The sequence below is a fragment of the Lonchura striata genome, chromosome 9 (assembly GCF_050655825.1).
Source record: "Lonchura striata isolate lonStrDom1 chromosome 9, ASM5065582v1, whole genome shotgun sequence".
Classification (NCBI taxonomy): Eukaryota; Metazoa; Chordata; class Aves; order Passeriformes; family Estrildidae; genus Lonchura; species Lonchura striata.
In genome coordinates, this window is record NC_140711.1 from 29,107,837 (window position 1) to 29,179,925 (window position 72,089).

A 72,089-nucleotide genomic window follows, 5' to 3' on the forward strand; every position below is an offset into this window, starting at 1 on the left:
GCAACAGCCATGAATTAAAACACAATGAGCTCAAAACCACCTCATCATGAGGAAGAACCTTCCAAGGATGTTCCAGTGGCAGAGCATTGGAACAGCTGCCCAGGGAGGACCTGGAGTCTCCCTCTCTGGAGATATTCCAAGCCCACCTGGACTCATTTCTGTGTCACCTGCTCCAGGTGATGCCTTCTGGGGCTACCTAAAAACAGAGGCCAGACAGAGTGGAGGGAATAAAAAGCAGTTTTATTTATTGAAGGGCCTCCAGGCACATTCAGGGCAAACCAAACCCAAAAATGGACCACGGGTCACAGGTTTCACAATTTTATAAGTTTGGTCCATTTGCATATTGGGGGTTAATCCTCCAATTCCAGCTTCAGGTGATGAAGTCATTGACCCCCAGTTTGGTCCCCCAGCTCACTTTTGTTTCCGTCTCTGCCCTGAGGCACTGAGGGGTCCTTGATTGCCAGGCCTGGAGAGGAATTGCTGTGTCTGCCCAAAACTGGGACAGCAGCAGCTGGCACTGGGTGTGGAGTTCAGAGTTCCACACCAAAGAACTGCAGGGTTAGAGAGATGGAAAATAGAAAAGCTCAAATCCTGAGGTGACACCTGCTGGGTGATCTCCAGAGGTCCCTCCCAACTCCAATTATTCCAAGACTGTGCCCAGCGCCCATCCATGAGGATGCTGCATGACAGCCCCTCTCTCAGGTCCCTTTCCTGCCCCTGGAGAGCTCAGAGCCGTGTTCAGGAAAGGGCTGCAAGGGCAAGAACCCTGCTGAAAAAGGATCTAAGAATAAAACCCATGCACAAAGACTCATGAAAATACATGCTGGATTTCCCCTGGTATCCATTCAGCCCCAGATCGTGTTTACCTCGCTGAGATATGGAGCTGATTATTCATCAGCAGGATCTCATCAGCAGCAGAAGTCTTGTTTTCCACCCATGGAAATGATCCTGAGATCACATCAGCATATTTAATTATTGTTGTGACATCAACCCACCCTCCCCAGGTACGTGTAAACACGTTTTTTTTGTTCCCCTGGGACAGCTCGCTGCGTGGCTTCCTCACAAAATAATGAGGAATAAAGGTGTTCAGAGAGATTTGTGTAAAAAACTACTCATCCATCCAAGAACAGAACAGAACAGCCTCTCTGCACACCTGTAATAAAAGCTGCATGGCTGTTTTGATAGCACTGAGTCCCTAATCAAATAAAAGGGAGCTTGCATCATTAAACAGCAGCATCCTGAGAGGCACTGATAGAACATCTTCACCCCCCGCTCAACCCTCGCAGATACAAACACAACTTCACACAATATCAAACAGCAGCTCAGCCTGTCCAACACTGAGCTTGGAAAGATCCACGAGCCTGAGAAGTGCCTTCAAAGCTACGACAAAAAAAATCAATAATTGGTTTAGTTTAACACAGTGAAGGAATCCTTTCCATACTAATGACACAACCAACACTTGCAGCTCTGTAAAGTCACCGAGGTCCAGCCTGAACCATTCCTTTTCAGTGATCCAAGACCCACCTGAGCCTTGGGGAACAGAGTTGTGGCAGTGCAGGTCTACAAACAAAGGAGGAGTTTAGGAGATTCTGAGGCTTAAAAAGGAGCTCGTTAAGGAACTGAAATTCATAAATCTGGAGTGCCCTGACAGCAGAAATTCAGACAGGTCCCACTGCCCCACAGAGCACACCTGCCTCTTCTGATAACCCTCAAAACCCTCGTTCTGACCGCTCCCTGTCCTGAACTGTCTCCCCAATTAATGTAATTGAGCTTAAATTCTGAGACACCGCTCTGGAAGAAACCAGCTCTGCTGCTGCTGCTGCCTGGGGATGTTTGCCTGGCTCTGACAATCTCCAGTGAAGCAGCATCTTTCCCCCATCAGTAAATCCATTCCCCACCGCTCACGCTCTGCTTTAGATGCCTTTCATCCTTAATATCCACAAAGAAACCATTTTCCTGGAGAGCTCCCCACCCTCACTGCCTCGTTGCCTGTTTTATCCACCTGACAGCTGCCCTGCAACCTCCCCGAGACGTGGCAGCGCTCGGAATGTGCATCCAAGGCAGGAAACACCTTCTGCCCCTCTCCGTGTGCGCGCGCGCTTGGATGCACAGCCTGCAGGTGGAAAAGGGAGCAGATCCTGGGATGGGAAGCACCTCCCTGTGCTCAGAGAGAGGAAAAGATTTCATTGTTGCTCTTCCGGATCGTTTGAGGGGCTCCAATATGACCCAGCTCCCAATATCTCCCATATTTGGGAGAACCACGCTCATTAAATGCTCGATGCTGTCACTTACAAGCTCCACAACACACAGAATTTGCTGTTTGGACAAGAACATCAGCTCTGTGATCTGCCATAAATATTATTTTTTATCCCATAAAATCTGTGATTTTTTTTAATTACATGTTTGTATCCAAATGTAAATTTGTTATTACACCAGCTGTCATCCTAATACTAAAATCAAATAAATAAAGGTGGTTTTTTTTACTCTGGAGCACTGTAAACTGCAGATTTGAAAATATTCTCCATCAATCAGGTAATAAAAACTTTCCTCTTCTACAGAAATTTAGATTTTCTGAGAATGACAGTTATTGGTAATTGAGTAAAGCTGCTAAAAAACAAAATGAGGAGTTGCTTTTGATTGATAGCAAGGACCTTTCACTGCCCAGTTATCTGAATCCTGAGTGCAAAAATAACAATACATCACCCAAGCCATAAACTTCCATCAGACATAAAACCAGAATTAAGTCTTCAACCCAATTTCTAATTTGCTAATCCCATTTATTCCATTCTTTGTTTCCTTCCTTCAGCAGCTTCCAGGCCATGAAAGTTCATTATCACCTGCCCTGTGATTACTCCAAGTTTTCTTAATAGGCACTTGAGTTTATCAGAACACCAAATAAATTATATGTATCACTCCTCAGTTATCTGTTGTTTTGCTGACATCCCAGTGGAAAGAAAATGTTCCTTTTGGGACTGCTGCAATCCATCCTTAGAATATCATGCTCATTATTATCATTATCTCTATAGTTAATTTTCAGTTAATTTTCTAAATACTGAGGTAAGAGCCATTGGCTCATAACTCCTGAGCTGCATCAGAGTGTTCTAAAAATATAGAAAACATCATATTCCCTCTAGTTGTCCAGATAAGATAACAATAATATTTTAACAAAATATTTTAACTCCATTAATGTTATTTTTAAAATAAAAAAATGTTGTTTTAAAAATATTTTTAACAAAATATTTCCACTTCAGAAAATACCTTCTTTAGTTTTGGAGATTCTTTGTGAAGGAATTGCCTCCATTTCAGAGAATCCACTTCAATAATTCCCCCAGTTGTCTTCTGTGATTTTAATCTACAGAATCCCTCTGTGTGCCACCAGCTCAGAGCTCAGATTCCTGGGAAGGGATGTGATTCTGACAAAATGATGGAAAATAGATTATCTGCATCTTTAATCAATAGTTTAAATGCATATGGAGTGTTGAAACATGGTGTTTACTGCACTATCCCTTGTGGAGTATAATTATGTTTTCTATACAGGAAAGCAATTTAATTTGTTTGCATCAAGAGAGATACTCGTGTAATATTCAAAATAATAATGATGTGCACAATGATCCAGACAGGATTTAATTTTTTTGAACAATTCTGTACTAAACAACACAACCCTTTATTACTTTAGCAGATTATCTGCAGTCAGCATTGAAAAAGAGAATCAGAAGTGAGCTCAAGCAGAAATGAGAGATGGTTTGATTAAACCCTGTGTTGTTCCACTCTTCCTCCGGACTCAATCTGCTCATTTCAGTGGGATAGAATAAATCAAATAAGTGACATTAACTTTGTGTCTCTCCCATGCTCCAAGCACAGCATTTGAACTCCTCCTGACCTAAAAGTGCTTTTTTAAATAGGGAACTGATTGTGTCTGCAGCAACACCTGACCCATTCTGCTGGTTCTGTGGTTATTTTATAGAAATGATACCTTTGGTTTGGGTGCAAGGGACAAGGAAATCAAACACCAGAGATCCAACTTCACTCCTTGAACTCATGGACCTCACGGTGGTTCTGAGCATCGCATCTGCAGAAAAAAAAAAAAAAAAAAAAAAAAAACAGATAGAATCAAAGAATCCTGGAATATTCTGAGTTGGAAGGGACCCCCAAGGATGCTCCAGCCCATCTCCTGGCCCTGCACAGACACCCCAAAGATCCCACTCTGTCCCAATCCTCCACAGCCTCGGGGCTGTGCCCATTCCCTGGGGAGTCTGGGCAGTGCCAGCACCCTCTGGGGAAGAACATTTTCCTGAAATCCACCCTAAACCTCCCCTGTTGGATGGACTTAAGCCTTTGGTTGGGGTTGTCTTTTAATGATTTTCTGATGCCTTGAGAAGGCTGACCTAGAAGAGAGACTAAACAGAGCTAAAGAATAAAGTAAGGATTTATTATTTATCAATGGATCTACCTTGGGCAGCACCAGAGCCCAGCCAGGGCTGCACCCAAATGACCCAAAATGGTCCCAAAATGCACGAGCGCTCCCGGGGCTCTCCCTGGGATCAGTTCTGCTCCATTGGCACCTTGGAGTTCATTGTCCCATTCCAGCTCCAGCCCATCAGTCCCACCCTGCTTGTTTTTCTCTCTCCAGCCCACGCTGTTTGTGCTCCTGGGCTGAGGTTTGGATCATTTGTCCTTGGTGCCCAGCTGGAGCAGGAATTGTTTTGTGTCTCTGCTCTGTGAGGAGAGCTCACCATCCCATAATATGAAGTTCAGACCCACACACTAAAGCAGCACAGAATATGAAAAATAGAAAAGCTAAAACCTGAGGCATCATTTCCCCCCTTTAGAGGCTTGACTCTTAAATTCTGTCAATTGTGTAGTTCAAGTTTAAATAGAGAATTAAATCTCTAGTATTCATGTCATTGCCAAGAAAAGCAGAATTCAGTGCTGAGCCGTCCACCTCTGTCCTTCTCCCCAGTGTCCCTGCTGCAGGACAGGCACTGCTTCCATCCCCTCCTCCCATCCCTGGAGTCAGGTATGGAAAACCAAAGACTGGAAGCAGCCACTGTCTTTGTGGAATTTTGGTAACAGAGCTCTAACAGGAGTAAGTGATCAGTTTTGACGTGCCATGCAAATCTGAAGTTAAAAATATCGTTTTCCTCCAAAGTTAATTATGAATCATTAGGAAGACTGAAATAAAATCTTCTACCACGTTCCTCACAGCTTTTCTGAGCAAATATGGAAAACACAGATCACTTTAGAGGGCTGCTCCAAGGTAGCAGACACTTGGTAACTTTGGGGTTTATTTAAAACAGCCTCACGCCTAAATCCTGTGGTTTTGTTGTTGCATCTGGAAGAGCTGCAATTAACAGATGAAAATCATCTCAGAGATAAAGCTGGAGTACAATAAAGTGAACAGGTACTTGGATAGAGATTCATGAGTGCTGAAATGTGATCCTCACACTGCAGAAGCACTACTCAGTAACCACAAACCAGAAGAGAAACGGGAATGCTGAGTATTTCTGCCCAGAAAGCAGCCCTTGGTAAATTTAAATTTGACTGCTTCCAAAGCTCCAGCCTCTGCATGGGCTGGAGAGTGAATTACCAATATTGCTGAAGCTGCAGAAATTCCATTATTTCATTTTCACATCAAGATTATTCTCCTCTCCTCCCTTTTAAGTCACTCCAGAAAGAAAGGTGTTCCAAAACAAGCAGAGGTTGTGAATTTTTAATGACAGAGCAGAAGGCAGAAATAGCAATGTATTCTTCCCTCTTTTCCTGGAACTACCACAATCTCTGAGGAACCCTTCTGCCCTGAACCCTGTCCCTAATGCTTGAAGATTTCAGTGAAATCTTGGTGTGGATGGAGAGGAGGGAGCTCAGAGAAAAAGGGGAAAAGAAGTCAGAGGGATCTGAGCTGCCAGGAAGAACAGATCCGTGTCTCTGCACACACGTGTGACATCCTCAGCCACAAAAATCGGAGTCAGAGGAGTTTCAGGGATTATGGGCAGGTGAATAATTCAGGGCATGGGTGGTGGTGACAGTGACAAATCTTCCCCAAAGCCCAGCTGAGTCCGAGCCCTTTCCTCATGAGTTCATTGGTCCTGGCAGGGCCAGGCATTGATCCCAAAATATTCCTGGGAGAAGGCAGTAGGGTCATGGATGGGACAGTGCACACACAGAGCTGCGAACTCACAGAAGCAAATCCACTGAGAAAGGTGATATTAACAGCAGAAAACACCATTTCTTTCCTGTAGTTATGGCAGAAGACACCACTACCTGTCCAAACTTTCTTATGAAAAAAACACCCCTATTTGCCCACATTTACACAGTAAAAAATTCCATTTGCACAGAACATCTGCAAGCTGTCATTTCACAGAGCAAAGTGAGCAGGACGTGCTGGCCAAGCACATTTCCACTCTGCTCCCTGAGCTTCACCACCAAACACAGGAGCTGCTCCAGAACCAGCTCCCACCTAAAATCCCAGGATGATTTTTGGGTGGGGAAGGCGTCAGCAGGTCATTGCTGGGTGTGGCTGCTGAGCACCAAACCTGTCCCTGCTTCCCCTTCCAGCATTTGGAATTTCCAACAGTAGGAATTCACATCCAGGTTTCCAAAACACAACCTGTACCCCTCATGAGCACAAAATGTGGGGAGATTTCTCCCCCTGTGCACCTACAGCAACACTACCCCATCAAATGTGCTCCAGTAAGAACCTGCCCCACTCCTGGATAAAATATCCTTTAAAAAAAACTCAGCAGGACACACAGCCCCTGCAGACAAGATGAAGGGATGCTCCAGACTCCTGGGAACGTGCCACCAGCCCCAAACCTGCTGGGAGGTTGGGAAAAGGGGTGCCTTGTCAGGGTCTGTGGTGCTGGGATGACCCCAAGAGTGTAAAAGTCCTCGTTCCCAGCAGGTGCAGCCAAAGGAGGAGTCTGGATGTGCAGGATCATCTTCTCAAGGTTGTTTATTTTCCCTTCTCTAGAACATTCTCTCTCTGCCCTGCTGAGCTCTGTCCAGCAGCTCGGCCATGGCATTCTGTCTGCCCTCAGGGGGTGTTTGCATTTTATACCAAAAATTATGTGTGCCACGTTTACAATAACGTGCCAATATCTGTCATTTATGTTGGACAGTGTGTCCCTACCTTAAACCAACAGAAAAGTGCCACCAGCACAGCAAGACATGGAGGGCAAGGAGAAGGAGAAGAAGGTCGGGACATGCCCAAATCCCTCCATCTTGTCCCCTTGAACCCATTATAAAACCCCCAAATTTCTACTTTTCCACCCTGTGTTAATCCAACTTCCACACTACTCAAACCCTTGTGGTTTGTAATTCCTCACACAGAGTTGGCAGTTTTTTTCACAGGCTAAAATCAAAGCCACAGGTGTTTGTGACTTGGTGCCAGGGTCTCTGAGCCCCTGCAGGGTCTGGGACAGCCAGGGCAGCCAGAGGGATGTGCTGGGTTCCGACATCCAGCCTGGCCTTGGACACTTCCAGGGTCATTCCAAGTCGAACAAATTCCTGTTTTCCAGCATTTTCATTCTTTCCTCACAGGATCAGAATGCTAACTGCCTATTTCTTTGCTACTTTTCTTTCCCACTGTCATTTCACATTTGGTATTTTTTAACAAATATTTTGTCTCTATTTAAATTGAAATTACCTGCTTCAAAAAGCAGTTTCAAGGTGAGTTAGAATCTGCTGTAGCTCTAGCAAAATTAAGATTATTTCATCTGCATTGCTGCTCCTATATATTTTTCCTTGATGTTGTGGTCAAGTGCACTTTTATTTAAAATAAAAAATCCCAAACCTTGGCTGCTATGTCAAGCCCTGGGAATACAAGAGTGCTCTGAAAGAGGAAACTGGATTTTACAGAAATTTCACTTTAACATGTTCTAACACCACCTTTTTCTCTGGAGTAAATTCCCTGCAATGATTGTAGTAAAGAACTTCTGGGCACTGTATTGAAGAATAATAATGGCGATTTCATAGTGATTTCACAGGATTAACCACACACCACACAAGAAAACTGTCCCAGCAAAATCCAATTTGTTACTTTTCCAACACCGAATTTTCCCTCTCTTTGGCTGGCAATTATTTATTATAAAAGTTCAATCAAAGACTCAGTTTCTTTAAATGTAGCACAGTGAGAGTAAGATTTAACCAATAATTAAATAAATTGGACTTGGCTTAGTACAGGAAATTGAGGATAATTCATAAACATTATCCATTAGCAACTTGTATATTCACACAGTGCTCGAGATATTTTTTTAGAACTGATAATATTGAAACATGCCATGAGAAAATAAAAGTATTTAGCAAGTCCTTTAGAATGATAAACTGTTTTACCTGCCTGCAGAGAGGGAAGCTACTGTTCAAATAAGGGGAGACGGAACTAAAAGAGAGAAATGTAAATGGGGAAAACATTCCAAAATCCCAGCAGGAAAGGATGACGCAGAAGCTTTCCAAAAGAAGAAAACACATCATGGATACAGTGAGAAGGGAAAAAGAAATCCCAAAAAAACCCAAGGAAATTAAAGACAGATTTGGGCCTTACAGATCGTAGAGAGACAATAATGAGACTGCAAGGAATATTTTAAATAAAAATGATGTAGAGAACGATCAGCAATGTCTGGCTGGTTGCAGTTCCAACCTTTGCAAAGAGGGTCAGCAGCCACAAAATGATGCTCTCAAGTGCTGTTCAGTCAATTCCAACCCTGCTCTGCACAAAAATTGAGGTGGAAGCTTGAAATCTCTGAGACTTTTGCCAGAAGGAATGAGAGGTGGAAACACAGAGCGGCTGCCTGGGGTGTTCAGCCAGGAAAGGTGACAGAGTCTGAGCTGCTGCCCCGTTCTCAGGTTAAGGAACCTGGGATTCAGAAGGGAAATGTGGGACCTGCAAAGTTCTCCTGAAGATGGACACTGGCACAGGTCCTACAAGCAAGTCCAACCCCGTGACAATGTTTTGGTGGAAAGCAGAGAAGCAGAGGTGGGAGATTGCCCAGAGCAGCTGTGGCTGCCCCTGGATCCCTGGAAGTGTCCAAGGCCAGGCTGGATGGGGCTTGGAGCAGCCTGGGATGGTGGAAGGTGTCCCTGCCCATGGAAAGAAATGATCTTTCACACCTCCTCCAACCCAAACCATTCTGTGATTCCCAGAGTTGCAACTCCTCCCACTTCTCATCTTTTATTTTACACTGCAAAGCAGTGGTTGGAGCAGGACTGAGGAAATAGAGGGCTCAGTTCCAAGACTTCCTCAAGCACAAGAAGTTTGAAGGATTATGCCCCAAAACCCCAAAGTCTCCACAAACCACTGAATCCCATCCACACGAGGTGTTTGGAGTACAAACTGGGACTGATGCACTCTGGGGCCAGCAATTTTAGTCTTGAACACTTCAATTCCACCTTAGGTTTTTCCATTGACTGGAAATCCACTGAATTGTGCTTCACAGAATGTTCACTCCATCACTGAGGAGTGGCTCTCTGTGGAAAAACCCCAGAAATATTTAATTACCATCTCCATGAAGAGTGTTTGGCGTGATCTGTTTTCACTGCTCCTGCATTTAGAGCTAAGTTGGATGTCTGTTTGCTCAATAAATATGAAACCAGGCTGATCATTATGGAGTTCTGCTATTTCAGTGCAGTTCATCCCCATTTTCTCTTTGATTTCTCCTCTTTCTTCAATAGATTGGTTTCTAGCTGAATGAGTCGGAGTTGTCACTTGGAGTTTGGCTGCCACACCTTTGATTCGTGTGATAAAACAGCAAATGCAGCCAGCAGCATCAAGAACTGTCTGTGGAAATGCTGATTTACTATTGCATTGCTTTGTTCTGAAAAAGATACTGAAATAATGAATCTGTGGCACAGAAAAAATATCCATGGACTGGATTTTCAAAATACTAAAGCTTGCTTTACAACAGCGATAAAGAATTTTCATCTTTAAGTACATGGACACACAGGATGTGTTTAAAAAGAGTTAAATTCCAAGCTACTGCCGGCCAAAGTCTAATAAATGATGGGATGTTGTGGCTGTATTTCCCTGGATAAATACTTTGCAAAGAACTGAGCACTGCAAACAAATCCCTGTATCTGCCACTAAAATGATGAACTAATTTTGGGCATTCTGTAAAGTTATAAAAATAACCAATTCATCAGTATGCCTATTACGTGTTATGGCAATCTGTATTAACATAAAAAATAGAATTTACTATTCATCCTCAATGCCTGAGAGTTCCAGGACTATATTTAAGCCTCCACACATCAAACTTTAACAGCAGTGAGACGAAAATGAACTGTGCTGTGGCACAAAGTCACACCTCACAGTCCCTTCACTGCATTAGCCATTCAGGCTAAGGGTAAAATTAATTAAGATGGCATTAGATACACAGCAAATACATGAAAAAATAAGTGGCCTGAGCAGATTTCATTAAGTTCTAATGTGGTTTAAAATTGCTTTAATAGGTAAGTTCATGACACAGCACTTTTAGTGCTGCTGAAAGGTCAAGGAGAGAAACCCAGCCAGGAGTCCACAATTTGAGTTTTGTGGCTTGTTGCAGTTTGGCTGGTGATTTTCTTCAGATTTTTATGACACTGGTTATTCCTTCATTTCAGGTGGAGTACACAGTAGGATTTCATCATCAGGATTACCCAGGAAAGAGAATGCTCACTTAAATAAGAAAATTGCTCTGGTTTGCTTGGTCAGCTGAGTTCCTGATGTGGGAGAATTCAAGGTCAAGGCAACAGCAAACACTGAAGAGAGAGGGAAAGTTTCCAGTGTGAGTCCATGTCCTGCACAGCAATAAAAGGGACTTTAAAGTGACATTAAAGTGACACTGGATCACCTCAAAGGTGCTCAACACAACACCAAGATTTTTTTTTTTTTCCCAGGAATTTCCTCTTTGCCTTGGAATCACAAATACACATTTTAACTTTTCCAGGCTAAAAATGACTCGCTGAAATATCAGAGCTGTTCAAATGCCACTCTGATGGTTTGAGGGCTGTTTTCCACAAAAATTTATCTGCTGGGTGTAAGAACCCAAGCTGGTGGAGCCAGTGACACCAGCACATGCACGTCTCATCTCTGGCCACTGGAATCCACAAAAAACAGGGAGATAAATGCTTTGTTAGCTAACAGAGACTCTCTGGTTTTAAAGCCTCCTTACACTGCTATAAAAAACCTCCACAGATATTTGCTAACAGCAGTCTGCAGCACTGGGGTCCCGTGTTTGCACAATGGAATGGGCAATCACTGGGGCACACGGTGTGGGGTTTTCTACAGCAATAAAACCCTCCGTGTCCCTTAGTATGTGAATTTTCCAAAGAAATCTTCCCTGTTCCACAGCACCACCCAACAGCCCTCCCCATTTTACAGGGTATTACTGCTGTCTCCTCCACTGTGGGGCACCAGCAGGAGGGGAAAAAAACGAGAGCAAAGTATCCCCATAAAATAAAATTGCCAAGGGATGCCAAAAATCCATTTTCTGCTAAATGTGGATCCTCACTCAAGTGACTCTGGGACTCCAGAATTTACGTAGCCCAGATCTGGCCCTACACAAGCATTAAAAACCAAGTTACAACCACTTGGAAGAGCCGTAAAGTTTGGGGCTTTTTGAAGTCTCAGAGTCAGCAGCAGTGAGTCAGAGCTGCAGGGACACAGAGAGCGGCAGGAGGCAAACACGAAGTGCCCTGGCACACGTGGGAGCTCAGCCTTTGGTGTCAAACTAACTCATTTGGAGGCTCCTCTTTTCCCTGCCAGCCCCTTGGACTGCCTGGATTTCAGGGGGGTTGAAAGCCTGACTTAAAGCCCAGCTGACAAGATATTTTGGGAGGAGGCTGGGATTGTTCCCACCACCCCCAGGAATGGCAGCATTCCCACTGCTGAGCCTTTGATCAACTGGTTGCCTGAACCTGGAGTGATTTGTCATTGATTTGTCATTCCTTTCCTGCCTGGAGATGCAGGGATCTGGGAGAGTGAGTTAGCAGCTTGTCAGAGCTGACTGGTGAACAAAGGAGTCTGAGAAGTGTCTGAAGAGGCTTTTTCTCCCTGGCAGCTCTGCTGCAGTTGGGTGACTCTGGAGGTGTCCTGCTCCCTTCACCTCCTTCCTTCCCTGTGGAAAAGGGACAGGGACAGACCTGGATGGAGCAAGGCAGCCCAGGGATATACTCGGGGTTCTGCCTCTGCTTCAGGGATGAAGCCTTAACCTAAGCCATACCTGTGATGCACTTGCTGAAGGCACAAGTGTCCCCAGCAATAAAGAAAATCGGCCACAGCAGAAAAATGCACCTAAACCTACAGAAACGACATGGAAAGAATCTTGGGAAGCAAAACCAGCTGGACAGCATCCGTGGCTGTGATAAAAAACTGGAAACCAATGTCATGAAGCTTAAGTAGGAGCTGGAAATGGTGGGAAACTGAGAGAGAAGGGTCAGAGAATGAAGATTTCACCATCTGCTTTTAAAAAACCTTTGAGGTAGAGCTACAGCATCTTTCCTGAAGTTGAGAAAGCTCAGTAATGCACAGCAGTGAATTCTGGAATCTTCACATCAAATGTGGAACAGAGCTGCCAAAATCCTTCTTTATCCAAACTCTGCAGTGTTTGAACCATTTCTCTGTTGTCTCTGCTTGGTATTTTATGTCACAGGATGGATCCTAACAATGGGAAAAATGAGCCCAAATAAATTCACTGTGTAGTCACTTACCTGTTGTTTTGTCAGGAAACAAGTGGTTTTGTCTGTTCATGAGATGATGAGTCAACTTTCTTTTCAGAAAGCAATTGGAGATGCCAAGCACAGCTATTAAACAGAGGCATCATAAATGAGGAAGGTCAAAAGCGGCTCCTTCCAAAGGCTTCCAGCAAGTTTTTTATGGTCCTTGACTTTTTATGCCTCTTCAAGAACCAGGGATTTTCTGGATTAATAAATAAATGGAATGTTTTCTCAACACAGAAAAGAGATAAACAGCACGACAAAGAAATTCTGTAATTATCAGGCTGACAGTGATCCCAGGCCAAGGAATGGAATGACAGAGGCAGAGCTCATTAAGCACAGAACTAAGAAAAGTGTAATTAATGCCAATCAAACTCAGGTGTATAAAGATTAGATCATTGCCCAGCTAATGAGGTTTCTCTTTGTACGATTAGGGATTGATTAATGAAAGGTGAAAACATAAGAAACATTTAGTTTTGGGTCCTGGATGGTTCATTTAAAAAAGTTAGGGATGAACAAGGTAAAGGATGGTATGAGCTGGGTTAAGTCCCTAACTAAAAACCAAACCAAAACCAGATTAAATAAGACCTTGGTTCAATTATCAACTTAAAATTAGCAGATTTTAGCCTTTCTTCTCTTTGAAAATGATGAAATAAGAAAGGAGCTTTCTTATTAGAAGTGGAGACAGACAGGGTAGAAAGTACCTTCTCTACATTCTTTCAGACAGGATAATATAGATAACAGCCTGAGTTTTTTGGGATGGGATTGTCCAGGGTTTTTTTCTGAGAGGGTTTTTGTGGGTGATCACCTCACACCAGGCACTTTGAACCAGCCCTTTGTGCAACCAAGCAGAGGAAGAAGGAAATCCACGGGCACATTCATAACCTGGTGAAAGGCAATTTCTTAAATCCCAGTAAATTGATCTATTCCCCATCTCCCCCTCTTCAAGATCCCCCTCAGTTCATCCCCAACCCTGTCCCACTTTGAGGAGGTATCCACATGTTTATCCAGCATGATTACCTGATAAAATCTTTCCATGTGTTTGTTTATAAATTGTTTATCCTTCAGTGTATTCACCGCACTTCATCCTCTCAGGTGTTTAACACTTGTGTGCTTTTTACTCCTCAAATGTCACTCCAGAGCTTCTCTGTGCTATTTCCACCCTTCTCTTTTCCCCACAGATCCCATTTTTCCAACCAGTTCCACCAGCATCCTCTCGTTTTTCTCCCGAGGGCCAGAGAAAACATCAAATAAATACAGTTCTGAGATTGATTCCTCAGAAATTCCAGATTTGAGCCGCAGAGTTCCTTGCAGTGCAAATCAAAACAAACTTAAAAGCCTCCCAGAAACCACAGGGTGAACAAGACTGGAAATGCATTATTCAGGCCAGCTGAAAGAAATAACATCCAGTTTTTTGGACAATGGGATAAAAAAAATTACCTAAAACTGAAGGTATTTTTTAAAGCAGTGACTGGAATTGATCACAATGTTTCAGTGATTATTTAAAGTTGAAAATAGTCTAATCCAGACAGTGTTTTCTAAATGATTAAATGAATTTGAAGCATAAAACTAAAGCCATGGCTGCTGGATTACATGGTAACAATAGGGGTTTTTTCATGTCCTTCTGGCAGGTATTTGTGGCTGAAAGTACCACCCATAGCTCTTGTCTCGATTTCACAACTGTCCAGATAATTCAGATAGAAATATTTTTTTGGAAAACTCTTTTTGCAGGAAGAACATTCATTTAAGCCTTATTTTCTTTTTCCCCCCTCTATTTATCATAATAAGTTTATCCTGTAAATCCCATGTTTTTTCCCAACATCAGAGCCTTTATTTAGAATCATAAAATTATTGAATCATAAAATTATTGAATCATTCAGTCCAACCTTTAAGACAAATTTGTATATATTCATTTATATTTGTATATAAATACAAGGCTTTAAAAGGGAAGACACAAATATTTACCATAAACTGTAAAAACTGCTATAAAATCCCACAAAAATAATCATAAGAACTTTAGAAATGCTGGATCTGGGGTTATTTTTGAAATTATAATTATTGAGCTATTTTTTTTTACTTTTATTCAAAACACAGCAGCTAAAGAGAAGAACACACTTCCTGTTTTGAAGTACTTACAACAAATAATGTATTAAATGTGGAAGGGAAACAACATTTTCCCTCATTTTAAAAAATGAGGTCACTAATATTTAAAAATAGGAGTTTTCCCACAGGTTTTTATCCGTCATGGCTTAATCCTGAATTTGGGTGGAATTTGCCATCTGTTTCCTCTTGCATCACACCCTGAGTCAAACTTCCGAGGCTTTCTTCTGGCAGATGATGCACAAAAATCAGATAAAAATAAAAAAAATTCTGAATCGAGGCTGCCAACAATGCCTTTGACTTGTGCTCTTTCCCAGGGATAAATCATATTTATAAAACATGTGTTATGCAAGGTGCCATCAATTTTTATTCCCATTTTGCTGACTCAGAGAGCTTCTAACAGAGCCACCAGCTCAACCCCTGCTGAAGGCAACATTTCACCACAGCCATGGCAACTGAAGAGCAGGAATAATTGGGAGAAAAAATGAATTTGATGTGTTTTTAATCTCTGGGAAGCTTTGATGGAGCAGCTGAGTGTGAGCCCTGCTCTGGAGCTGCCCCAGCAGGGCTGGAGCAGGGCAGAGCTGTCACCACGTCCCAGGAGGTGCCAGCAGGGCGGTCCTGAGCTGCCTGAGCATCCCAAAAATCCCCCCAAAAAAGCTCCAATTCCTGCATGGATGAGGCTCCCTGGGCCACCTCCATGGTGCTGATTTCAGCTAAAAAATAGTCACCACAGCTTCTTTTTCAATTTTAGGCACACACATCACTCCCTTCCTGAGGGCTGCACGGAGCACCAATCCCACAATGAAGCACTCGCCAGCCAAAGCCTCAATTTGGCAGCCTAATTAAATAATTTCACTAATTACAAATGCTCTACAATTATTTTTGTATCTATAAAATAGCCTTTTATAGCTATCTCAACACCTGCCCACGCACACTGCCGAAGGTTCCTTCTCCTCTTAGAAAAGCACTCATTAGTATTTAGAAACAGATCCTTTCCACCTTCACTGTTGGCCTTAAAATTGATCAAGGGAGGACACAAAAAATCTGATTTTTATTTTGAAGTAAAAAGGTCTTAGAAGCTCATATACAAAAGCTATAAAAATCCCTAATTAAAACCCCAGAGAGCCCAGAGATCTCTAAAAAGCACTTATCTTCTCAGAAGGCAGAGCTTTGTTCCCAGTCTATCTGTGCTCATAAACTGAAAATAGGTGAGCACACTTCTGGCTGGATAAATTATTGTCTAATATCTCATGCAACATGTACAGATTCATCTCATTACAAAGGGTTTTGGTTTTTGGGGTTTTTTTTCTTCATTTTTAAGTCTCTCCAAAGAGAAATTTTTAATGTTATCTTCTTTAAAAACATAAATATTTCCCGGATGCAAGAGATGCTTCATGGTGGCAAAAGCTATCAATATTTTTTCTATCTGTTTACCACACTTGCTTTGAAACCAAATTAGTTTAAAATTCAATAAGTAAACTTACAGGTGAGAAAATCAAAGCAAAAAGAGAACTGCTTTAAACAAAGGGAAAAAGCACAGGCTCCTGTTTTCTGTGGAGATGCAAATCTCCTCCTACATCACAAGGACTTTTTGAACTCCATTTCTAAGGATGCTGGTGGGAAGTCAGCTCATTTCTCCTGTGTGTTAAAGAGAATAATTTATTTTCCACAAGAAAAAAAAATTATGAGTGTGTATGCAAATATCATTTCTAAATAAACCCTTTCTCTTCAAATTCTCATTTGTCAATGAGGGAAATGGTGTGTAGCACTCAGTCAACAGCATTGTATGAGCAAAATGCAGAATGACAGCTTCCAAATGACCCCTGCTTCATTCCATTCTGCCTTTTCTAGCATGGCAGCACAACAAAATCAGGTCTTTTTCTCAAATATGTCTATTTTGCCATTATTTGATTTCCTGGCATGTCAGGCTACACCAATTTCCTCATATCTTATTCACCACAAATATCCAGAAGGACTATCCATCAGGAATATCCAGCACGAATATCCAGGGTGAATATCCATTAAGAATATCCATTATGAATATCCACAATAAATATCCACCAGGAATATCCAGCATGAATATCCAGGAATATCCACCAGGAATAGCCAGAAGCAGATCTGAGGTGAGTGCAATCATTGTCACTTGTGAGGCAGAATTTTAAGTGCTGCTCCAGGTGTGTTCTCCTGCAGCTCCATCCAGGAATTTTCCAAAAGTACATCATGGCCATGGCTGGAAGGACCAAGAATGCTGATATTTGGGGGTTTGTGTCATGTAATTCAACCCTAATTAAGCAGCAACCCTTATGGTGAGTTCTGAAGGGTACAAACAGCTGAAGTTCTCAATAAAGCAGTGAAAATGAATTTAGAAGCCAACAGACAGAAAAAAGTGTTGACCCCAAAAGACAAACTTGATTGAATGCTGCAAGTCCACCCAGTCCTTCAGAAAAATAACACTGAAACCAAAAGACAAACTTGATCAACTGCTGCCAATCCACCCAGCCCTTCCTGTGTAATACATAGGTAAGAAACAGTCAGATTTACATAAACTAATGAACTAATTATATACACTAATACATTAATTAATTTTAAACTCTATGTTACAGATGCGGACCTATCCCTCACTCTGGGAATTATTTTTTCATGGAACATCAACATTTTAAACAATTTATTTTCTCACACAATGCTAGAAGTAATAAAGTTTTACCCAATAAAAGTAGGAAAGATCATTTTTAGCTCTTGCTGCCAGCTGGGTAAAAGTTCTCTTCCCAAAGCCTTTGGTAAATCCTCGCCTTTGCCACCACAGGAGGCTTCACCATTTGCATCCCTCAAGAAGGGAGACAGCCATCAGGATTATTAATGGCTTTCCCCTCAGCCAAATTTACAAATTGTCACAGAACTTCCACTTATTTTGCATGAAATTCCAAGGAAGTGAGCCGTGCACTTTTTAAGATGCTCAAAATCCAATTTTACACTTGTCTTAATCACCGTAGATCAGTTCCTCACACGTTGGAGCTGCCATCTGCTCAGCCATTTCTCCAATTCCCACCCAGAACCTCCTTTTGCTGCTGCTGCACACACACAGGGGGCCTGATTTATTAAAAAAATATGGATATTGATCTAGCACCGATATCCAGCTGTGAGGGACCAAAACTCTCTGACAGTGTAAAGTTAGGAAGTGTGTGTTTATTGTGTGTGGGATCGCTCCCAAATCCACACTGCAGCCTCCAGGTGATTGCAGAGCCCTTTTATCCATCCAAGTATTGAATACCCAAAATACAAATACAAATTCATCATTTTGGTACATCCCATTCCTTGTTTCGTGTATTTGTCCCTTGAAATGGGTCGGTGTCCCTTCCATGGGAGGGGTCCCAAAATGAGGAAGTCAATGAAGTCTTCCTCCTTCTGACCTTTCCACCTTTTCAATGCCAATCTGACAAATGAACTCTTGGTAGAACTCCCATTCCTTGTCTTCAGTTGGTTTCAGAGCAGAGGAGCCCCACAATTGTCTGATGTTCCTAAAAGCAATTTGTCAATTTATATTCTTCATTATCAACCCAGCTAACTCAACATTGTGCTGACAAGCAATCAGTTATTAGTTAACTACTAACTCTTAACTTCATCAAGGCCTACTCATTTATTTTAATTAACTCTAGTAAGGCTTATCTCTAACTAAAATCTTAGCTCCTCTTAAAATCTCTAAATTCCTTAAAATTCCCACCAGGATGGGACCCTCATCCTAAAATCCCAATCCTGCAGGGGCACTGCGAGGTCCCAGCCAGCCTAGGCAGGGGAGACATGCCCTTAGCTCTTACAAAGACCAAAAGAATAATAATAATGGGACATCTAAAATGAAACAAGCTATAATAAACTGAATTAGCAAAAATTGGAGTTGTAACAGACTGTCACAGCTCAGAAACTCCTGTACAGATGATTTTCCACCCAGTTCCAAACTCAAAGCCAGAGATTCTCTCTCTGAGGAACCCCATTAATGCCCTGCTGAAACAAATCTGAATTTAATTCCGACTCTGTGGGGAACAACGCTGGTTGCTTCCTTCTTTTACTGCCACGCCATAAAACCCCAGGAATTAGATTTAGGAGCAGCCACCTGCTTTCTCAACAGACTGCCAACACCTGATACTTTTTTATTATCCTTTTTGAGGCTTATTATGGCTGCAGACAGAATTTCCTGAAACTTTGAGGCTTGGGTGAAAGGCAGTGAATAATAACAGGTAAAACTCAACTTATATTCTTCTCCAGCAGTGTGATAATTTTTGATTTCTCCCCCAAAACCAAAACCACTTTTCGAATTATCAATCCCATATTATTTAGTCAGTGAAGAGCAAAGGTGCTACAAATAAATGCCCCAAATTTGGAGTGTGATTAAAATGTGATGGAGCCAGGAGGGATCAGAGAGGGATTTGCTTTCCTTTTCCTTATCCCATGGTCATCCCTCCCTCCCTCTCCCTGCTGCTGTTTCATTTCCACCCACACTACCCCCAGGACAGAGCTGAAGAAGCAGGTGGAAGTCATTCCAGCTGTGGTGTTGTTTAATAAAAACAGATAAACAATGCTGAAATTAGCCCCAGAAGGAGAATTTTAGCAGGAAAGCGAGTTGCTAAATGCAAATTCAAAGTCAGCACCCAGAATCATGCTGCTCTAGTACTCCAACTTTACTCAGTGGTTAGTAGAAAGTGCTAAAATTAAATTTTCTTTGAACACTTCCATGAATCTGAAACACTTCTGCTATGCCAACCTCTTAATTACTAACAAAAAATAGTAATAACCATGTGCGCAAGCAGGAAAGTTGATTATATTAAGATTTGAGACATATTCAGATGGAATAACAAAGCATCAAAATGTTTGCTCCAATTATCTGAGAGTCTCTGCCCACACTGCAGCTCAGGGCTTTAGAGCAGAATTTCCAAGACTTTTGGTGAATTTCTCCCTGCAATGCTATAAAAGAAAATGCTGTTCAGCATTCCTGAAAAGGATTTTCAGGATAAATCAGAGCTAAATTAACAGTAAACAGAGGTCCATCAGAAATATGCCATCTTACAATGTGGAAGAAATTTTTAAGCACTGAAAGGGCATCATTACAGAAATGTGAACAGTAGAAGATTTAAAAAAAACAAATAATTATGCTTCATTTTGCAGCCAGGACTGAGTAAATGATGCTTAAGCTCTCTTTTTAATCCCATTTAAACACAACTTTGTTTTAAGTTGTATTTCTCTATACTTAAAACTAAAACTTACACTTCTACTTCACATCTGTGTGGCTTAATGTATTTCAGCTTCTCTAGAGGATCCAATTCAAACCCTGCATTATTTTCTCTCTCTGAGGCACTCAGGGAGGTTTCTATTTCATGCATTCCAACAATTTCTCCTATTCCATTTAGGAGAATTTAGCATTTAGCACTGCACTGGCTCCACCTCAGGGGTGAGGAACTGACCAAGCCCAAGTGTGACCTCCCACTGTAGCAGCTGAAAAACAGATTTTTCTCCCTCAGAGTCAACAGGACTGGGGGATGAATTTCTAAATCAGTGAGCTCTTTTCTGGTGAATCCCCACAGCATTCAAAGTCAGTGCAGCTCAGTAGATTCTCATTTCTGGAAACATATCATTCCCTTTTTATTTTGGGAAGATACAACTGGAGGAAGAGCAACGTCCACACCAGCCTCTCAGTCTGACAGCACAGACTCCACTCCATCACCTCAAATTTGAATTGTTTGTCACATTACCTGAAGGCTTCTACCTTTTTTTTTTTTTTTGTCTTTTTTTCTTTTTTTTTTTTTTTTTTTTGTGGAGATAAAGCTACTTTCTATTCAAGAGAAGAAGATAACCTTTGGCATTCACTCCATGACCAGTTTTTTTCCCTTCCTTTAAATGAACAGCCTGCACTAAAAAGAGGCTATAAAATGTTGACTACAAAGCAGCAAAAAAAATGGTTTGGCTTGGCTGTGAAACTCTTGCAACACTTTCTACTGAAATAAAAACTGTGATTTTACCATGGCTACCTCCACTGTTATTTCTATGGAATTAAAACCTGGCTCAGGATTGCAAATCCTATTTGCAGGCAGGCACAATTCATGCAAACAAAACTGAAATGATAATTGAGAGTTCTTGAATAAATGCTGGATTTATCCTAGACAACACCCCTCTGTCACTGACTGTTGTTCTGTTTGTCCAAAGGGAGGATTATTTCCTGAACGTGGACACTGGGCTGAGTGTGAACGTGGGCACACGAGCAGAGAATCCCTCACTAGAAATTGTTTCTCTTCATTAAGAGACTATTTCAATAAAATTCCTTCTAAAATTCACTAAAATTCCTTCTAAAATTCACTAAAATTCATTCTGAAATTCACTAAAATTCATTCTAAGATTCACTAAATTTCACTAAAATTCATTCACTAAAATTTCATTCTAAAAATATTCCTCACTAAAGCTCCGATTGTTTGCACAAGCCATACAGAATACTGCTTTCCTCAACCCATGCTCTCCCTACAAGGCTGAAATGGGAAGAAATGCAAAGAAATCTCCTTTTACACCCAGGGTTGTGGCTGTTATTGCCCCAGATGTTGTGAGAAGTGACATTAATACAGGCAGGCTGCAGTTTGGAGAAGCACCCACACTGTCAGTGCTACTGGAGCAGCCTCATCCCTCACTCTCAAAGAACATTTAGATATTGGTATCAAATTAGCCCAATTAGTTTTAGTGGAATCTATGACAAATCCATTTCAGCTTCCTCAAATCACACCAACCAAGTTTTGTCTAAGTTCTGTAATTTTTAAAAATCAGGATCTAGCTGCATCTGCTCAGTGGAGCCTCCCATCACCCACCAGGTCTAACTCTGCTGCTTTTCTCAGTCCAAAGGAATGGGATGAAGCAAAATAAACTGCCAAAAAACCAAAAAAAAAAAAAAAATCACTGCCTTCTTCACACTGCCCATTCTGTTGCAGAGATGGAGAATTTAAATCAGTGTGGTCCGTCGCTCCCAAAGTGCCAGCAACCTCAGGAAAAAGTGGAAAAGGAAATCAAACTAAAATGTAGCTGCCAAAATGGAGTCAGTCTCTGAATGTGAGCTTGTGATGGTTTCAAGGTGTTTCTCTTTATTCTTGCAAAGCTTCACATTGCTGCTGAGTATTTTTTATCTTATTTAGACAAAAAGCCACACATAACTGCTTCCCAAGGTGAATTTAGCTAGGACAGCTTGAAGGGCAGTAGTTTGAAAATGTTCTTGATAATTAGAAGTGGAAGAAAATGAGTTTCCATATCCAGAGCAATGGTGAGGTCTCAGGTTTTAGCTTTTATATTCCTCAGATCCTGTGCTGCTTTAGTGTGTGGGTCTGGGTTTCACATTATGGGATGGTGAGCTCTCCTCACAGAGCAGAGACAAAACAATTCCTGCTCCAGCTGGGCACCAAGGACAAATGATCCAAACCTCAGCCCAGGAGCACAAACAGCGTGGGCTGGAGAGAGAAAAACCAGCAGGGTGGGACTGATGGGCTGGAGCTGGAATGGGACAATGAACTCCAAGGTGCCAATGGAGCAGAACTGATCCCAGGGAGAGCCCCGGGAGCGCTCGTGCATTTTGGGACCATTTTGGGTCATTTGGGTGCAGCCCCAGCTGGGCTATTGTGAATCTAACCAAGGTGGGTCCATGGAGGAGATCCTTGAATAAATCCCTGCTTTGTTCTGGGACTCTGCCCAGCTCTGCTCCAGCCCAGCCTGCACAAGGCATCAGAGGGGTGAAGGACACTGAGGATTTCCTGAAGGAGCTGCTGCAAGAACAAAGAACAGCTGATGCAGAATCTCTGTCTGAACTGAACTGTCACCTGGAAAGCTGTTGATTTTAACAAGAGTTTTCCTGTTCACAAAAAACAGGATTCACATCCTGGGCTTGCAGGAATCAGCATCCAGGGAAGGGAACTTTTGCTCAGTTTTATCAGGAGTGCCAAGGCAGGACTCCTGGCAGAGCCTCACAAGTGTTCCTGCATTTTGACATTCCACTCAGCCACAGGGATGGGTAAACCAGTGAGAAAAAGGAGCCCAGCAGCAGAAACTGAACTTCTGAAGGCCGAAAATGTTGACAGAGTTGATTCCTGGGGTATCTACACAACTTCATCCAGCCCTGTGCTGAAAGTTGGAGGATAAGCTCATCAAAAAAGGAATTCTCTTGAAGGCTGCTTACAAATCTGAGCAGAAAGTGAAGCTTCCATGAGGCTGGGAATGTGTAAATCCCTCATATCACACAGTGGGAAATGTCTGTATATTTTGGAAAAACCAAGTTTTCCAGTTTGTAACAAATTCTCATTTTTAGGCTAAGAATTAGAGGCCATGTATCACCCCAGAGAGTAAATGCAGAAGAAAAAGAAGTTCTGTCCTAAAGATTTCATGCATTTAGGCATTTTATACCTCAACAAATTGCAAACAATTAAAGAGGAGCCCACAAAATGGCAGACAGTTTGCAATTTACCATGCTCTGAAGTCTTGGTGAGACTGGATCATTATTCAGTAAAATAATACCCCCAGAAGTGGTAAATACACACTTAAACAAATGCAAGCTCTCTACCTGGCTGTTCCCTAAGAGCAGCAGTGCTCCTGCAAACCATCAGATCTTTCTGATTAGATAAAAAAAACCCAGCAGAGACTTGGGAGGCACAAGAGATGTGAAATCACAATTACACAAAAGCAGGAAGAAATGGGGGGGGATTGTGTGGAGCAGACAACACAAAGCCAAATAAACCACACAAATTAATGCAGCACCTTTGAATCAAGGGGTGGTAAGATTCAAGTGAAAAACCTGGGAAATCTCTCCTAAAAAGTAATATCTGAGCCATTTATCTCACAGTCAAGGCTGGCAAAATCTTTTGCTTTGCTCTGAGACAAAGAAAAAAGCATTAAGTGAGGTTTCTAAGTGCTGCTTAGCTGGAAACCTGACCAGTGTGGAAGAGGCTGTTAAGCCAAGATTACAATGAGCTGGGCTTCAAACTGTGTGAAATCCTAGGAGGCAATCAAAGCCTTGATTCCAGAAAGAACCCACAGGAAGAAATTCCTCTCCACAAAAAGGAATTCCACAGAGATCCCTGCTGGAAGGGCGAGTGCACAGAGGAGAAAAGCAGGAGCTGCCCCACGGCCACAAAACCATTGATTGCCAAACATCTGCTCCAAAATCAACATTCTGCTAATAAAAACTGGTCCTAAAACCTCCTGGTTTTAAGTGGGAGACTGATCCCTCTGGAATTCCAGCAGATCTGATGCCCTGCTCAGCCCTGGGCAGTGGGATCAGCAGAGCACCAACCAAGGTCATCTCCTGGCTGATTTTGTGTCATATTAAAATATCATTACCCACTATTATCAACCTGACAGATTTAAAATTGGGAAAGAAATCCACCTCTCAAATTTATTGCTCCAGCCACAGGATTCAGAGAGAACTTTCCGTTTACTCCAAAAAAAAAAAAAAATCAGACCAAACTCAGTGTCATTAATCTAGAGGAAAATCTAAGCAGGAGGATGAGCACTGCAAAACTGTAGAGCACAAAAATCTTTCAGGAGAAATTACAGTGTAGGAAAACAGCAGAATACTGGTATTGAACACAGGCTTTTATTTTAAAGTGTAAATAATAATGTTTGTCTTGGGATTGGTTTTCAATTTAAGCCCCATCCAGCCACGTTGTTTGTTATGTATTTAGCCTTCAGTGTGAATTGTAGGTAATTATGAGTTTGGATTAAATGAAGAATTTGGGAATGCTCTGCACTACTGGGCACTCCACTGCTCCTGAATCTCCACTAACAAAAAATCAAATTACAAAGCTGTAGCTACACCGTGATTAACACCGAAATGGAACTTTTTGGCTCTCAGAGATAATCTTAATGCTGAGCTAGTTAATTAACTGAAGGTGTGTTTTAAATCAGCCAGGCTGGGCATTAAAATGGACAGTAAATGTAGGAAGTGGTGTGCACCACCCCGAGTGGACCCTGCACTGCACTGAAAATGGAGTTATAACTTAGCAGTTACAGCAAACACTGACAAAGCTACAATGAAACCTGGGCCTTAACACTCCTGATTTATTTTTATTATCCCATAACAATCCAGGCTTTCTCACCAATAGTAACTTTCCCTATATTTTAGTGGGTAATAGAGAGCACTATTTTTTTTTTCCCACATATACAATGAGTGCTCTGAGTTTCCTCAGCGATATTTAACAGTCTCTTCATCAGTTTAATTTCATTTCTACTTATTTTTTCATTAAAATATGTTGGGCTTTTCTACCACAGGGCTTAGGATGCTGTGGAACATTTTCCTTCATGGAAATAAAATATCTGTCCATAAGTGCCATGTTTTCCAATCCCTCCTTCCTCCTACATTATTCCATGTGGAATTATCCACAAGTTCCCTGTTTTTCCTGCCCTCCAGCCTCTCTGAAGGAATTGAGGTAAAACATCTCAAGCTCAGGGCTTTTTTTGCTGCCCTCTTCCAAAAAATTTCTGTCTGATTTTAGAGGAATTGTTTTGTGTTGATGCTTAAAATTGTGGTTACCTAGCTGAGCAGTTTAATGTTGAAATTTATTTTGCCTCCAAATGCGTATGATCACAGTTTGATAATATATATTTAAAAGACTATTAATTTTTTTTCCATTCCTGTGCTACAATTTTTTATAGCACTGCTTCATGCAGAGCCTCTTTTATGGAAAACAATAAGCAAGGAGCATCCTCAAGCAGAAAATCTGGACATCAAACAGTCGCTCACTGCTCTGAAAATTCATCTTGTGTGAAAATTGTTCCTTCCTCTAGTATCTGCAGTAATTGAAGTGAAGGTATCAATAGTGGCCAAATCTTACATAATGGGGTAGATAAAATCCCTCAATATTCACAGATATTGGTTCTGCGTAGCACCACAGTTTGAAAGGAATGGTGGTGCTGTAATTATATTTTTTGTCACTTTGGGGATAGATTTTCTAAGGGAAAACCCTATATATGTATATATATTATATATATATATATATATATAATGTTTTTATATGTATATATGTGTATGTATGTATTTTATATGTATATTTAACAAATATATTGTCTATTATATATTAAATATTTCTATATTTTTGTTTTATGTATTTGTGTATATAAACATTTTATATAAATGCAGGTTTGAGCAAATCATGCACTGAGAAGGATCTGATTCCCTCCTAAAGGAAAAAATTCCAAGATATACTGCACAGCATCATCTTCCTGCCAGCTTGGACCTTGAGTGTTAAGCAGAGATTAGCAAATGGACTACAGAAGTCAAATATTTCATGTCTTTTTTTTGCAAAAGAGAAATCAATTCATGTTCTTAAAGCAAATTCTGAAGTTTCATGGAAATCACCTGAGTTTTATGTATAGCCTCAGAGCTTACCTTGCCCACCTGCCTTTCTCAGGACTAAATTCCAAGAGAAATTCCATGGTTTTGCATTCTACCTTCTGCTCTGCTTCCCAGCAAACACTGACCGACATCTCTTGACTCTGAACAAAAACATATTTGATTACTCACAGCTTAATTGCTCAAAATTCATTTTCTGCAACCTATCAAAGATGCTGAGAGTCTGAATCTATTTGGATTTCAGAGAACACAGAGTAATTTCCATAGTATTTAGTAATGTTTACAATCCCTGACTTTTCCCCACTCCTGGGGAAATCAACAGGGGAAAAGAAAAAACAAAAATTTATGGAAAAATTCCTGGAAGGGGCTGAATTTTTGAAGCTTTCAGGAATATTTTGGTTTTTTCACCTTATATCCCTCAATACTGATAGGAGGGAAAGGGGAGCGGGATGGGGCAGAGGAAGGAGCTGACTCCATGGAACACACCAAGGTTTGTGCTCATCCCACAATCCACCCCTTAATTCCATCAGGATGACAGCCAGCACAGTCCAAACACCAGCAATGTGCTGCAGCAGTGTTTAATCACAGGCTTGGCTTCTGCTAGCACTGAAACCATCAGAGGGAGGAGAAAGAACTGCTGAGTTTGGGGGCTGGGATATGAAAATCACACACAGGCAGCACCTTCCCCCCAAAAACGGATTAACAAGACAAGTGCAGTGACCCAGGTGAGGGCTAAACCCGCAATTATCCCATTTCATTTGCCATGAGAACCACTGGAAGTATGAAAACATTCACTGGAAGTATGAAAACACTCACTGGAAGTATGAAAACACTCACTGGAAGTATGAAAACATTCACTGGAAGTATGAAAACATTCACTGGAAGTATGAAAACACTGGAAGTATGAAAACATTCACTGGAAGTATGAAAACACTGGAAGTATGAAAACATTCACTGGAAGTATGAAAACACTCACTGGACGTATGAAAACATTCAGTGGAAATATGAAAACATTCACTGGAAGTACGAATACATTCACTGGAAATATGAAAACATTCACTGTAAGTATGAAAACACTGGAAGTATGAAAACATTCATTGGAAATGTGAAAACATTCACTGGAAGCATGAAAACACTCACTGGAAGTATGAATACATTCATGGGAAATATGAAACACTCACTGGAAGCATGAAAACACTCACTGGAAGTTTGAAAACATTCACTGGAAGTATGAAACATTCACTAGAAGTATGAAAACACTCACTGCTTCCATGGGACTTCTCCAAACATTCAAGGAGCAGCTAAATCACTTGGAGGAAAGGAAATATCTGGCTCAAATCTAATCCGTTTGTCCTGAAGATGTGAGAAGGGAAGAGTTGATTTTCCTCAGCCTTCAGTGCCGAGGAGCTGAGGTTGCTCCGTGTTCTCAGGATCAGCTGCACGTTTAAAGCAGGGACAGCTTGGGCAGTGCAAAACCTCAGAGCAGATATTTCCCATCCATTTTTCTTACAAGTTGAGCTCAATTCTGCTTCCTGTTAAGAGCCAGACTAGCTTGGTTTTTAGTTAGCATTTTTAGAGGATAAGGAGCACGGTGATGGACTAAATCTGCCTTTAACTGGAGAAAAACCCAGATGCCTGAGCTGTTGGCAGGGAAAAAAAACCTTGAAAAATAATCCAGTGCATAAAATAAGGGATATGTGCTGATGGTTTTGCCCACTTGTATGCAAAATATGGCTGAAACATCTTTTTTCCTTTTCTAACATCCTTAGATTTAGTGTTTCACAAACCTGCATCAAATAATGAATTTAAAATTTAAAAATGATAAATAATGAATCTAAAATTATTCATTTTAATAATGAATTAAAAATTAATTTAACTGGAATTAAAATGGAGAGGAAACCCAAACCAGGAAGGACTAGAAAGGAGCGGCTACACTTGGATGTCTCTGTTTCAAATCCCAGACCCCAAGGACCAAGCTCCAAATGGGAAATGAGTTGTAAATGAGCCAATACCAAATGAGCTGTAAATTCACTTGACTTCCTGGTGAAAGTGGGGTTGTTTTCCTGCCTGAAAAATCCAGGGAAGCTCTGCTGCTCTTCCTCCTCATGCCCTCCTTGTCCTGTCAGCGGGATTGTAACTTCTGAGGAAGTTACAACCTGAGCTCCCGAGGACTGTAATCCTCAGAGCTGCTGAGGATTTATCCCAATTGCCAGCATGGCTTCTCTGCCCTCTCTTTAGTCTGAATCTCTGCAGAAAATAAAACTCCTTGGAAAGCTGCTCCAGCTCAGCACTACAAAGCTTCTCCTGCCCTTCTGACACCGAGTTCTTCACGCTCGCCCTGAAACTCCCGCGGACTGTCGCGAGTCCTAAGAAATGGGAAAGAAGAAAGCAGCTGATCTTCAAGAATAAATAAGGTGCTGGACTAATGGGTAAGAGGAGCAGCTTTTAGACCAAAAGGTCCTTGAACCTTGAGCTGAAAGTCCAGCTCTGCTCTGTTTATGCCCATGGCGAGTGCTGGGATAAAACAGCAAGATCAGTAACAACTGTAAAGCACTTCAGCTGATCACACCTAAAACACCAAATACACTTAAAAACTCTGTGTGAATAAAAGAAATAAAAGTTGCAGTCGTCTCCTGCTCCTTGTAGGGTGCACAGAAGGACTGATTTCTGCTTTTGGTGCAATGAGGGTGACTGCAGTGACACAGTAAATGCAGAAATAATTCACAGCCCCGTCAAGGGCACAGCAAAAAACAAAAGGGCAAAAAAAAAAAAAAAATGTAACCCAAATGGTGCAGAGGGTGGATGGAAACCAAAATCCTGCCTTTTTCAGAGAATTATAGAATGGCTTGGGTTGGAAGGGACCTGAGAGATTGTCTAGTTCCAAACCCCTGCCATGGGGACACCTCCCACCATCCCAGGCTGCTCCAAGCTGGCCTTGGACCTCACTACATCCCCAGTCCTCCCCTCAATCCCTTTCATTTTCCTCTCCCCATCCATATAATTTCCCTATTTTTGCACAGAATTCTCCCTGACATTTGTAGCCAGATGAGTCCCGGGTGTGGAAGGCAGCACATTCCAGATGCAGAGATAAAAGGGGAAATGCTGCTGTGGGGACACAGCTCAGCCACAGTTAAAAATCCCAATTCTTCCCAAGCACAGCTTGTCTCCCTCTAGAAATACTGCTCCTTTATAGCATAAACCAAACCACAAGCCCAAGCCCTTTTGTTTGCTTGTTTGCTGATTTTTAGAAGTTCATTATCCCTTTTTTTTTCCATTTTGAAAATCCTTTTTTGAACAGATAATAAAATTTAAGTGCTGCTCCATTAAAACTTCGGGTCACATTCCCTTCACCACACCTCTCTGCATTAGGAAGGAAGAGATAAATTTTTAATCTTTTATTTTTAATGAAGATTAAAGAACAAGTTCTGCTTGGCTTGCCTTGGCTCCCCATACATTTTAATGTATATTGATTTGTATAAATGTCTCATTTAGAGCGTATTTTTGTGAGTATTAATGGGCCTTGGACAGGTAAGATTATTCCTCCTGTCCCACTGCCAATCTCTTTGGTCAAAGTTGAAGAACACAATACTTTGTTCTGAGATGAAAAAGGGAGACAAAGAGATGGGAATATCAAAGGATCGATGTTCCCAGCAGGACCAGACCCTGTGGCAACTGGAGCTAGCTCAAAACCCTGCCTTGGATTGACTACAAGGGGAAATTTGGGCTTATTTTTGCTAATTATTTTCAATTTTCCCATTGATTTTCATGAATTCTGGGTTGATTTTATCAGGAAAGGATTGATGAAGGTGAGCTGGAACCAAGCAGAGTTTTCCTGCTCTCCAGAGGGATGGGTTCAGCCAGGCTGCCTTTGCTGTGTGTAGCACCTGTGAATGAGGAAACACAGCTCACATCTTCAAGTGCAGCTCTGAAATTACTTCTTAAGCCCTCCCTCGTTATCATAAAAATGATCAACAACAAAATAATGGAATAGCACAATGCCAGACATTTGCCAGAAGGACTATAGAAATCAAATTTCATGTCTTTTGATAAAAAAACTATTAGTGTATTTAAAGCAAATTCGGAAGTCTCACACAAATCACCTGAGGTTATTTTTTTACTGTCTCTGTCACCTACCCCATTCAGACACTTCAGTTGTGTAATGTCTCACAAGTGGAAATCCAAACTATAGGAATATATAACCTCACATGAAATACAAAAAAACTCAGGAACTATCGGTAAGTTATCAAACCCTTCTTCCATAGTTTAATGACAGAAGGAAAAAAGAATCCAAATAAAGAATCCAAATAAACCACCTAATCCAGGTCACACCACCTGCCTCTTTGGCTACTCTTTATTCATATTAAACCATTTTCTACTTTCTCTTTCTCCTATTAAGCCTCCACCTTTTAATTCATGCTGGTTATTAAATAGATTTCAACAATAAAGTCCCATAGATCCATGTCCACCATGGATCTAACTTAAATAAACTGACACTTCTTGAAACTGTGATTGATATTTCTCCAATATTTACAGTTGCAATGAAAGATGAAGGTTTTCCTTGCTGACCACAAAATATTTTGGTCTTTCACTTCAGACTGCAAAGTCTTCAGCACACAACAGGGAAATCAAGATTATTTGTAGGAAGTAATCCTACAAATTATGGGAATTTCAAATCACTCCCTTTTTCTTTCTCCAGTAGACAAAATCCAGCAACTCCCTCCAATTTGCCTGAATTTCTCTGTGGGTTTTGCTGCTCACAAATAAAATTGGACAATGTTTTCCAAAGCAATCATCCTTCTCCCAAAAGGATTCCAACCCACTAAGGCTGCAGCAACCACATCCTGGCCCATCAAATGCCATCAGCTCGTGACCTCAGTGAAATAATTTCATGGACAAATCCTCCATCTGCAACTTCAGCTGTTGCCTTGTGCTTCCTTTCCAGCCCTGCGACACAATTACAAATCAATTATGCTGCTTTTCTGAACCTCAGTTTATTTTAAAATGGACATCAGGGTCCATATGTGTCAGAATCTGAGGTATTGATGATTCTGGGATTATAGAAAGTCTCTGTCTGTCAGCCCCGCTGCCAAAGCAGAAGCCATAATTGGTCTGTGCTGGTTTCCAGTGAGACATGGAGGGCATGAAGAAGGAGAAAAAGGACAAGGCACACCCAATTTCCTCCAGCTTGTCCCCTTTGGACCCCTCATCTAGAATCCTAAAATTTTACTTTTGCACCCATGCCACACTTAATTATTACTTCTATCAAACACTCAGAGCTGGTAATTCATGCTGTAAGACTGAAAACTCTTTTCCATGGGCAGAGATCACAGCCAGTGTCTCTGGGAGCTCTGTCCAGGGGGGTTCTGACCCCTGCCAGGGTCCCAGACCTGCCAGGGCAGCCAGAGGGAAGCTCTGGATTCCCACACATGTTACCGAGTGTCCCCTGAAAGGCACTTTGACATCTTTGGGAACAGCAAACCCAGAGCAGGAGCACAGGGGGTGGAAGCACAAATGGAGGACAAGCCTCTCCTACAACATCCTGGAAAAGAGAGAGAAAATCAAGGAAACTGAGATTTGGCAACACTGGAATTTTCCAAAGCACAAAAAAGTCAAAATTAGACCTGTAATGAGAACAGAGGCTTTGGAAATTATTCATCTGCAGTGAGAAAGGTAACAAAGAAACTTAACTGAATGTCAGCGTAAATAAGACTTTTCTGAGCTCACAAACTTGTCTCACAGATGTGACAAATCCAGCCTTCCTCATTCCCTGTTCTCCTGTGCAGATCCCACCACCAAAGGGCTGGAAAAACTATGGAAAACTGGTCCCAGGTTGGCATTATTAGCCCACGATTTTTGATTATCTATCTTTCAAAACACTGGCAAATAAAAGAAGTCATTAGAAGAAGTGCAAAAACTTGTTGGTGATGCAAAAACCAGCACATGAAGTAGATAATGGTGAGGTTTTTATGCTGGACTGTGTGAAAGCTACAACAATATTTTATTCTGTTTACCACAAGGAAAAAAAAAGATGCAACACACACTTTTCGTTGGCTTGTGTCTCTAAAGGCTGATAATTCAGTGTACTAATGTGATTGCCACCTGGAGAGTCAAAGGATAAAAAGGAAAACAAGGCTTTGGGGAAAAGCATCCTCTCAACCATATGGAAGGATGACAAAAGAATCCTGGAAATGGTGACAACATTTTGTTTGTGAGTGGAACGAGCAAATTTCTTGTGTTTAATCCTTGGTGGTACACAGACAGAAACTGTTCACTGATGTTAATGACAAAGGTAAAGGTCAGCTCAGCTTTGGGGAACAGTCCAGTCAAGCAAAGCCTGGGAACATATGCCTAATTCCAAGTATAATTGACTAAAGTGGCTAAAATTGAGCACCTGCTTAAGTGCTTTGATGGCTTTGTGCCTAATGAAATATTAATCACAAATGGCAGCGAGCCATTACACCAAGAAGGTCTTATTTATCCTGAATTGATTTATATAATAATTAAGGACTAGATAATCAGCCATAGTAGGAAGCCTGACAGTGTTCTCATCTGAATCAGCACATTTCAGCAATGCTGAACCCACAGTGAAACATTCCTGGTTCTAATTAACCTTGTCAGGGGTTTTATTTTGGAAAGGAGCTTGCAAAGCAGTGGTGCCACCCCAGCCACTGCCGTGCATGGAGCCTTGACTCTTAAAACTTCTCCCAACTCTTCTATACATCTCTTTATTCAAGGAGAAAAGAGGAATTTGGGCAAGACTTTGCCTGTGCATTCTTTACAGTGTTATATAAGAAGGTGCTAACAGCTTTAATAAATGAGGTGAAATGTTACAATGACAGGCAATAACAAAAATGGTATTTTTGCCACAAGATCAGTGCCACAAAATGAGGGTAACTTGATATTACCATTCTGTGTTAAATTTTCTCCCTACATTTTTCAGAAGCAAATTAAATATATTCAGATTAGCACCAAACTAAAGACATTAGAATAGAAAATGCACTCACATTTTTTTTTCTACTCTTCCTTTACTTAGCATTACAACAATTTCTACTTCTGCAGAATCAGATTAAAACAGGGCTGACTGCTCTGTCTTCTTGGTTTATCAGATTCCAATTAAAAAAGGGTGATGTTTTCCAAGGTATTTTAGTAAGTCAAAAATATTTTTTAATTAGGTCTGAACATCTTGCAAATAAAATATTGCGCTGCAATCCGATCAAATCAAATTAATATTTGTCAAATATTTGTCAAATGCCATTTGGCGCTTCCCACCAAACGGGGACAGTTCTGCTGCCCGTGATGGTTTCAGATGTGTGGAGCCACTGCCTGCCAAAGGCAGGACTGAGCAGGACTTGAACGTGTGCTGGATTTCCATCATTTACTCATCCATCTCAATCTGGCAGAACATTTTCATTTCAAAAGATGAGAGTTTGGACAATGCAAACTTATTAAAACAAGCTTTCACCGAGCTGCAAAAAAAAACACCCCAACTCCTGCCTAAGGATAGTTGTTGATGTTACTGTTGTGGAGTGCTGATCTTTTTAGAAAAGGGAACAATTTTGGATGAATATCTGCTTTTAACCAGTCTCCCACAGCAAACGCCATCTCGGGGCAGGAGCAGTTGCATTTCCATAATGTGGTACAAGAGCCCTGGGCTCTGGGCAGGAAATCCAGCCCAGACAATGATGTGGATCTGCTGCAGCAGCTGTCGAGCCCTGAGCAGCTCCACGCGGGGCTGGACTGGCAATGCTGGGCCCACAATGCCCAGTGCAGGGGCTCCTGAATGGGAAATTTCCAGCTGGACTCAACAGTGATTCCTAACAGATGAGGCAAATCCAAGGAACACCTGTTAGCTTTGGGAAGAAGGGGAAAAAATCAGCACCAAAATGTGGGATGAATCATCACAATATAAAGGCAGGAAGAGTGTTAAAGGGAAAGAATGGATTTGCTTTCAGATCTGCGAGCGACACAAGAATATTTAATATTTGTCACATTCTTTCTAGCGGGACGGTGACTCATTTAGATCAGGATCCTTTCATAATTCAGCTTCAACTAAATTACAAAGGGAGCTCTCAAACAAAGAGCACATTAAAGATGGGTTTGAAGAAGACAAAGCTCCAAAGGAGCTCTGAGCCCTGCACGCTCCCTCAGACGTCAGGCCAAAATAAATAGAAATCACAACGAGGAGGTGCTGGGCTGCTGGTGGCAGCTCTTAAACAGAACTCCCTGGAGTTTAAAGGCACCGATTCCACACATGGTGATGCCTTTTGGGGCTGCCTAAAAACAAAGGCCAGACAGAGTGGAGGGAATAAAAAGCAGTTTTATTTATTGAAGGGCCTTCAGGTACATTCAAGGCAAACCAAGCCCCCAGGGGCTGCACCCAAAATGGACCATGGGTCATGGGTTTGCACACTTTTGTAAATTAATCTTTAATCTTCCAATTCCAGCTTCAGGTGATGAAATCATTGACCCCCAGTTTGCTCCCCCAGCTCACTTTTGTTTCCATCTCTGCCCTGAGGCACTGAGGGGTCCTTGATTGCCAGGCCTGGAGAGGAATTGCTGTGTCTGCCCAAAATTGGGACAGCAGCAGCTGGCACTGGGTGTGGAGTTCAGAGTTCCACACCAAAGAACTACAGGGCTATAGAGAGATGGAAAATAAAAAAGCTGAAATCCTAAAGCATCATTCCCCCCCTTTAGAGACTTGATAAGGCCTCTACCTTGTTGAGTCTCTATACTAAATAGATATTGGACACGAAATGAGCACACAGAAGCTTGGTAAGTTCAAAAGAGAAAAAACCCCAGTTTTATTCAAACATCTGGTATTTATAGAATTCCAAAGGTGACCGTGGACTGGAGGATGGAATTACCATCTCTCCAACCACACTGCTCCAAAGATCAATTAATCATTTCTCTCCACTAACAGAGAAATATGTAAGCTATTCTATTTATCCATTAAATTGTGTGGGAGCTCTGACTCTCAAATATGGAAACATCAGAAGGATAAAGAAGTTTTATGAGAACTTTAAAACTTTCAAAAGAACTATAAAAGAAAACTTAACACTTTTAAAAATCAAGGCAACAAATACTAATAATTTGTTTCTAACAGTAAATATCTACAATTTTATATTGCCCTGCAATGGTGAATGCAAAGGGGGCCCAGTCCAGGCAGGATGAGGGTGGGCACCTTCCTGGAGACAGGATGGGAGACCCAGCACAGCAAGAACAGGAGGGAGCTCTGTGCTGGGAAGGTCCTCACGGGGTCTGTTCCAATGTCTCACATGCACAGGTCAGAAACAAGCATGGAAGGAGTTTTCACTACGTTTTCCTAATTGTGCCTAAAATCAAGACATTTCAAGCTCAGGGAAAGCTTTTTGCTCCAAGAAAATCTTGTTTCTAACTACACTCTGAACCATAAAGACAAATCCTGCAGAATAAAATCAAGACTATTTTAAACTTATGAGTCAGATTTTGTCTTCATTCCCACCACAGAAGTAATTTGTTACTTCAAATTAAGATATTTGCTTTACAGAAACTGCTGTTATTCAGGCATTATGTTACCTGAGGAGTAACACAAATTGGAGTGCAGACATGCAGCACTGGGGCAGCTCCTGACCTACTTCAGATCATCTCTGCCATGTCTCAGAGCTTTCAAACATCACCTGGAATGAAGCAGGTCAGGAAGAAATGGGCTGGGAAACGTTTAAGGTTGCCACAGAATCAATTGAGTGTGAATGAGAAGCCTTTTGGGAGGTCTGTCTGTGCTGAGCTGGAATTCCTGCTTTGATCTTAAAAACTTCTTCCCAGACAAGTGGGTTAATGAAGACCATCAATAAAGAGGCCAAAATACCTTGGGCACCTTCTGGCAGAGATTCTGAAAAGGTTAATGGATGAAATGGAAATCCAGCCTGCCACGTGCCTGCTGCATTCCCACATCTGTGCTTGGAGGGAGCAATTCCCTGCATGTGCTGGCTGGAAAGCTTTTGGGAAGCTGGTTTGGATAATGCTGTTATTAGCAAAGGGAAAAATAGGCTAAATGTCAGAATCTGAGGTATTGATGATCCCGAGATTGTAGAAAGTCTCTGTCTGTCAGCCCTGCTGCCAAAGAAGAAACCATAATTCGTCTGTGCTGGTTTTAAAGTTTGTTTATTCTTGCTTATCTATAACATGTTCTGTCTGTCCTGCAGGGCTCCGCCCTCAGTGGGATGTTACAAACATTCAATACCAGAAACTCCCTGGGCTGGATTGACAAGAACGTGCCAATATCTGTCACCTACGTTGGACAGTGTGTCCCCAGCCTGAACCAACAGAAAAATGCCAACACCACAGTGAGACATGGAGGGCATGAAGGAGGAGAAAAAGGACAAGGCACACCCAATTTCCTCCAGCTTGTCCCATTTGGACCCCTTATCTAGAATCCTAAAATTTTACTTTTGCACCCGTGCCACACTTAATTATTACTGATATGAAACCCTCAGACCTGGTAATTCACCCTGTAAGACTGAAAACTCTTTTCCATGGGCAGAGATCACAGCCAGTGTCTCTGGGGGCTCTGTCCAGGGGGTTCCTGAGCCCTGCCAGGGTCCCAGACCTGCCAGGGCAGCCAGAGGGAAGCCCTGGACTCCCACAGCTAAATAATAATGTCATGTGGGTCATCAATATCTGTGGTCTCCAGAACACCAGCAGAGACCCTGACAAGGGAAGTGAATGTGCTTTATTTTATTAAATCAATGAACTGTGGACACAGTGTGACTGCAGAAATTGTGTCACAGCAGGATTTCAAGCATTGACACTTCTGAAAGAGTGGGCACACTGGAACACTGGATGGGCAAACCAACAGGGACTGAGCAGTGTTGTCACCACACAGCTCCCATCACAGCTGACTTGGGAAACTCATCTGCTGTCCAAAGATGAACTCTATTTATTCATTTATTCTGCCTTTCTTTGGAATGCTGGGATAACAAGTGCCCAGGACCGAAAACACTTGGTTTGCTCTGGAAGCGTTTCCCCGTGATGTTCAAACCTCTTTTCTTGGCTCAGTTGGGGTAAAACGAGCACAGGAGTGTAATTGTCCCAGCCCAATCTCCTCCCAAAATAAGTGACACAGTGGCGTTTACCTGAGGGAAATGATCAGTTATGGAAACTCCTCCCTCCTGAGCTGGGCTTGTGCTGCCAGAGCCATTTCCTCAGGGTTTGCACACTCCCTGTCCCTGCAGTCCCTTCACTCTTCCCACACCATCCAACACGACTCCAGATGTTCCCATTACCCACAGAAACCCCTAATCCTCTCCTGAACCCCACAAAGCTCTTGGCTTCACGCCACTCCTGCAGGAATTCACTCCACGGGTTAATTATGCATTTGCATAAATATTTATTTTCTTTAAGGGTTTTCATTCCGCTGCCTTTCGCTTTCATTGCAAGTCCCCTGGTTCCTGTGTTATAAGAGAGGCTAAGTGCAAGTGCCAGATTTACTTTTTGTGTGTGGCAATTCATTATTGGGATATCTCCATCGTGTGCCCTCTTTATGTCCCCTCTCTGCACTAAACCGTCCCAGAGTTTTAATTCTTCCCTCACACAGAAGCAATTCAAGCCATTTGCCATAATTAAAACAATTAATTTCAGGAAAAATCCAGGCTGTTACACAGAGAATTCAGAAAGGAGAGAGGAATAAGTTGAGAGAATCACTGAGCATCCTCCACCTACTGGGACTTTTTGGAAGCTTTTCCCTGCACACATTTCCATGCAGAGAAGCCCACTGCTCTCAGGCAACCCAGCTAATAATATTTAAGTGTTTTAATAATCTGGTAAAGTGCAATGAATGTGTTTAATTTATTAAGAGTTTCTGTAGCAGCGCTGCTGGGTTTGAATTCCTGTTTACAAGAATTTAAATTTATTGCTACAGCACTAACTGATGGGCCTGCTTTTCCCAGGAGCAGCAACTTGAGATGAAGAAAACTAAAAGGAAATTCTTCTGTCCATAAGAATCTTTAGGACACAGCACTAAAAATGTATTTACAATGAAACTGAGATAGAGACTTTTTGTAGCTGAACTTTAGTCTATGAATATTTAACAACACCGACATCTAATTAACATTTCAGCAGAGATGACCTTTCTGAGAAACAGGTATGTCTATATAAATATATATAATTTTTTTTGGCTGATAAGATGGTATGGATGACACGTCCTTTAGGAGGGACTGGACTTCAAGAAACATCTTTAAACCTTGTGGTTTGTTGGGTAAATTCCTTACCAGATTGTAAATAACTGAGGCGAATTAAATGACAGCCAGGTCATTCTCTTCTTCTCCCCAGAAGTTTTGGAAAAACAAGTTTGTGACACAAGACATGGTGTCATCTCTGAGTGAAACACTCTTGGCTGCTCAATCTTCAGCTCCTTTCCTGCTGCAATTCTGTCTCCCTTAATCCTTCTGTGTTCTTACAATAGACTCGTGTGTCAGAGTCCAGGAATCCCTCTGGCTGCCCTGGCTGTCCCAGACACTGGCAGGGGCTCAGAGACCCTGGCACAAAGTCACAAACACCTGTGGGTTCGATTTTAGTCCGTGGATAAAAGCTGCCAACTTTGTGTGAGGAATTACAAACCACAAGGGTTTGAGTAGAGTGGTAGTTAGATTAACATAGGGTGGAAAAGTAGAATTTTGGGGCTTTTAGAATGGGGTTCAAGGAGACAAGATGGAGGAATTTGGGCATGTCCTGACCTTCTTCTCCTTCTTCTTGCCATCCATGTCTTGGTGTGATGGTGACACTTTTCTGTTGGTTTAAGGTAGAGACACACTGCCCAACATAAATGATAGATATTGCATGTTATTGTGAATACAGTACACATAATTTTGAATATAAGATGTAAACACCGCCCTGAGGGCAGACAGAATGCCATGGCTGAGCTGCTGGACAGAGCTCAGCAGGTCAGAGAGAGAATGTTCTAGAGAAGGGAAAATAAACAACCTGGAGAAGCTGATCCTGCACATCCAGACTCCTTCTTTGGCTGCACGGGCTGGGAAATAAGAACTTTTACACCCTTGGGGTCATCCTGACACCACAGACCCTGAGACTCATGTTTCTGAAGTAATATTTGTGTAACTATTTGTTTTGGAGCTGTTTGTAATCATATTTAGGTAGATCAGTGAAAATAAAGAGTGGATTGGCAGGGGGAGCAGCAGAGAGGTGAGAGAACATCCATCCCTGCACATGGGGACCACCCAAACTAGGACATTTCTCATTTCCATCAACCTTAATTCAGTAAAAAGCCAAAAAATAAAACAGCCAAAAATCCTCTGCTGATCTGCCTTGATAAATACGATCAGTGAAGTCTCAAGCCATGACACAAAGCGTTCCACTCTGGTTAATTAGCCTGGCAGCCAGGGGAAATGCCCAGAACTCTTTGATACCTCCCCTTTATTGCACTGAAAGGAAAGCAAGATGTTATTCACAAACCACATCTAAAGGACAAGCAGAGCTTGTTTATCAGCCTCGGAGCCTCCCACCACTGTGCAGGGCCCTGATGATTTCCTTTATTAAACTCAGCCCTTCACCAGAGCTCTGCAGAGGGCTTGGATGGACCCTTAAATCAAATCCACAAGAGTTCCTGAAGCTTCTGAACAAAGCTGTGTTGCAGCTGGAGGATGTATTTATTTGTCTTGTTTTGTAACAACTTCTCACAAAACAGCAAAGCCTTTGTTTGACCCTTTACTGAGATTAACTACAGTGAATTAGTTATTCTTTGGTCTGAGGAAAACTAATTACTCCACATGAATCTAAGACAAGAGACACTTTCTCCTTCCAAGGGCAAGAAGAGCCCACCCTGCTCAGCCAAGCCTCCTTTTGAAATGTTTAACGTGGAGCAAGAAGCTGAGCTCCATAATTCAGTTCCTTCACGGCTGGCTGCACCAGGAGCAGCAGCTCTGAGCCAGCCCTGCAGAGCTTTGGGTGGCCACAAACAACTCCCCAGGCTGCCCAAAGATGGGGGAAAATAGTCACAACCACATCCTCTCTTCCAAGGATTGCCACTTTAACCAGCTTTCTCGAAAAAAAACACAATTGTGGTAGAAAAAAGGGGGAACAAATAGTCTCCAAAAGCAAATCTGCACAATTTGTTATCCACCGTGACTGTTGCTGCAGTCAGGTAAGAAATGCAGAATTTATGTTTGATAAAAAGGCTGTGATTTAACTGCCTGCAGAAATAATATGCTGAATAACATGTTATTCCTTCCTGTATTTTTTGTGGCTGGTTTGTTTTTGGGGTGGTCTGGCTTTGTTTTGTTGTTGTTTTTGGTTTGTTGTTTTGTTTTTTTTTTTGTTTGTTTGTTTGGGTTTTTTTTGGGAAAATGCAGGATGGTTGAATTAAATGTTTCACATGATAGAAGAATAATGTCTATTCCTACAGGAATAAAACCACATCTGCACTTTGTACCCCCAGGTTCTTCCACCCTCACACACGGCAGGATCAGGAATCTCCAGCAGGAATCCAGCCTGGATTTCCCCTGGGATCAGCACTTTGCCTTGCGTTTCTACAAGCAGCCAACTTTTCTCTCCCTTGTTTTGATGACAATGGTTGTTTGGCCATCCAGCCTCAGTTCCAGCTACAATAACCTTCTGGACAAAACATTTCATACCATCACTCCTGCCAAAAATTTAATTGCATCCAACGATGCATCAGAAACAAAAGTGTTACCTAATGAACTTTTTCCTTAACTTTATTTTTCCTTCTTCACTAACTTCTCAAGGTTGCTGGAATGCAGATCTTACCCCTGCATGAGAAGTCACCAGTACCCTGACTGCTGGTTTTGGGGGCTGCATCTCCTGATCCAGGCAGCAGGTTGGTCCCTGATTTGTTTTTTTGAATTATTTATATTAAAAGTTTGAGATGGTTCACACACAAAGATGGGCACCAGCCCAAGTTTCAGCCCAGCTGAAGCAAAGATTCACTAGTAGACAGGGATGTGCTTCCCTGTAAAATTAAACCAAGTGAAGTGCCACAACTCTGGTGGCACCTGGGGACTGATGAGCACAGGAGCTGGACACATGCCCAGATTTAACATCAGCCTACCTAAGGTTACAAATACACTTAAGTATCTTTTTCCATCAAATCTCTCTCTTTTTTCTTAACAACTGAGTACCAGTATAAAGTACCGGCCCAAGTGATCTCATGAATGTGGCTCTGAAGCTTTTGTTAAAACAAATCCATCTTTGTGGATGCATTTTGCAGATTTTGTGTTGACACCAAAGTGAGTTGTGCAGCCGGCTGAACATTCCCTCAGTTTGTCATTCCTGACAAAGATAAGGAACCTGGTTAAGATATAAAACTGAGATTTCTAAGGAGCACAGAATCATAGAAGAGTATGAGTTGGAGGGGACATTAAAGCTCATCCAGTGTCACCCCTGCCCTGGCAGGGACTCCCTCCACTGTTCCAGGATGCTCCAAGCCCTGTCCAACCTGGCTTTGAACACTTCCAGGGATCCAGGAGCAGCCACAGCTGCTCTGGAAATTCTATTCCAGGGCCTGCCCACCCTCACAGGGATGGATTTAAGTGGGTTTGGATAGAAATCCCAGAGCAGATGACATCCCTCATCAGGAAGGTTTTGAGAGCACTGCTCTTGTGCTTGGCTCTTTGAGCCGTGTTGGGCATCCGAGGTGTGAGACTGAACTTCTCCCTGGCATTGTGCGAGGTCACACAGGCAGCAGGTGAGAACCTGACCTTCCCAGAGCCCAGAATTCCAGCTGTGACATTTACACAGATCAAACATCCCCTGCTCTGAGCGGGACTTTTCCATTTAGCCAACTGCCAAGTGTCACAGCCTGACATGGATCATTCTCCACTGCTGATGGATGAGCAATTCCCTGCCCAGCACACGGGCTTGGGATACTCTGTTTGCCATGAACTTTTACAGGATGAGAGCCCAGGAGGCCTGGGGTGTGTACAACACAAGAACCCTACAACAAACATTAAGTTCCTGTCATTTCTGCTCTCACTGGCATCAGGGTCAGGCCACTGACATGATTTTTCAGAACACTGCCTTGGAGCTCTCCATGGGCAGGACAACAGAATCCTGCCACAAATCCATCAATTTTACCCTGCCAGGTAAATTCCTACCTCTTTCCTCTCTCTTCCACTCTCATATGCACCTCTATTATGTTTAAAAAAACAAAATTGTTCTCAGTAGCACTAAACAGCTGATGTGATACTTACAGAGCTCCTCTGAGAATTCCCCTTTCCAGAATTTTTTTGCAGCACAACTCTTAATGCCGATTCCCAATGACAGCTATTTTAGTTTTTCAGTATAATGCTGTTGTTTTTTCTTTAATACCAGAGTGATTTCTGGTCTGGGGAAAATGTCATTAAGTATTGCCCTTTCCTACTCACCTCTGATGAGATCAGAATGGGCACAGGCAAAGCCCTCGTTGCTCCTACCCACAAATCAATATTTACTGCAGCACAGAAGGAGGGACAGAGGATAAAAAGACATAAAAAACTCCATTTCTAATGACAGCTTTCCTTCCTCACCCCTGTTCTTCCAGGTGCTGTTTATTAAGAGCGAGTGAACAACTCCTGATGGTTCAGTTCAGCTGCCAGAAGAACTGCAGCAAGCTGAACATTCTTATCTTGTTTCTCAGCTCACCTTCACCACGGTCCCTCTGCTTTTCTCCAATTCCGAGCACGGATTTGCAGCCACCTCCAGCCCCACTTCAGACATCCAATACAGGAAGCATTTCTATCATTGTTTTTATAATTTTTTCACACTCCTTTACAGCTGGATCCCAGCTGCACTTCAAGGAGACCGAATAAAATGCAGTGAGAGGGTCAGCAATGACTCCTGAGTTCCAGAAGTCAAGAGTTCGACTCAGAGGAAGGAACTTGTCTGGTCTTCCTTGGAAGTTGGTGGTTCAAACATGCTACACTGAATTTTCTGGAAATTGTGGCTGTGAAGTCTTGTGAACACCTGCCATTCCCTCCCAGCATCTTTTCTTTGAGTTCTGGTGGAAAATTAATTAAATCCCACAAATTTAGGACCCACAGGTGACTTTGAGCCCTGAAATCTCACTTCTGCCCTGGACAAATCGCCGAGGTCTAGACATTGCAACCTGTGCAATTTCTCAATTTAATTTATTTTTCATAAACCTAATTTATGTTACATGAATTCTCATATTCTTGCAGACAATTCAGCAGAGTCACCCTGAAACAGCAATGCTCATTTTCTGACTGGAATCCAAAAGAAATACATAATATTCCCTGTTTAAAAGAGAGCTCAAACTACTCCCTGTGAGATCATTTTGCTATGTTAATACTTCAGTAATTTTTTCATTCATTCCATTTTTCATTTATGCCATCTACTATTTTTTTCTTTTAATAATAATGTTTTAAACCTTTTTCTCTTCCTGTTGTATTGACTACTGTAAATCCTCAAACTCATTACTTGCAGTCTGCATTTTTTAAAATTATTGCTTGCCTTTTTTTGTATTTGTCACCCAGTTATTCAAATGAAGGCCAAATTCCCTTTATCTTCCATTATCATTCTAGAATCAGCCTTGCTGTCAGCACTGTCAATACCAGGAATAATTCCATTCCTCCTTCCAAAAACATCCCTGAACCCAGATAAACCAGTACATAAGAAACCTCTTTGAGACAGTTCTAATATCCTTTTTTTTCCTGCCCAGTTTCTCCATTGATCACCTCTGTTTTGGGCTTGAACAAACTGAAATCACCTGGTTATAAAAATATCATGACAAAAGCTTAGCACAAGAAAGTGATACAGTTTTGCCTAAAAGTGACTCACAGTAATAACAGATGGATTTTTTTATCAGTGATTTCCATGGTCCAGCCTTGTGCTATGGAAATCTGTTTTCACTTCAGAATTTGACTGATTCTGAGCTTTTCTCCACCAGATGTTGAATCCTCAGAAAACATCATGGAATCATTGATGTTGGGAAAGACCTTTAAGTCTTCAAGCCCAACTGCCCACCACCAAACCATGTCCTCAAGTGCCACACCCACACGGTTTTTTGAACATTTCAAGGATGGAAATTCCACCACTCCCCTGAGCAGCCTGTTCCAATGCTTGGCAACCTCTCCACGAGGAAACTTCTCCGAATATCTGCTTTTCCTGGTGCAAACGAGCCCATTCCACACACACACAGGGAGAGAAGCACAACATTCCCATTAGCAGAGTGCTCACATTCACATTTTTGTGGTTCTTAAGCAGAATTTGTGTATAAAGTAAAAATCCTCCACTTTCACCTTGCCCACTATCAAGACAGAAGTGTGGGCTCTGTGCCCTCAGCTCCACACATGGGATTTCTGACACTGACCCCACAAGAAAAGCCCCTTAATCCCAAATATCACAGTAGCTGAAAACAACTCCCAGAAGAAAGAAAAAAACACAATTTATAGGGCTGCTGCAAGTATTAACTCATTTTCTCGCATGAGGTAATCAGCTTGTCTAAAATATTTCATCCCTACCCACAGAATCTATTTTTTTCTTGGCCTTTCCAGTGCCTACCATGGCAGCAGGGTAATTTAATGCTGCTTCGAATCTTCTGTGACCTGGGGCTCCAGCACCAGCTGAGGAGCTGTCTGTGCCTGCTTCATGTGATTCCAAAGTTCTGCTAAATTTACAGCATCAATATTGAGGATTTACCTTCATTATTCCCTTTTTTTTCCTTTAATTTTACAGCATATCCCTAATAAAAATACTTTAGCCACTAAATCACCCTGTGCTGCACCATGTTTAGGTTTGAAATATTAAAAAAAAAAAATCCAGGAAATTAGGAAAAAGTCCTTGCTGTTCCCAATTCCTTCACACCCCTCAGGTCCTGGTTCTCACCTCTGCACAATACCAGCCTTGAAACACTTGTGTGTGCGTGTTTTCTTCCACTGGCAGCTAAACAAACAACACACACATTAATTTTAATGAGCACCTCAAGGTTTTCCTCTAAAAGAACTCTGAAGAATATTTAATAGCTGAGATAAACACTCCATTAAGGTAAGGAGGTTGTTGAGCATTACGGTTCCTTAAATATTGTCCCTGTGGAGATCACATTGATCATTTAAAAATTGTACCCGTGGAAGAGAGAGAAACAACCGAGTGCAGGTGGTGGGGGAGAAGATGTGAGGGGAAAATTTGTGATGGGACACTGGGGTCAGGCCAGAATTTCCCTGCAGAAGAAGAAAAACAGGGTTTTTTGGGGAATTTCCAACCCATACTGCCCAAACCCCTCTGAAGTCCAGCCAGGAACTGGAGACCCTCCAAGGATCTGGAGACCCTTCCTATCTTCTCTGCCCTCAGATGGAGCTTGAAGAGTGAGAATTCCTCTCTGCAAAAAGGGATTTGGGAGCTCAAGATCATCCTGCTGTCTGCCCTGGTGTACCCAACCCTTGTCCCCAAACCCACCTGTGGCTGGGGGGTGGTTAATGCCACACCAAGGCAGTCTAACACTCAGGACAGCACAGAAAAACAACATTTGATCAGTGTCAGAGCTGCCTGTCCTGTCTGGATGTGGTTTTTAAACCGTGTGGAAATCAAACCCTGCCTGCCCTCAGGATTGGAAATGGTGCCCATCGCTTTCAGAGCAAGACTGAGCCAAACCTCTGTGGGTGTTCCACTTCAGGGCATGGGCACCGCACTGGCCTGGGGGGATCCACATGGAAATCCCCACTTTTTTCACTGTTCACAGGTACCCATGTGCCAAACCCCCTGAGAGGCCTGAAAGGAGAAGGACATTTTTCTGAGGCACACCAATGTAGCACAAAGATCATCCAAACACCCCACCAAATCTGGGCTGGAAGAACTCCCAGACTAAAGATTCAATAGAAGAAATAGTATTTCTTTTATTATTCAATAAAATAAATAGACTGACAGACTGGATATTCAATCAAAACCCTATAGCTTGTTAGACCATCAAAGTAAGTTAGGCTTGATCTAAAGAGTACATGTGATAATGTCTTCAAAATCCTACCTAAATCCTAATCTGGCAACAAAAGGTAATTTTGTTATCAAATTTTGCCTTTTAGAAGGCCACTATGTCCATATAACACTGGTTAAAAACAGTTGAGACAGAATTATTTTAAAGGAGCAAATCCTTATCACAGCATGCTTAGGAAAAGTGTCTTTAATGAAAGGAAAAAAAAAATCCTAAGTCAATATATTCATTTCATCAGAAATTCCAAAGATATTCCATTACTTTTAATTCCCCTTCTGTGGGTCAGCTCTCACTTTTGAGCTCCTACACAGAATAAACTGTGCATCATCAAAAGTTATAAAAACTTGAAAACATTCATTTTATGTGCTAGGCAAAGATGCAAAAATGAGGCAAAATGCCAAAGCAGAAATGGCATAAAAATAGCCAACAATTTTTTAATCTGCAGAGCCTTTTACCTCCACTACCAGCTGAACCATCTGTTCTGCAGTTGTTCAGGTCTGCAGGAGGAAAAGTGTAAAAACTCAAATGTTGTGCTGTTTAAAGCTGTGACAACCTGCAGGGTAATGAAGTTTCATAATAAATAAGTAATAATAACAATAATGATTTCTTTTTAAGAGTGCAACCAAAATAAATCTGCAAACCAAATTTAAGATGAAAAGATTTGATGGCTGAATATGTCTTCAAAACAAGTTTGATGTTCTCCAGCTCCTGAGCAGGTGACAGATCCTCCCCTAACCCAGGAATGGGTCCTGGCTCACCTGCTGCCTCTTATCCACAGGAGAGGAAGCCAGGACAGTGACGGCAGCTCTTATTTGAAACCTTGAGACTTTGCTCTTGCCTTTCCCCAATAAAAACTTCCTCAAGAAACACCCAAAACTCATTTACTCCTGCCATGCCTCGGTTTCCCTGATGCCTCAGGTTTAACTTTTCTTCTTTTTCAGATTCTGAGCTGCTTTAGTGTGTGGGTCTGGGTTTCACCTTATGGGATGCTGAGCTCTCCTCACAGAGCAGAGACAAAACAATTCCTGCTCCAGCTGGGCACCAAGGACAAATGATCCAAACCTCAGCCCAGGAGCACAAACAGCGTGGGCTGGAGAGAGAAAAACAAGCAGGGTGGGACTGATGGGCTGGAGCTGGAATGGGACAATGAACTCCAAGGTGCCAATGGAGCAGAACTGATCCCAGGGAGAGCCCCGGGAGCGCTCGTGCATTTTGGGACCATTTTGGGTCATTTGGGTGCAGCCCTGGCTGGGCTCTGGTGCTGCCCAAGGTGGATCCATGGAGGAGATCCTTGAATAAATCCCTGCTTTGTTCTGGGACCCTGCCCAGCCTCTGCCCAGCTCAGCCTGCTCAAGGCATCCCCACCAGGTGAAGGGGATAAAGGCAGGGAAAGCTGGGAGGATCCACGAGGATGGATCATCTCCTCTGGGACCATACAGATGAGCAGGAAGGTCACAAGGTCAGATAACACCACATTCACCCCCAGATAATCCTTTTAGCAGATCAACAGAACCACTGGGCAGGTTCAGGGAGGGTCACACCCCAGCAGGGCCAGGGCAGAGCTCCAGCTCAGCAGACCCTGCTGCTCCAGGTGTGGGAATGTTTCACCTGAAGGGGAATAACCACAGGGATCCCTCCATGCTCAGATGGTTTCCAGCCTTGTACCCAGGGATTTCACTCTTAACAAAATAACCACTCGAAAAAATTGTTTTACGCACCTCCTGCCACTTTTAGACTTCCAAACACCCCACCAAATCTGGGCTAGAAGAACTCCCAGACTAAAGATTCAATAGAAGAAATAGTATTTTTTTTATTATTCAATAAAATAAATAGACTGGCAGGCTGGATATTCAGTCAAAACCCTACAGCTTGTTAGACCATCAAAGGAAGTTAGGCTTGATCTAAGGAGTACATCTGATAATGTGTTCAAATCCTTCCAAAGGGGCTTAAATACAGATCATACTTTATAAAATTGGCTCAGTGGCCTGAAACCAGGAGATTCTGTCCCATGAAATGCATCTCACTTGAGCAGCAGATTTGACATAGATCAGAGTTTTAATGGCTTTGCTGGAGTTCTTGGGCTGAGCTCTCTACACCTCCAAAGATGAAGCATTTGGGAATGTTTGTTTCTGCTTTCCAGCTAAAGCAAAATTAAGAACTGATGGAGGATGAAATCCAGCTGGGACACACTCTACCCTTCCCCTTTTACATGACCTTCCATACATCTTTTCCTGCATCTTGTCAAACAGAGAGGGACAAACATGTTGATGTGAGCAGCCACTTCAATGGGAACGCACAATTTGTGCCCTCCTCCTTTCCTCTTCCAGCAAAACCTTCCTGATCCCAAGGATTCCCTTCCTCACTGTGGCACAAACAGGAACTTCCAGAGTCCAACCCATTTCCCAAGAGGATTCTGCAATTCCCCAAGCCAGGTAAAGCACATTCCCAATCCCTGATTTCCTTCTGTCCATTGGTTACGCACCAAGTCTGCAGCAGACACTCTGCAGTCCCCAGAATTCTCTTCCTGGGGATTTCATTTAATACAAATAGTATGCATTAACAATGCATATTTTGTTTCTTGGGGGATGGTTCTCCATAACTCATTCATTATTTATGTTCTTTTAATAAGCTGGAGATGGCTGCTCTGCACGCCCCGGCTTCACCACTCAAAAATCTCCTCAAAGAAAGGCTGAAACCTTCCATATCCCTTTAAGGGATTTTGGGTAGAATTAATAGTACACATTAATAATTCAACTTCTTTTTTTTTTTTTTTTGCCTGGTGGTGGATGACCAGTTTTCACAGTGGCTGAGCAGTTTTCACACAGCAATACCAATCTGCATTAATAATGCAATTTTCCCCCCTCTCTTTCTAAGTGGCTGATGGGTAGGTTGCTTATGAAATAATCAGCTTTGATAATAGGTAGTTTTACTTTGCAGTGAGGCTCACAAAGTGTTGCAAATGTTCACTGAAGACAGAATCCATCAATCCCCTCTGCTTTTCCTGTGAGGAACACTGGAAGGATTCACCCACCAACCACTTCCTCCAAGCCTCTAGAGCAGAGTCTAAATAAATACTGGAAATTCCTCCTCTCCTCGTGACCAGCACTGGGAATTTCTACTCCCACCTGCCGGTAGGAATAAAATTTAAAATCATTTCACCTTTACATGAAAGGGAAAAGGAAGGAAAAATCAAGATAATCAGAGAATCACTGAGGTTGGGAAAGCCCTGGGGACACTCAGGGGCTCTTCTGCAAGGAAGGCCTTAAAACCCCCAAAAATCCCTTCTAGCCTTAAAATATTTCTTTGCAATCTCAGCAACAATCCCTTTCTATCCTTCATCCCCTCTGACCCTTTTTTCTGGTTTATGAGAAACCAGTTTGGAAGGATTTCCTGCCCTTAATGGTTTCCTGGCTATTTTTTCGTGCAGGATATTGTTATAAAAGCAGGTGATAGATTCAGGTATTGATTCCCTTTAAAGCTGGCTTATCAGATGGGAGAGAGATTTTTATCTCCCTGCCACCTCAGGGCCCAGAGCTTTTAGTAGCTGGACATTATGAGTTTGAAACTGTCCATTTAAAGGAGATATCAATATATCACTCCATGTTTATAAAATACAGGAAGCTTAAATGCCACGGAATTGCATAATCTATACAGCTGCTGGAAATGTCCACAATATTTAAATGCATAAAACCAGTAATTTCAACACAACAAAACAAGAATAAACAAGAAAGGGAAGGGAATAGGAAAAGAAATGGTTTTATCTGCCTTTGCAGTTTAACTGGAATTTATTTTTAGTTAATGATAACAGACTCAAAAAGTATACAAGCACTGAGCAATAGCAGAAGTGTCATTTGGAGCAGAGTTAAACACATTTTCGCTGTCATTAATCATGGCAAAAGTGACAGAAGAAAAATGAGCTGGCTCTGTATATCGAATGTATTAATTCTCCCTGCAGATTGGCTCAATGCATGAGCAAGTAAAAACAGGTAAACCTCTGCAAAAGGAGAGGAATGGCACTCTCAGGCTTTTTATTAGCAAGAAATAGAATTGCTTTTTTCCTCAAAGAAAGATTTTAGTAGTTCCAAAATTCCAGAGACTTTTCTTAAATATGGCTGAATAATTATGATGAAAAAATAACTGAACTTCAGCAGCTAAACCCCCTTTTCATAGAGCACATTTTCCTTTCTTTTCCCCCCAGTTCCCACATTTTCTGCTAAGGATTGATTCTTATAAATTTGCTGGAGATCTGGCTAACTTTGTCCTTTAGAGCCACCCCAAAGCTGTGACTTTTACCCCCAAATTATTTAATTTTATTCCCGCCTCTAAGTCATCTAATTACAAAACCAAACCTTATTTGTTGCCTTTTCCTCCCCCAGTTTGGGTAAAATTTCAGCTACTGAGGATGCCCCAGGTGAAGCACACACAGGGTGAGCAGAGGGAATGAGAGGTGAAGGAAACTTTTCCCTTGATTCTGCTGGAATTCCAAGCTGCAAATTTCAGCTGTGAACTTCAGCTTCCTCCCGAATTCCTGAGATGTTCTTGCAGCTCTGTGGCACATATGGAGCCCTTCCTAAAAATACCCACCAGAGCCCTACTTGCAGAGCTGCTGGCTTTGTTGGCACCACAGAAAATCATTGCCAGAAACCCAAAACCAGCCCATTAAACTCTCCACCACCCAGTCCAAAGCTGACCAGAACCAAAAGCAAAGTGGGGAAACTCAAATTCAACCTCAGGCTCGAGTTCTGCCCATTAGGAACAGAGTCCTCAGGAGTTTGAGGAAAGTTTTGATAGAAAGTTTTCTTTCCCTGGAACACTCATGGAATGATGAGCTCCTGGCAAAAGGAGGAGATGGATAACTCTGTAACTCGCAGATTGTTCTGTCCCCAGTTATTCATGTCATCCATCTGCAGCTCACATCTTCCTTCCCCAACCTATTTTTTTTCAGCCTGAAGGTCACGGAAGGGATTTTCTGCTGAAGAGAAAGTGCTAAAAAAGAGGGTGACAAAAAAAAAAAAAAAAAAAAAAAGGGCCTTAGCCACAAACAATAAAAACATTCCAAGCAGCAGCATTATAAATAACTTAAGGTGGAGTTATAGCTGCACCTTGAGATTTGTGGGTGCTGTGCTGTCATCTGGCACTGTGAAAGAGCAGAGAATTTCCTGATTTATTTGGGATAGCAGCTACTTGGAATTTCCTGATTTATTTGGGATAGCAGCTACCTGCAATTTCCTGATTTATTTGGGATAGCAGCTACCTGCAATTTCCTGATTTATTTTTATTTGGGATAGCAGCTGTTTCCTACCTGGAATGGGAATGGAAGGAACTGCTTGGTGGGAGTGAGGGAGAAGCAGAAGAGTTTCAGGTGAAGGCAAAATGAAAGGTAAGGAGTGAGTGAGCTGCAGAAGGAAAATGAGCTGGCTCTGTGTATCTAATGTATTAATTCTCCCTGCAGATTGGCTCAATGCATGAGCAAGTAAAAACAGGTAAACCCCTGGAAAAGGAGAGGAATGGCACTCTCAGGCTTTTTATTAGCAAGAAATAGAATTACTTTTTTACTTTTTCCTCAAAGAAAGTTCCAAAAATCCAGAGACTTCTCTTAAATATGGCTGAAATAATTACAATGAAAAAAATAACTGAACTACAGCAGCTAAACCTCATTTTTATAGAGCACATTTTCCTTTCTTTTCCCCCTAGTTCTCACATTTTCTGCTAAGGATTGGTTCTTATTAGTTTGCTGGAGATAACTTTGTCCTTTAGAGCCACCCCAAAGCTGTGACTTCCCCTCCAAATTATTTTGTTTTATAAACTGCCGTAGTGAAGGGATGTGCAGAGATAGAAAATACTTAGCAAACAACACAAAAACATTATTTTAGTTCTTAGGAAAAGCAACTGAAATCACTTTAGAATTGTGGCAATGTGGAAAAATAAAGAAACACCAGCAAAAATGGGCAAGGTGCAGTGTGGGCTCATGCAGCACCTACATTTTTTAGCCCCAGGCATTAAGAGACAGCTCCTTTGAGGGTGATTTACAGCAAGCCTACAGCCCATCTGCTTTGGAGAGCCAAGACACTAAAGATAATCTCCAAATTAAACAGCAAGATAAACACTGAGCAGGGACACAGCCTTCTCTCTTAACCTGATGAAATTTCGTTTTGCATCTTGTCTGCTAAATGGGAAATAAACCAGGGAAAAGGAGATGAAAAGAATTTAATTCGGTTCCAAAATGATTTAAGCTCTCAGGTGGGTAATTAATAGAGGGCAAATTAAGTTTTAGTGAAATTAATTTCATTATTCTTGGGTAAAGCTGAGTGGTGCAGGTGAGAGAACAACGTGACCCACCGTGGTGAAGCTGCTTTTTGCAAAGGGCTGAGCTGGTGCAGAACTCCTTTATCCTCAGGGAGAGCTGCAGAACATCTCCAGCACATCTCACCCTGAACCAAAATTTCCTTCCTCCTGCCTTGGTGCTCAGGGAAAAACATCCACAGCTCCATGTCAGGAGCTCTGTGCTCCTCCAAACACAGGCAGAAAATGCTGATGAGGCCAGGCCAAACTTCCTGAGCAATGACCATTCTAAAAAATTCAGTGACTACTTCTACTCTAATATTGAAACTTTTGTGACTTCTTGTTCTTCCTGCAAGGTTGGTAAATCATTCCATGCTCAAACCCAAAATCACAGCTGTTTGCAGCTGTGCCAGGGTCCCAAATGCTTCTGAGCTGGACCTGGAACCTCCAAAAATGTCTGAGGGACATTTTGAGTTCCGACACTAAAATAACATTTCAGGTTGGGAATTGCAGTAATGGCAGCAAGCACAAGTGGCAAAAGGGAACGGCAACAGCTCCTGGACAACTGAAGCAAGACACTCACGTGATTTAAAGAGATTTATTTTGTTTTCTGTCTCATTTTTTTTGGTGATTTCAATCATTCCTTCTGATGTGAGGAATTGCTGGAGGTTTGATACGGATTTCTACGTTCAGGAGGTGATAATTCAAGGGAATTTTGGGGGAAATCACTGAACGAGAAAGGGAAATTCGCTGAGACGTTTGTGTTCCCAAAGCACAGAGACCAAATGTAAAGGAATATTTGGAATTCCAGACTAAACAGATCTTCTGGGGAGAATTTGCAAAGTGAAACTATTCATTATGTCAGAATTTAGTGGATCATACAGCTCAATATTTCTCTTGCTCCTGTTTCCAGGGGGTCAGTCCTGTTTCCCTTTATTCCCATGGAATGGAAAGGAGCACATCAGCTGAACACACCCAAAACTCGTTTAAGTTCCTGACATTTCCTGTGGCCAAACTACAAATAAATATTTCTGGCAGCTTCTAGGGTTCAATTTAACCACAGAAAATTCTTCTTCTCTTTCTATGCTTCACTTTAACCACAATAATTTATTCTTCTCTTTCTGTTTTTTCTTGCCTGCATCGTTTCACTGAAATTTGTGTATTCAGTCAGCAGCAGAACACAATTTATTGTAATTGTTCCCTTTCTGGCTGAAATACTAAATATCAATCCTATAAAATAGAAAAGTTGAATAATTATGAAGGATTTCCCACTTCCAAATGGTTTTAAAGGTAGAAGGATCATTGCAGTTTAGCTCTGGATTTTTCCCTTCCTGCCTGTGACAAGGATGGATCCTGGGATGAGGCTGAGGCTCATTTAGTGAAGAATGAGCATAAGAAAAATTAAAAAAAAAAAAAAATTAAAATTAAAAAAATAAAATAAATAAAATAAAATAAAATAAAATAAAATAAAATAAAATAAAATAAAATAAAATAATAAAATAAATAAAATACACTTCTCCAGCCTAAATACCTGTTCTGCACAACCCAAAGATTTTAACAGTGAAAAATGCAGATATAGTTAGAACCCATTTTTTTTCTCTTATTAAAATTATGAGGGTCAAAATCTAGAGCAGAATTTTCATGCCTTTCAAACTGAGACTAAACAATGTCACACCACAATCTCCAAATCCTGAACTTTGCCACTGGTGTGGGAATTGACCCAACTCACAGAAGGAGCTCAGCAACACAAAAAGTTTAACAAAATTTGCTTTAGAAATGCTCATTCAGAGCTCCCAAACCACTGTAAAAATGCTGCCTTAAAAGATCCCCCAAAAATATTGACTTAACCTTTTGTTACTTCACAAATATTTATCTTTGATATTTCATTTTTCACCATTTACAGCTATAACCCAATTAAGGGGAAAAAACAAACCAATATGTAAACATCTTTGCCAATTACAAAACTTATTTGAAAAACAACTCACTAGAAGAGATTTTAGCTCAAGATGAGATTAGTCATGTCCTAAGTTATTTATTTCCCTGAACAAGCATAGAGGAACAATGATTTTATTGTCTTTTTTTTTTTTTAATAGTGTTTCTTTAAAGAGCCAAGAATGGAAGCAAAACATTTTGTTTTAATAAGGTCATGCTGCTTATTAAATAATTTGCATATTGAAGGTTAAATGCTTATCTCTAGACGGTAAAAAAATATTTTTGGCTAACCTTGGGGACTGGAAAAAGCAGGAAGGAGGGTGTCCTGAATGATAAATAAAAGGGGGTTTGTGCTTTTTGGTACCTGCAATTGTTCCCATTCACACCCACTCGAAGGGAGGGAACTCTGCTGAAAATTAAAGCTCATTTATCAGTGATTCTCCTAAAAGCTGCAGCCACATCTCCAGAGATTGCCTTGGCAAGGGACAAGGCAGTGCCACAGCCTGGAATTGTCCCCAGCAGGAACTGGAGAGAAAGGGACAGGGGATGGCAGCGTGGCAAGTTTCTTTCTCTTCAAAAATCACTTCAGTGGAAAATGTAAAGGAGCGTTGCACACTCTGGTGCAGATTTCAAAGCTAAATCCTGCAAGGATTTTCCAGCACACCAGACACCTGAATTTGGCTGGCCAAACCAAACTTGTGAGGGACATCCCTGCTCTTTTCCCAGCTGAGGAAAATCAGATGTTTTCCTCTTCTCCTCCTATTGATGTCTCAGAGTTTAGCTTTTCTATTTTTTCAGGCTCTGTGCTGCATTAATGTGTGGGTCTGGGTTTCACATTATGGGATGGTGAGCTCTCCTCACAGAGCAGAGACAAAACAATTCCTGCTCCAGCTGGGCACCAAGGACAAATGATCCAAACCTCAGCCCAGGAGCACAAACAGCGTGGGCTGGAGAGAGAAAAACAAGGATGGGACTGCCTGGGCTGGAGCTGGAATGGGACAATGAACTCCAAGGTGCCAATGGAGCAGAACTGATCCCAGGGAGAGCCCCGGGAGCGCTCGTGCATTTTGGGACCATTTTGGGTCATTTGGGTGCAGCCCTGGCTGGGCTCTGGTGCTGCCCAAGGTGGATCCATGAAGAGATCCTTGAATAAATCCCTGCTTTGTTCTGGGACTCTGCCCAGCCTCTGCTCCAGCTCAGCCTGCTCAAGGCATCATTATTGCCTTACATTCCCTCTCCTGTTTCCTTATATTCCTATTTATCCCCGAGCCCGTGCTAAGGAAAATCAGACACTGCTGGTTCCACAAGTCCCTGGTGTACAGAAATCCCCACACACACCAAGAACACAGAACTTGAGCTGTCAATACCTTCCACTTACACTGCGCTTATGGACCATTTTAGAAATCAGATCCTGGAGTTTGATTTCTCCAAGTATTTCCCTCCTCAGGACTGTTATTGACTAATCTATCAAAGGATACAGTTCCCAAACGATGCATCAGCATCACCACAAACGCAGCACCAGCCTGATGATAGATTGCTCAATAATGTGGGAGCAGCTGGCAAGAACTTCCAGGGGATCATGTGATCCAAGTTTTATTTGTTTTTTTTTTTGTTGTTGTTGTTGTTGCTGTTTCGTTTCCGAAGTTCAGAACAAGCAGGATGAGCTGTTCACAGGTTGACAGCAAGTTCACACACCAAAATGTTTTAGTTTTGTTAATAGAAATTGAAGGCTGTGGTATCTTCATTTGCAAAGGAAGATGTTGCTTTTAAAATTTCCAACAGTTTTAAATAAATCTGTATCATAATTCCACATCATTCCTACTTCTGATTTTTGCACTCCAGGTCAGTTCAGCACATTATCAGAGCTGCCCGTGATAAATAAGGCTCACGCTTGAAGAGCTCTCATTCCAAAGGTCCCTTTGCCCAGGGATTACAGGGAATATGTGGCTTTACCATCCCTAAACCACATTCCTTATCCTGGAAAAATTAACCCAAACAACCCCAAGAAAAGTGCACAAAATGATTGAGGTTGGAAAAAACCTCAAAGATGATCGAGTCCAACCAGCAGCACCATGTTCACCCCACATTCCCTTCTCCTGCAGAGCTTCCTGAACTACACAAAGGGAAAACTCAACAAGAAAAGCTTTTCAAGGCTTTTCCAGACATGATTTTTTCCTTGCAAGAGAGACTTGCAGCTGACTATTTAGCCATCCCATCCATCTCTATTTCTTTTGCCTTTTCCTTTTAATGTTTTTTTAACTCTTTGGGGCTTTTTGCTTCCATGTTCCCTATCTCCATTTAGCACTGTGACATTATGTAACACCATGAAGTCAGGAAATAAAATATAAATTGAAAACTCTCCATCCTGATCAATCTCAAAGCAAAGCAGCTCTGTCTGGGTGTTACAGCACATTTTCCCATTAGAAAAACTGGCACTTCCACTGTTAAGATTGGATCTCCCTTGGATTGCAGTTTATCTCTGAAAAGGTAAATTGGTCACACTGGTTAGAAGGAAGAGAGAGAGAAGCACAGGAAGAAAAAGGCTCATAAATCAAAAATGGGGTTGTGGTTCAGAAGAAGAGTTGTGAGAGGATATTGAGATTTTCCACAGAGAAATCCAGCATGCTCATGGAAAAGTGGAAACTTTCACCAAAAAGGAGTGGGGAGGGAGGGAGGGAGGGATGGAATCCATGGATGGATGGATGGATGGATGGATGGATGGATGGATGGATGGATGGAATCTATGGATGGATGGATGGATGACCTGGGCAGGCTGTGGAAGCTCCAGTAAAACACTGGGAGCCAGAAGTGGAGATCAGCTGGGTAAAACACATCAGAGGAGTTAAAGATGCACAAGATTTCAGAATTTAGAGGAACTTCTCATGGAGGCACTTCAGAGGAAGAAGGAAATGGAGGTTCTTAGCCTCAAAATGAAGCACGGGAAGTAGAGAAGTCAAACAGCAGATCTGCTTAATTTCTTTGATCTTCCCCAGTTTGGGTTTTAATCCTACATCCTTCTCAACGAGCAGTAATTTCTAGATTATCTACCAACCCCGTGGCTTCTCCATTTGATTTACAGAAGCCTCTTCCACAAGACAAGGGCACTGGTGGATTCCTGTGCTCCAAGCCAAAGCCATTCCCACTCCAAGCAGAACCCCACGCGGATGGAACGAGGCAGCAGGGCTCAGCAGATTTATTTCTGAGCCTGGGAGGACTCGTAAAGGCTGCTAATAGAAAACTCCCAGAGGCTTTGCAGGAGCAAACAAGCAGTTTATAGGTGTTTATCTGATAAAGCCCAGCAGCTCTGGCAGCCCCGGGGGCAGCAGTGCTGCACAATAAACCCTCCCTACCTGAGCTCCACAAAGATGGGATTGTGCCCAGGCTGGAAATGCTCTGCAGCTGAGGTGTAACTAAACCACATTTTAACCACGGTGCCTAATCAGGTCTATTTTTATGTCTAAAATGCAACTTGACTCAGGGGCAGTGTTGTAACATGGCCCCAATCAACAGGAGTAAAATAAATCCCATTATCTGCTTCAAGTGAGGGCTGCGCTCTAACTGGATTTTCTACTACAGAAGAACCCCAAATATTAAGAGAGAAATCAGTATTCAAAGAGAAGATGTTTGTGTGAACACAACTATTGAGGGAATAAAAAGGGACTATTTTCTCTAGTCCAGGGAATCAGTTTATTATTCAAAAGGAAAAAAAGGTGTTGAGCCATCAGCTGAGCTCAATTTGTACTTTAAAGAAAGCTGCAGAAAGCAGAAAAATATGAATTCCCATGGATACATTAAAATATTCTTGGATTTAGGCAAGGCCAGGGGTACTGGCAAACAGCAGGATGGCAGAGAGAAAATGAGCATTTAAAGGGAAGCTACTGGGTCAGCACATTGGAATTATCCAGGATAAAAACGAGGCATGGAGTGCTCACTTTCTAAAATGAAAACAATACTTTTAACAATTAAACAAAAAGAATAAAATACCACAGAGCCAGCAGCTACTCAGTGATTGAGCAGATTTGGTTTCTGGGTGGATGCAGAAGGCCCAGTGCTGGCAAAAAAACAGCAAGGCAATAATCCGGGACCAAAAATAAACATGGCAATGGCTGCTGAAGGCAGAAATCATCGGGGAGATTTTGTGGGGATTGCAAATCATCCAACCATCTGTCCAGGAGGATGAGGCACTCTCTGGGCACGCAGGGAATGAGGAATAAATCACACAGGCAGCCTGGCACTGGCAAAGATGCTCCTGGAAGCTGATCTGGAAAATGATTCTCCCATCAAGGCACTGCAGGAATGAAGCAGGTGCAGGTCAGGGCTATTAATTCCCCCGGATTTCAGATCCAGGCACAGATTTGCCAGATTTGGTCTCTCAATCTTGGGACAATGGAGCCTAAATGGGATTTTTTTGTCAGCATTTGTGGGGTTTTGATGCCAGTAGGAATGGTTAAAAGCAACCAATGAAACCAGTGTGCCTCAAGAGGTGAAGGACAGGGGCAGAAAAGAGAATTTCACAGAAATTAAAAGCTGTCCTGCTGCTGACACAAATCAGCATTGGGCCTAATCCTGCATGGAGATGTTCTCCACCTTTTATTTGAGCTCCTAGAAAACATTCCCAACAGCATTCCATACCAAAAATCCATGGGATTACACAGAGAGATTGGCATGGGGAGAGATGGATTACCAGAGACATCTTTCAGGGACTGAACCCCCAGCTGATTTTTATTTTATTTATAAAAAAAACAGGTCATAATGGATAGGGAATTCCTCTGCTGCAAATTCCTCCTGGTGTGAAGTATTTAAAAGTTGTGCCAGGGTCCCTCTCCCTGATGAACTCTTCCTGCCTGGCCCAGAGCAGGAATAATGCAGCCCATGGAAATCTCATTGTCTGCTTTACACAGATTAATTTGTGATAGGAATGGAATTTGCACAGAGTTAGGGATTACACTGTCTGCATCCTGGACAGGACAGATTTTATACAAGAACTGCTCCAAATCTTCCTGAATTTTAATGCAAAAAAGGTATTTATGTGCACAAAATACAGCCGGGAGCGGATTTCTGCCCGTGTTTTCTGGATTTTTAAGGCTGAATCATTGGTTTCTGTCACTTTATTGCTGCTTTCTATTTCCAGCAAGGGCTGTGGCCTTGGAACAGCCACAAACCTTGGAGCTGATTCTGCCTGGTAAAAACAATTTATCAGTTTTATCCGTCACTTCTGAAATCTGGTCTCATCTGCCTGCTTAGGGGTGTCTTCACGTTTCCAATAAAACATCTCAAATAAAAAAACAAGATGCACAACTTCAGAAGATAGCCACAGCATCAGTTATGTGAGGAAAAGGAACGAGTGCTGCTGATTTTTCCTTTTGTATTTCTGTCTGTTATTTATGCAGTGACTCCTGAGAAGATGGAAGCTGAAAGAACTTTAAAGGAGAGAGGTGAAAAGAAAAATTCCCCTTTTTTTCTGGGAGAGTTTGTACTTCTATTAATAATTTCATCCCTGTTAAAGCACACAGATGCCACCTAAAGAATTTAGAACAATCAACACTGTGCTATGATAAATAATTGTGTTTAAATCTGTGTAGTGAAATAAAATAAAAAATAACAAGACATCATTTTGCTATTATACCTTAATAAATTGCAGCATTTGGACTGATTTTCAATAAATTTTTCTTTTACCAGTGTAAAAAGGCAATTCTGACCTCACCTGGCTGGGCAAAAATAAAGATCCAAGAAGCTATAAAAGAGAAGCTACTCAAAGTGGGACCTTTTTATTTCCTAGTAAAGAATGAAGTTTATCTGTGATTGATCCTGGAAGAAGATTTACAAGTCAGTAAAATGTCACTAAGAGCAACCTGGAAATTGAAACTTTGGAGAAGTTCACAAGATTTTTTTGTTCTGCAGAGCTAAAAAAAACCCAAAAAAACAAACAAACAAAAAAAAGAGATTGTGGGAGTCAAATTTGCCACAACAGAGCTGACATGAAAGTTAAAATTTATAAAAATATGATGTCAGAAAAATAATTCTCACTATTTCTTGCTTGATTATAAAGTACTGGAATCTAAAGAGAGTCTCTGGAATGACAAAGATTTCCAGAAGAAAAAGAATCAATTGAATTCACTCATCTGGAGTGCATGAGAAGAGGGAAAATTCTGTTATCTCCATTAGGAGATGATGGATTTGGACTCCATGGCACAGCTCTGAAATCCAGCTGGCACAAGGCAGCACATCAAGGAGATGAAAATGCAACTTCAAAAATAGTAGGTAGGTTACTTCATGCTTTTTATCAACTTTTTTAAGTTGCTTAAATTTTTGACATCATGTTTTAAAGTGGAAAGTACAAAAATATCTATATTTTTTCTTCCTTTAAGATTAATTTTTAATTTATAAAGTGTAAAGGATTCCTCCACTCTTGCTTGAGAGATCCTCAGTTTGAGCTGACAAACTGCCAGTATTTCAGAGCCATGGACACGTGGATTCACAACAGTTTGACAGAGAAATTAAAATTCAAGTGGAAACTCAAGATTTACTGCAGACTAACAGCAAAGTGGGAAGATGGAAACCCTTAAATGATGCCCAAGTCAGAGTTCCAGCTGTAGCTTCACTGACAGGACATGTGATTTCTTGGGAGAAATAAACCACAATTCTTTGCCTAAATCCAGCACATCACAACTTATTTATGCTCACAAGACAAAAAGGAAAAGGGGAAAGAAAAAAAAAAGGGGGGGAAAGGAAAAAAAAAAGGAAAAAGGGAAAAAATGGGGGAAGGGAAAAAAGGGGAAAGGAAAAACTGGGAAAGGAAAAAAAGGGTAAAGGAAAAAAAGAGGGAAGGGAAAAAGGGGGAAAGGAAAAATAGGGGAGAGGATAAAAAGGGGAGAGGAAAAAAGGAGAGAGGGAAAAAAAGGGGAAAGGAAAAAAAAGAGGGAAAGGAAAAAAAAGGGGAAAGGAAAAAAAAAAGGGAAAAGAAAAAAAGGGGAAAGGAAAAATGCTGGTGGCTGAAGTCTGGCAGGTGTCCACAACCCCTGGCATGGAGGGATTCCCCGTACAAAACAGCTGAAAATACATCCCAAACGTAGTAAATATCTCCAGATATTTGATGTTATGTAAAATTAAATTGAATTAGGTGATGACAGGAAGAAAGGCACTGGGAGAACACAGCCATGCCATAACAGACATTAGGGTTTTGTTCCAGAGTCAGGAAGCCTCAAAATGCAAATTATCACCAGGATTTGCTGACATTTGGAGTCTGTGGGAAAGGGATGTGAGGGCAGATGTGGAAGGGAAAGATCAGAGTGGTTCAGAAAGAAAAATCCTACAGAAATCAAGGCAGAGCTGCTGTGGAAAAGCTTGGGAATTTAGGAATTTTAATGTACAAGGCACAGAAAACGTAATGCACTGCCAACACTTCTGTTTCATCTTTGTCCTTTGTCTTTGACAAATTAAATTTGTCAAAATTTAATAAATAAATAAAATTTAATAAATAAATTAATCCCTTTGGTTTTTTAGGGATAATCTGTTGAAGGCACAGACACCAAGCACCCCCAAATTTAAGAGCTGTACCCCTCCAACTCACTTTTCTCTCCAAAGACCAAAAAGGATTTAACTTAGACAGAAAGATTGAAGGGGAGGTGAGGACTGAAACCCACTCTTCTATAATCCTTTAAAATAATTAAAAATAAAAACTCTGAATCCAAATCTAAGTTCTTCCTGTGTGACCTCCTCAGCTCCAGCAGAGCCCTGCATTAATAATGGAATCAGACAATTTTATGCCTCTTTAATAATGGATGCCAAATATATTTGGGGTTAGGAAGGACAGTGTTCATTTATCGATCATCATGCATTATCTCCAACCTGGAAACTCCTAAGCAGCTTTCATCTCCTGTGCTCTCCTAAATAATTCAGAATGTAATTTCAGTTCGGTTATTTTGTTTGTATCTTTTCTGATTAAACTTGTATTTTTTAATCAGAAGAAAAGCTGATAGACCTGTAGCAACGGGTCAAAATTTCATCTCACGTTACTCAAAAAAAATCCCAAGGAAAACATGTTGAAAAGTCCCCCAAGGGAGGACATTTCTAATTCCTGGTTTTAGAGCCCAGACCTCTGTATTTGTACAGTGTTAGATGCATATTTAATAATTCCTTTAATACCAGTAAAAAATAACTTTGAGCTTTTCTTAAAAGGACATATTCATAGTAGAATTTCTTAAAACTTCTTTGTTCATTTCACCCTAAGTTTGGAGCGGTTCATCCCTGCCAATTCTCAGCATGAAAGCAGAAATTTTGTTCAGGCTTGAAGAGTCGAAAATGAAATTTAAATATGCAAGAAGCAGTCACTAATTTGTCCTGCAGATCTGCATTCCCTCCAAAGGTGAATTCTTGAGTAAAGCACCAACAAACTGCAGCACGGAGATTTACAGGCTCATCTGGGGAATATTTTAATATTAACGAATTTCCAGCAAGGTTAGGGTTTTACTTCCCCTGCCTATAATTAGAGGGGAGAAGAAAGGCTGAGAACAAACAGATGCCATGGCGACACTGGAAAATAAGAAAGAAAAAAGACAAATGGCATAAACAGTGTCTCAGACAAGTTAATTAGAAGAACTCTGCAGTTCCTTAGGCCTTTAAATGGTCAGCTCAAGAGACAAGGCTGTCATAAAGGGATTATCGTGGATTTCACACATCAGTGATCAAGGCCTGCGTCAGGTTTTAAGGAGAAAAGTTGTGCTAGGAGAAAACAAATTAAGAAGAGTTTGTTTTCATCAGTGCAGGGACAAATTCCAAAGCTATCCAGCAGTGGATGCAAATTAATCACCTCATAATAAATAATAGTCTCCTTTGGGAATTGTCAGCTCATCACCTGAAGTGATGCTTTGAGTGCTTCCTTGAGGAGAGAGGATTTAACAAGATGCAGATCATAAAACAGGAATCCAAGGAACTGCTGGACTGTACAACGCTGTGATTAAAAACTGCTTTATTCCCTAATTTGTGCCCACTCTTTACTTAACTGGCGCTTCCTCCCATCTCCCCACAAAGGCACTGGCAGCAATTTTGTCCCCTGTGCCCTGGGTGGCTGATGTGGCTCAGTTTTCAGGAATTTATTAAATGTTGATGACATCATTTAAGGCATGTCTGCAATCTCTGATCTCCCAGGTGTCAGGAGGAGAGACAGCGACCCCGAGATGTGCCAGGGGAGGTTTGGAGAACAAGGAAAGTTGGGATGGCAGGGAAAGTTGGAATGGCAGGAAAATTCATGGAAGGAGTGGTCAGGCACTGGAGCAGGCTGATCAGAGCAGGGATGGAATCAAGGCACAAATATTTTCACAATTCAAAGCCTTCCCAGCCCTGGGTTCAGAGGTACCTGCGAGGGCACAGACCCTGCAGAATCACAGCCACCTCCAAGTGATTCCAGAAAATTCCTGCCACCTCTCAGAACGGCTCTGCCCCACCAAAAGAGAGGGAGCAGGCAGAAAAGACATGGAGACAGCAGCTCCAACCCAACAGATTTATCTGGGCTCGGACAAGGAACAGCAGAAGGAGAAAGGGGGAAAAGGAAAGGAGAAAGTGGCAAGGAGAAGGGCAAGGGGAAAAAAGAAGGGGGAAAGGAGGAGAAAAATGAAAAGGGGGAAAAGGAAGGGGGCAAAAAGAAGGAAGGGGGGAAAAAAGAAGGAAGAGGGAATAAAGAAGGAAGGGGGGAAAAAAGAAGGAAGAGGGGAAAAAGGAAGGAAGGGGGAAAGAAGGAAGGGGAAAAGGAGGAAAAGGGGAAAAGAAGGGAAAAAAAAAGGGAAAAAAGGGGGAGAAAGGGGAAAAAGGGGATAAAAGGGGGGAAAAGGGAAAAAAAGAGGGAAAAAAGTGAGGGAAAGGGGAGAAAAAAAGGGGGGGAAGGGGGGAAAATGGGGAAAAAAGGGGGAAAAAAGGGGGAAAAAGGGGGGAAAGGGGGGGAAAGGGGGATTAAAGGAAAAAAAAGGAAAAAAAAAAAGGAAAAAAGGGGAAAAAAAGGGGAAAAAAGGGGAAAAAAGGAGAAAAAGGGGAAAAGAAGGAAGGGGAAAAGAAGGGGAAAAGAAGGGAAAAAGAAGGGAGAAAGCAGAAAAGGGAAATGGGAAAATGAGGAAATGGGAAAAGGAGGACATGGGAAAAGGGAAAGGAAAAGGAAAAGCTGGCTCCTGAAGTCTGGCAGGTGGTGAGAACACAGATTGCAGCTCCCACTTTGCCACAGCACGAAAGGAAGCAATGATTCCAAGCAATAAAACACAACGAGCAGGACTCGCGTTAATAGAGAGCCTCTGTGATTTGTGCCAGACTGAGCTAAGCAGAACAGCCTCGGATGTAATCATCTTTTAAGACGTTATTTCTTCAGAAGAAACTATGCTATTATTTACAAAGAATCATAAACACACCATAAAAGTCAGGTTTGAAAATGCCCCTGCACATGCCATCTGTCAAAATAATTTTTGCAAACAAATCAAAGTTTGGAAATTGATTTGGCTGCTGCTGGCATGTGCAGGAGGACTGGGACCAGCCTATCTACAAAACCCCCTTCAATTTTAATTTCTCACTCAGTGCCTGGCCTTCCCAGACTGAAGATGAATAAAGTAATCATCCTTAAAGAGCTTTACTGTTTAAAAGGAAATTATTTCAAGAGGACAATTTAGCAGTTACCCAAAAAACAAACACTAAGACCATCCTACTGTATTGTGTCTCACTAATTAAAATGCTTCAAAAATCAACAAATATTTTTAAAATGGGTCACAGTATTTCTTTCTGGAGGCTCTTGTTCTCTCAGTGCACTTCTTTATATTAAAGTCTCAGAAATTCAAAAGGAATCTGACTGTGGATTTCTGTGGAATGAAGGAATCACTGTGATTTGCACTGAATTAAAAACCTGGACTACATTAAAGACAGTGGAAAATCCCTTTTGCCTGCCCACACTGCCCTCATGGACTTGGGGACTTGCAGACTTCCATCCCTGCTCCTCCCAGCACCCAGAGGTCCTGAACCCAGCTGGGACAGACTCAAAGTTACAGATCATGAGTGGGACCTTCAGCTCCATGGCAAACATGGGGATCCCCAAAAAACCCCGTGGATGTGGCACTCGGGGGTTCAGTCCTGGGCTTGGCACCTCTGGGGGAATGGTGGGACTCCATGGCCCTCCCAAACCTCATCATTTAGGCTTTTATTTTTATTTTATAGCAATTCCTTGGTAATATTTAATATCCATGAAGCTCCCTTCTCCCAGCCCAGCACAGCTTTCTCCTGGTGGGGGATGGCTTAAATAACTTTATCTACATTGCTTGAGGCAGAAATGCAGACTGCACTGCCAAAAGGGATTCAGGAATGGAATTCCAACCTTTCCCACTGCCTCTCACCCTAAATGCACACCCAGGAAACTCCTGAATTCCTCTCCATGTGCATGGAATTTCACGCCTCACCAGGACACTGAATTTTTCCATGTCTTGGCTGAGATTACACCCAAAGTGGTGATAATGCACAAACCAAAAGAACATCAATAAATGTACCAAGCTCCAGCTGGAACTCCAAACACAAAAGCATTCTCCTTAAAAGTCATAAATGGGGATAATAAAGAGTCCAAAATATTGCTCCATCCCTTCATTAAGAGCTGCAGTACAAAACAACTGTGAATTCCTTCCTCACCAGGAAAATACAGAGGCTCCATTTTCTATTCAAGCACAGAAGGCACAGCTGACAATGCCATAAAGCTGCTCCTTTAATGTCTGACCAAAGAAAACCCACCTTCAGTAGTTAAAATGCAATTAAAAATAGAATTTCAGCCTGTTTGAAGTTCCCTCTCCAGGTGAAAAGTCAGTTTAGCTGCTCCATTGAAAAATATTTTCTTTGTCAGTGTGTCAGAACAGAGCTCCAGCCAGCACGAAAATAACCAATGCCAGAAATTTTCAAAATTGAACTGTATGGATTTTTAATAACACAGAAATGGGATCAAGCAGAAGGTGAAATAATTTCTATGAGCTGGTTCTGACACTGATTTCCCTTGGGAATTTCATTCCTAACTTTTTGTTAATTAGTGGAAACAGGCGGTTACACACATACACACAACTCCGAGGACAATTTTGGGAGAACATCAATGAGTGAGAGCAGAATCCCAGCTCATTTCACACCAAGGACAATTCATGGCCAGGCTCAGTCTAGCAAGGTTTCTGTCAGAGTCCAGGAATCCCTCTGGCTGCTCTGGCTGTCCCCAAACCCTGGTAGGGGCTCAGAGACCCTGGCACAAAGTCACAAACACCTGTAGCTTTGATTTTAGCCCGTGGGAAAAAACTTCCAACTCTGTGTGAGGAATTACAAACCACGAGGGTTTGAGTAGTGTGGGAGTTGGATTAACACAGGGTGAAAAAGTAGAAATTTGGGGTTTTTTAGGTTATAATTCAGGGGAACAAGATGGAGGGATTTGGGCGTGTCCTGACCTTCTTCATCCTGCCCTCCATGTCTTGCTGTGCTGGTGACACTTTTCTATTGGTTTAAGGTAGAGATTCATTGTCTAACATAGATGATAGATATTGGTAATAAATTGTAAATATACATACATAATTTTGAGTATATAACGTGGGAGCCACCTGAGGCTCTCAGCAGAATGCCATGGCCTTTCTGGACAGAGCTCAGCAGGTCAGAGAGAGAATGTTCTAGATAAGGGAAAATAAACAACCTTGAAAACGCAATTGGACACATTCCAGACTCCTTCTTTGTCTGTCTGGGCTAGGAAAAGGACTGGGAAAAGGACTTTCACACTGCTGGGGTCCCGACAAGCTGACCCTGACAGGTTTCCGTGTGCAGAAAGCAGAGTTTGTGTTCCTGTGGACACACTGAGCTCAGCTCTGCTGGCAGGAGGAAGCCCAAGGAAAATGCCAACAATATCAATATTCCTTTAATATTTTTCCACCTAAGCAGAGGACAGCTTTGGAAGTCATGGAAACACTGGAAACATGGAAAGACACGTTGAGCTGCCCAGGAACTGGATTTACTCCCAGAAAAGCTCAGCTTCACCATCCCGCTCCCTCTTCTTCCCGCTGCCCCACAGGCTCTGCACGAGGACAGATCAGGATTCCAGCACAGAAACCTTCCCCCTGTGGAGAAGAGGAATTCTCCACCTGCTCTGGACTCCCTCCCTTTCTCCCACCATGGATATACTGGAATAATGCAGGATGGAGGAGATCCCCTGGAATCACAGACTGGTTTGTGTTGGCAGGGACCTCCAAGGTTCTCTGCTCCCAGCCCTGTCCAACCCAGCCCAGGCACATCTGGAGCCCTTTTGCCCCCCACAGTTCCTTCCTTGAGGGCACAGCCACAACCCCAAACTCTAAATTCCTCCTTCTGTAGGTATGAAATGTTTTGTTTTCTGGTCCAGCTCTACTCCAGCTGCAGGAGACCTTTTAGACACAGAGCACACAAGATCAGTGGATGGATCACAGAGGTGCTGCTTGCTCCTCCTGTGCCAAATTTAAATAAATAAATAAAAATTATAATTAAAGCACCCAAACTAAACCAAACCACAAATCCTGTATGTGCTCCATGGATCTCTCCTTGCCTGGATTTGTTAATCCAGACACTTGCCATGATCCCAGGAGTTCTCTTGCTGACTGTACCACCCACAGAAAACAACTCCATATATTTAATCCTTCCTATTGTATTTTATTTTTTATTTCAGCAATTGAACACTAGTTCCATCCATCACATCAGAGAATTAGAAATCTTGCACGGCATGACTGAGCCAAGAAGATTTTTTTTTTCCCCTTTCCAATATATTAACTATTCTAGAATCAGTATATATAGACATTTATTTGAATATTCACTCCATGTGTCTCTGGAGGCTTCATTAGAAATTCCACTGCATTTGATTTAAAACATATATTTTCTCCAAACTATTTGAATAAGTAATGAATGAAAGAAACTCCATCCATTTCATTAATGAAGCCATAAATCAGGGGGCTGAGTTAGGAAGTTATATTTACTGCTCACCTTGCATTATGAACGTGGGGGAAACTACTGAGCAGTTCCTTCCTCCTGTCAATATCCTAAATAATTCAGGAAGGAATCTCAGATTGACTTCTCATCTGTTCATCCCATTCCCAAATATCTGGGTTTCTATTTTCACTATCAAACTAATTGGAGCAGCTTGCTCCAATTAACAATTTATACTCCCAAATATTGGAAGAAAATACCCTGTGGTTTGAGAAAGTTTTTCTAGGCTGGATCCCTTAAAATTCCTGTTAACCAGGGGCCTCTCAGCTACACAGGGTACTAAAACTCCCCTCTGTGACACCTTTATGATTCCCTGCCCCATAACTCTCACGGAGAGAGCTCAGGAGCCATTTCTCACTCCTGATGAACAACTTTGGGGGTGAACTTTTAACTCAGAATTCTGGAAGCTCTCCTTTAATGACTTTTCTGTGCCAAGCAGACAAAATGTGAGCAGAGAAGCTGCCCCTGCCTGTGCTCCCAACCCAGCAATTTCCTCAGGAACAGGAGCCAAAGGGCACAGTCCTGAAATGTTACAGTTGGATCATATAAAATTTTAAACACAAAACTCATTAGGACGTGCTTTGATATATTTAAACCTCTGGACAAGCTGAAATTGGGATTGTTTTCTTTCCCCCCCACCAGTATCAGAGTGGGGAGCATTGCTCTAAAGAGGGGAAAAATAAAAGACCCTTGCAAATAATTAAACATGGCAGTCAGGACCATAATTTATTAATGAAGACAGAGCAGCCTATGGCCTTGACCCTGAAATCCTGGTTTATGATTATGACAAAGCTGATCTTTAATTGCACCAACCAAAGCCTCTTTGTCTCCTTTAGCTCACAGCAACATTTACAGCCTTCCCTGCAAAACTCTGACAAGAAATGTGCAGAGCAAGGCTCTGGTTTTAGCAAAACTCTTTTACAGCTTCTGTGAGGATTAAAGGCGAGGAGTTAAGCCTGGCACTAAAGGCTGCTTAATTGCATTACAACAAAAATGGAATTATTTTACATTTCAAGCTTTAGTTTGCCTTATTTACTGTCAGTCATCATGAATCCATATGTCTGTGTCACCTCCCTGCACATTAACCAAATGACTTCTCAAATCCCAAACACTGCAACACTGAAATACCACGAAGCATGCCATAGCAAGTCATCTGAGCTTGTATTTCTACTCATTAGATAATTGTGCCCATTTTTGCACAACACACAGTAATTATGAGCTGAGTAGACTTACACCCATCCTCCTGTTCAATGGATTAGCATAAACGAATAGTATTTTTAATTATTTCCTTCATGGATATATTGCAGTTTGAATTGCCAACCCTTTCTTCAGGATATAAGGAGCCAATAGGTTCTTCCAGGGACAAGGGAATTCTTTGAGATTCCCTCAATCTTTGAATTGAACACGCTCAGCATATTCAGCTCCAAGGATTGTTCAGTCTGTGCAGCTGTAAATTCCAGAGCAACCTGAACATTCCCATGTTCCACAGAGTGGGGCAGCAGGAGCTTGCAGAAGAGACACAAAAAATTCCTTTTTTTCCATCTGGCCACGAAAACCAACTGGGAGGTCACAAACCCACTGCTGAGGTGGGGTCTTTACACCTTAACTCACTGCAGGTGCAATTTCAACACAGTCACGGTAAAATCCACACTGCCACATTTAAAAGGGTAAGAAATTGTTTGAGAAAAAAATTCCTGGAATTGTTCGAGGCCAGGCTGGATGGGACCTGGAGGAACCTGGTCTAGAGGAAGGTGGAGAGTGCAAAGAGATGGTCCTGGTTGTCCCCTCCATCCAAACCATCCCATGATTTTATGAACAAAGAATTTCCTGAAGAACCTCCCAGATCTTTTCCTTATAATCCACAGACCACAATCCTTGTGGAGGATTCCCTCACCCTGTGGAGGAGCACCAGAACAGGTCCAACAGTGCCAGCAAAAACTCTTTTTAAACCAAACACAGCCCACAGCCACCTGCAGCTACAGCAGCCACAGAAGCTGACAAACTGCAAGGCAAGTGCTGACCCGAGAACAGGCAACAAAAACTCTCTGGAGTGGGAAAATGAAGACAAATCTTCCTGCTTTAGCCAATTTTTCCAGGGAAACAGATGCCCTGAGAAAGCAGCTGATGGATCCCCAAGGAGCTCAGCCTCCACCTCCACCTGGAGCCCAGCTGCTCGCTCAGGGCACAGGAAAAACCTCCAAGATGTGAAATATTCCATCTGCAGCTTTAATTTCCAAGAGGATTCCTGTCCATGCAGGTGGGGGTGTCCACCAGCACAGCTCCCACTAACACCAGTCCCACTCAGAGCTGCTGGAGTCACAGGGACCCTGCTGTGACCCCGGTGTCACCTGCAGAAAAATTCACTTTGGGGACCAACCTGACCCTGGCCTTTCTGTTTCTGTTCTCCCTGCACAGCAGCTGTGGAGCACTGCTGCTCACTGCCCTGAATCGTGGTTGGGACCTGGAAGTTTAATTCCAACCCCCTGCCATGGTGACACCTCCCGCTGTCCCAGCTGCTCCAAGCCCCAAAGTCCAGCCTGGCCCAGGGATCCAGGGGCAGCCACAGCTGCTCTGGGAATTCTATTCCACACCCTCCCCACCCTCCCAGCCAGGAATTTTTTCCCAATATCCCACCTAACCCCAAACTATTCCAGTTTAAATCACACTACTTAATAGCAACTCTTTCTCCAGAGCAAAGCAAACAGAGCTCTCTTCTCTCTGGCTCAGGGAGCACCTTTGAGATTGAGATCTCTTCCTTTTGGTGATTGCTTTTGTGGCCCCAACAGCCCCAGTAAATCAATGTTGCTTTTCCTCTCTTCTTTCTGCAGGGACAAGACTGAGGTTTCTACATCCCTCTCACCACTCACAAAACCTTTTACTACATTTTGCCAAGCACTTCTGCTGTTTTTTCCCAATTTAAGCTTGAGTACATTTCTCCCCTTCCTAAGAGCCTGCTGTCCCTAAATTTGTTTGATGCTTTCATGGACAGCTCCAAGCTCTTTATGAAATGGAAGCTCCCCTCCCATGTTGTTCTGGAGAGTGCCATGACTTTATTATCAGCAAAGAGCTCGATGTGGGGCTGCCACCATTTGAGGTCTGCGTTCCAGCAGCACCTGAGCCTACAGACAATAAAACTGCTGCTCAGCTTTGCTGTCACCCCGTCACCAGAGCTGTCACTGAGCACGTCCCTGGCAAGGGCTGCACTGCACGAACAGCCTGGAAATGGTGAAGTGCAGCTCTGCAGATCTGTCTGAAATGAGCAAAAGCAAAAATAACCGAGATTCAGAACGCCTGGGTAGCACAAATGTTCTGTTTACCCAGGCACCCATCAAATAAGTGCTGAATAGGGCTCCTTTTAGGGAAACTTCTGCTTCAGCTTGCGAGTGTTTTAACAAGCCCTTTGAGCCTCCCCTTCTGGTGTAGATTCCCTTATTTTTAGAAAAGACAATTAGTTTTGGACTTGCTTGGACTAAACATCTACAGGCACATCCAAATCTGCAGGAAAAACCACAGATATCTGCATATTTTAAAGCCTCTCCAGCCTGGTAAAACAGAACTTTTGGGAACACGTCATATGGGAAGCAGGAAATCAAGAAAGCACAGCTGGGTAAGCAGTATTAGTTTTTTGGGGTTTTTTTTTGGTTTTTTTTTTTTTTTTTGAGTCATTGGCTTATTTTATACATCTAATATCTGGAAAATAAAGGCTCATTCCAGTGCAGTGGACACATCCCTCTGGCTTCAGGTGAGCAGAAATTGGCAGCTGTAAATCCCCTGGAATTCTCCAGAGTTTTACAGGGTGTGTGAATGAGCTCAGGATTT